The following is a 72089-nucleotide window of genomic DNA, read 5'->3' on the forward strand; positions in this document are numbered from 1 at the left end:
GATGAAAAAAGGATCACACAAGAGGAAAAATAGGAATTTTTCAAGTAAGTTGAAGCAGAGTTCAATTTCAAATACCAGGAAAAGGAAAGAAGATAAAGAAATAGTATATGTTACTCGGACACAAAAGGAGTTTCATGAAAATCGTCAGAGACTTTTTCGATCTAGAGTGATTCAGAATTCAATGAAAGAATGCTTCAAATATGAAAGGAATGTTTTTGAATTGAAAGAGAAACAGCATATTGAAAGTATAGTGGATGCTGCTTTCAATTTAAAACAGAAGTTATTTATTGTGATTTTGAAGAGAAAGTATTAAACAGAACGTTAAGTTTTTACAAGGACTAGATCTAAGTTTCGTAAGAAAATATACTGAGAAGTATGGGCATTCTCTGGCTTGTCTTTGAAGAAAAGTTTGTAAAAGTGTTTTTTATCAGTTGAGGATGTTAGCACTATGTTATTCAGAAATGCGGACGTTTGTGAGGAAAGTGTACTATGTAAAAAGTTCTGCATTATTTTTAAGTGAAATGAGGACAAGTCTTTTATATGCTTCTTTATTAGTTGGTCAAAAAAAGTGTGATGATATTGAAATGCGATATTTTGGTTCAGAGGAGCAGTTCATAGAACGTGAAAGTTTGACAATTACAGATGTTGGAGGAGATGAGAAAGTGATTAGCACTGATCAGTTTGAAGAAGAAATTGGAAAGTTTAATGTAGTGTGGTGTGAAATACGAGACTATGTTTGTGTTTGTTGTTGACGTACTGATTATAAAAGTCAAAGTAGGATTGTTGATTTGTATTTGAAAAGTGAAAAGGAGAACAATGGTAAGCGGGTAGAATTTACAATTTACTTGTTGGTGGAAGGTCAATTTGAGTTAGGTAGTGATCAACGTATATATAAATATTGTTATAACAAATTAGAAGAGAACAAAATGCCTTTTAGAGCAGTACATAATAACTTAGAATGAGTAGCTATTCCAGAGGAACTGGCAGAATTGAATACATATGAGTCTGTTCTAATTCAATGTGTTAATTCTTTTCAAACTATAATTCGGAGGGAGCCTAAAACATGTAAACTGTCACCAACAGACTTGCAAAGAGGTTTGAAGGAAGAGTGGTGTACTTACCTTTGGATTTTAAGAAAAATATTGAAACTGTTGCTCGAGTGAAAGAGGAACATTAGGCAGTAGTCATTCTAGTAAATGTTGTAGTAACAAAAAGTCGGAAAATATGGAAAGACTTTGTGGGTGTTAATAAAGTTGAAAAGGCTACCTTATATCTTATAGAGAACAATATTTATTACAAAACTGTAAATGTGGGTGAACAGGTAATAGGTTTAGAAGATGAATCTTGTTGATCGATACTGTAGCTGCAATCGGTACAGGTGGATCATTATACTGTCCACCTTCTCCTGTAGGAAACAGCTGTGGAAAATAATGACCTTCCAAGGTTTTCTCCCATACACTTATTGGAGTTCACTTTGCTTTTTTCATTTCAAATAACTCAATGTTGCTTCCTATTACTTCTTTTGAATACAAAGGACATATTGTGTAATGTTCATAAATATCTTCAGTCCTTGACTTGTCCACTTTCTCTATTTGACCACTTGAAATTTCAGATTATATTCTGACGATCCTAGATTTCGACAGTGCATTTTATACATATTTCACCTTTTTGTTTGAAAGTGATCTATCTTCTTTGTCATATGCAGTGAACCACATACTTAAAACTAAAGTTTATCAATAAGTTCTTTCTGCAAAGGAATTTGTGGAGAAACTTCAAGAAAGAGATGAAAATTTAGAAGGACACTTAATCTATTTGATGGCATGTCAACGTGGAACAAATGAGTATTGGTATTGTCGTCATGAAGAACTCAAGTGTATGCTACGGAATGTAGGTACAAGAACATGGTTTGTCTCACTTAGCTGTGCAGAGTATGCATGAGAAGATTTGCTTGACTTTCTAAGAGAAGCGAATTCCAATATAAAAAATGTTGAAAATTAGACTTGTGGTGAACTGTGTTCATTGGATCCTGTATATGTGTGCAGATATTGTAATGATAGGTTTCAACCTATAATGTCTTTTATCTGCAATAAAAAGAATACAGCTCTTGGAGAGGTTACCGATTTATTTTGGAGAAAGGAGTAACAAGCAAGAGGTGCACCTCATATACATGTGCTACTATGGATCAAGGATGAACCTAAATTTGGAAATGATTTTGATGAAACAGTATTGTCTTTCATTGAATAGTATCTGATACCAAGAGAAGAAGGAGATAGAAGCTTGAGATAGCAAGTTTTACGTTTCCAAAGTCACAATTGTTGAAAGTACTGCAGAAGAAACTACAACTTTAAAGGAAAATTTTACACCAGATGTCGGTTTGGTTTCTCCTGTCCAGTCATTTGTAAAGGAAGAGTAAATTATTTCTTTCTTCTGTAAGGCACACAATAACTCGGAAATCTCAAAAGAATAACTACAAGTTAAAAAGAAGAGAAGTGTCAAAGTATATCAATGATTACAATCCAGTCATTTTAAAAATGTAGAATGCGAAAATGGACATTCAGTATGTTGCAGATAACTCAATTGCTGTTGCATTTTACGTTACATTGTACATAACAAAATCAGAAAAAATAGAGATGAAAGAACTGTGGGAAGAAATTACACAAGAGAAAAGCCTTAGTAAAGAATTGTACAGCTTTACTTTGAATATGCTTTCCCATCGAGAAATTGGATTGTATGGATGTTCAAACTGATTGTGCTCTTCAAGTTTAAATTCAAAGTCACAAGGAATCATTTGGGTAAGTTTAGGTCTTGCCTGCAAATGAAATGGAGTCTTGAAATGATTTGAAGAAATTGAAGAATTAGCAGTAAATAAAGCAGACAGTACAGACAATCTTAAAACTAATATGTTGGACACATACCAACCGAAAAGGAGTCAACATCTGGAACAGCTATGTCTGTATGAAGTACTTCAACATTACAGCTTGAAATGTTAAAGAGAATGTAAAAGATGGAAAATATGCAGTAGTTGGATGTCATGGCTGTTTAGTAAAACATGCAAAGAGTAATCTCATAAACCACAAGAAAGTTAGTTGTGAAAGTTTAGATAAGGGAGAATTTTACTATTTAGCACTTCTGCAACTGTTTAATTCATGGTGTAGTGAAAGTGAATTATTTGGAGACTTTGACTATTACAAAGATTCTTGTAATACATGTAAAAGTAGCGTTGCATGTACAATTTTGCTATATATTTAAAAATGTTGAATGATGAACTTGAGCAGAAAAAGACTATTACAGCTGAAATTAGTAATGAAAGTTCTCAAGATAGTGAAACTAGTGGTCCATGTAGTCACGATCTTCTTGGACGAGCAATACTGGAAAATGAAGCAGCCATTGCTATGCATGAAGTTGAAATTGCAATGTGGTACAGCAGGTCCGAACAGTGACATGGGGTCTTGATTCTATGATTGAGGATGTCAGAAGTTAAAGTCTGTGATAATTTCTGTGTACCCCCTCTGACCAAGTGCAATCAACTCTAGGTCCCAACAGTGGAACGGTGTCTTGATTCCACCATGGTTGATGTCTGATATTACCTGCTGCTTGTTTTTCGCAGAACTCACTCTGTTGAGGTGGATCAGACTCTGTGCTTCCGTAGCTAACTGCTGTACAGGATTATTGGCGTTGGTTGAGTGTAGTCACTGGAGTACATCGTGGTACAGCAGGTCCGAATATTGAAACGTGGTCTTGATTCTATTATTGAGGATGTCAGAAGTTAAAGTCTGTGTTTATTTCTGTGTACCACCTTCGACCAGGTGCAACCAGCTCTAGGTCCTAATAGTGGAATGGTGTCTTGATCCCAGAATGGAAGATGTCCAATATTAATTGTTGCTTGGTTTTCATAGAACTTCCTCCGTTGAGGTGCATCAGACACTGTGCTTCCGTAGTTAACTGTTGCACATGATTATTGTGCTTCCTTGACACCAGTCAGTGTAGTACACCGTGGTACAGCGGGTCCGAACAGTGAAACGGGGTCTTGATTCTGTGATTAAGGATGTGAGAAGTTAAAGTGTGTGATGATTTTTGTGTACCCCCTCTGATCAGGTGCAACGAACTGTAGGTTCCAACAGTGGAACGGTCTTTTGATCCCACAATGGAGGATGTTAGAACTGCATCTCAGAGGTACTCTGTTCGACCAGGTGCAACCAACTCTAGGTCCCAACAGTGGAATGGTGTCTTGGTCCTAGAATGGAGGATGTCCGACATAACCTTTTGCTGGGTTTCCACAGAACTATCTCTATTGAGGTGCATCACACTTTGTGCTTCTGTAGTTGACTGCTGCACATGATTATTGGGCTTGGTTGACTGCTGTCACTGGAATAGACCGTGATATAGCAGGTCCGAACAGTGAAACGGGTTCTTGATTCTATGATTGAGGATGTCAGAAGTTAAAGTTTGTGATGATTTATGTGTACTCCCTCTAATGATGTGCATCAAACTCTAGGTACCAACAGTGGAACGGTGTCTTGATCCCACAATGGATGATGTTAGAACTGCATCTGAAAGTGGAGATGAAGGTACTCCTTTTGACCAGGTGCAACCAACTCTAGGTCCCCACAATGGACGATGTCCGATATAACGTGCAGGTGAATTTTCAGAGGTCCTTCTGTTGCGGTGCATCAGACTTTGTGCTCCGTAGTTAACTGCTGCACATGATTAATGGCCTTGGTTTACTGTAGTTGGTGGAGTACACCACGGTACAGATGGTCCGAACAGTGGAACGGGGTCTTGATTCTATGATTGAGGATGTCAGAAGTTACAGTTTGTGATGATTTGTGGTACCCCCTCCGATGAGGTGCATCAAACTCTAGGTCCCAACAGTGGAACGGTGTCTTGATCTGACAATGGAGGATGTTAGAACTTCATCTGAGAGTGGAGATGAAGGTACTCCCTTCGACCAGCTGCAAGCTACTGTAGGTCCCAACAGTGGAACGGTGTCTTGATTCCACAATGAAAGATGTCCGATATTACTTGTTGCTTGGTTTTCATAGAACTCCCTCCATTGAGGTGCATCAGACTCTGTGTTTCCGTAGCTAACTGTTGCACATTATTATTGTGCTTGGTTGAAACTAGTCGGTGGAGTACACTGTGGTACAGCAGGTCCGAACAGTGAAATGGGGTCTTGATTGTATGATTGAGGATGTCAGAAGTTGAAGTTTGATATTATTTCTGTGTACCCCTTCTGATCTGTTCGAATTGAACGGTACATGGCTGTCAGGTGTTAATGAATAGTGAGTTTGGCCTACAATGCAGACAGAAGTGTTCACAATTCAGATCGAGTGCTGATTGTTTAATTATAGAACCCAGTAGTCAAGTAATTACAACATCTATTGGAATATACATATTATGTTTTTAGTATACTTCTTTGAACACATTTTGTGAAAGGACTTATAGGTTTAGTACAATGACCAAATTTAATTTGCAAGTGCAAAGGAACACTGAATAGTCTACACTGTAGACAGCATAAATGGTATTTGAATTGTTTTGTTTTATTTATTTCAGATTTTTCTGCAATTTATGTTGTCTTTTGTTAAGAGGAAGTGAGAGAAAGTATTCATGAATGTCTGTGTGAGTACTGTTTACAATTACCACTGCAGATATCAGTGTTTACAATTCGGATCAAGTTGGTCTTGTAGATGACGTCGTTCTGTAGGAAAAGACATTGCTCCAGTGCACTCTGTCTACACCATGAATACGTATTATTACAGGCTCCAGACACGCTTTTGTTGCTTTGCGTATGACAAACTGTGTAGCTGAATTCCACCTTACGTAGCTATGGGCCCTTGCTGACCGCTCTCTCTGGCCTATACTGTAGACAGCAGTGTTCACAATTTAGATTGAGTTGCTATTGTTGATGATGTTCTTTTGATGGCAACAGATATTACTCCAAGTACGGCCTGCCCGTCTACAGCACACATCATTGCTGGTTGTTGACATGCTGAATGATGTTGATGTGACTTTCTGAGTGCACTAAAACTGATGGACCCTTTATGATAAAATCTTTTTGTGTATTATTTCTGATCTATTAATTGTATCTCAGTATACCATAAGGCGTGTTTCTTTTACGATAGAATATGTTTCTGTATTACTTCACATCTACTGTCCCTACCTTACTGCAGTACAAACTATTGATTCTTTTATTATTGAATGTCTGTGTGTGATCCAATGATTACTGTTGTAGTAGATGATAGCAGCAACTATTCCTTGGGGAACGGTTTACACTGACTCCACACGCATCCACCACAGACGTTACTGGATATGTGACCCTGGAAATAAAAAGGTGTCGAGCGCATGTGCTCATACCCACTTCCACTATCTATCTGTGTCCGTGTGTTCATTATCTATGCATGATAGTGCCCCTGGGCCTTATGATATTACATTGTGCTGTGGGCAGTGTATGTAACTATGTTACCACTGGTAGTGGGGAAAACTTCGGTTAGGTAACTTGTAGGTGTATGGCAATCACAGGTGGAAGGCTACTTTACAGACTATGAATATTGATGAAGATGATGATCAAATGTCCAACTAACTATAACGTCCCTGAAACCTATATTTTTTTCAGTGAATTTCTAAGGTTTTTTAAATGCTAATTCCTAACTATAACGTCTGTAAAACCTATGGTTTTTTCAGTGAATATAGAGATAGATAGATAGATAGATAGATAGATAGATAGATAGATAGATAGATAGATAGATAGATAGATAGATAGATAGATAGATAGATAGATAGATAGATAGATAGATAGATAGATAATAGATAGATAGATAGATAGATAGATAGATAGATAGATAGATAGATAGATAGATAGATAGATAGATAGATAGATAGATAGATAGATAGAGATATATTGATATTTACATTTACTGAAGCAACTGAGGCACTAAATGATTCGTCTTTTAATTAAATAGAACACTTTTTTTATGCAGTGCAATATTGAATGTTATAAGATGGCTGCCAAACAACAGGTGTAATCCAGGATATGTTTCTGGTTATATTTTTATTGGATTTTATATAATATGTGGAAGGAAACTAATAAGCCCATTACTATGGTTTTATTGCATGATTAAAAATAGGATTCTTAATGATACATATTTAACTTAATATAGGGTTCTAGTAAGTGAGTTGTGAGTGAAAGAGATATAAATGATATCAACTTGGTGCATGCTAAGATAGCCATTGGTCTTCACCTGTTATCACATGACTTGTGTAACATTATGAAGTATAAAAGATATTCCAATATGGCATGATTCATCCATGCGAGAACAAATGAGGAAGGATTACTTGCCAATTCCCATACACAGATTATTGTAAGTTTTGTGGGATGTGTGGTCACTACTAATGCCACATTTATTATATTTGGCCAGGACCCTTTTGTCAGCGTTTGTTGCTTCCCTGACGCTCAGCTCCCTCTGGCAGCTGTTGCCCCTTTGTGCTCCAGGTCTTGAGTTCAAGGCCCTCCTCCACCCGCAGGATCCCACTTGCTCCTCATCCCTGGTGGTCCAGTGGTGAGTCTGTCTCTGCTTTCCTGTTCCTTCTCATCTCTTGTTCTGCTTTTCTAGCCTTTTTCATTTTCAATTTTTCTTCCGTATTTCTCTTTTTCACCTTATTCTGTGCCACTTTTCATCCCGCCCTTGCTGCTGCTCTATTGCTGTGGCCCTGCCCCCTTCCAGCTCCACTTCCCGCTTCCCTGCTGACTAGCCCCTCCCACCTCCCTACCACTACTTAATGGCTGCCTAATGCAGCAGGTGCGCCACTAGCACTCAAGACCACACACAACGGCACGGACCCAAGTCCCCGTGCCTTTCACTGACAAGGAACTCCTCTGCTTAACACCAAGCTCCGCCACTTTTGAAACGCAGGGCTGCACCGTATTTACACTGCAGCCCTGAGTTTGTCCCTACGCTAGTGCTAATTTAGTCACTTAGCGCCAATGTAGGCACCCTTGCACCACAGTGTAAGGGTGCCTGAGTTGCAAGGGTAGATTTGGTACATGCAGGAAGGTGTCCCTTCCTGCACATAAACAATGTGAAAGGGCGTTTTGTAACTTCTATGTATGCTGCTTCATGCAGCACACATAGAATTTGCAAAACGTAATTTTTTTTTAATGATTGTTTATGTGCAAGTCTTTCTGCACATAAGCAATCAGTGGCTTTTTGCCGTTTCTATGGGTGCTGCACAATGCAGCACACATGGAAACAACAAAACGAGGAGAAACTAAACATTTCTCCTTGCTGCGCCAGGGTAAGACTAGGTTTTCGTTGGTCTTAATTTTAACGTTGCCCCATATTTATGTCAACCTTGTAAATATGGGTCAGCGTCAAAATCAATGGGTGTTGCGGTGGAATGCCACTCATTGCCTGCCCCTTTCACCTTAAGTGTAGCGTAAAAGTGTGCCTTATTTACAAGGCAGCATTAAGCCACGTGATTAACGCTGCCTTGTAAATAAGGAGAAGCCCCTATAGCCACCACAACATCAGATAAAAAAGTGATATTTTGGTGGTGATAGGGTCTTGTAAATATACCCCATAGTGCGGTCTATTGAGCCCTCAAAAGGCAGAGAGTTAGATATGGTAGCAAGATCTTTTTTGTTGTATATCTCAATGAAACACACAGCAAGAGATCCATCCATCTGTAGGCAGTACACCTTGGTATTTATTTTGTACATGCACAACCTTTGAAACATTGATTTAATTTGCTTGATGACATATATCTTTATATAAATATAATAGATGGATTTATCAGTACATCTTAAGCATCCTTTGCAGTGCACTTCTTTCACACATTGAAGGTTTTGAAGAGTGATATTGCTCCATAATCATTGCGAGATTACATTTTGTGGTAGATGCTGGATTTCTCATCATGACCATGCTGTGACACACCGAAAACCAAAGCATTTAAATAGATGAAAATGTATTGAACTTCCTTTAACAATATAATCCTTTGCATTTCCAACTGAATCGAAAATATTTCAAAGCTTTCTAATGTAAAAGTAGCATTAGAAATACAACCTGAGTGCCTGTGACAACCCATGGGAAAATATGTTCATATGCAATTAATTGACTTTGCTCTGAGCCAAGCCCCTTTCGCCCTTGAACTTGCAGATATAGGATCAATAGGCTGAAACTAAGCCAAAAAACGATACGCTTAATTCCAAGAAGGGAAAAAAAGGTAGCAACTGGTATCTACCATTTCAATTCATAAGAAGATAACGTCTTCAGGTCTTTGAAAACGTAAAAATATTAATTGCCATAAAATAAACCAACTTGTGTATCTTTCTGTAATAGGCACTGTTATTCAAGCCCACCGTTCAGTGTATTTTTCACTTGTACTGTTTTATACTTGGCTCAGTATTGTAGCTAAATATCATGCAATGGAATTTAGGAGCATATTATCAAGACAGGCGATAAAATTATCGCCGCTTTAGCGGCAGAAAACTGCCGCTAAAACGGCGATAATGGGCTTGATAATATGCTCTATGGAATTCCAATTGAAGCCCATGTTAAATGTCCTTCACATCTACTCTGGGCTTCAATTGGAATTCCATAGAGCATATTATCAAGCCCATTATGGTGTTTTAGTGGCAGTTTTCTGCCGCTAATGCGGCGATAATTTTATCGCCTGGCTTGATAATATGCCCCTTAATAATTATGAAGGACCAACCTGCAATTGTTCATGTTTGATTTAATAGAGGGACGGGTCAGTGACAGTGTTGTTGAACTCTCTAGGCATTGGAGGCTGAATTAGAGGGATGTGAATTTTAGGAAGAGAGCAGCGGTTTACAGAGTGGCCAACTGAAAGGATTCTGCAGAAGTTTTGTCTCCGAGCTGACAGTATTAAACTTGGATGAGCATTTGTGTTACAGGTGCAGAAATTAATAAGGGTTAAAGTCTGGTGGATGGCTTTGTAATCGTTTCTGTCGCCTGCATGGGCTTGTATCACTGGGACGGACAATAACACTTTGTAGGGACATGGGCCCCGATTCACAGAATTAACTTAAGACAAAATCCTAAATGTACTACTTTTGGTATTCACAGAATGCACTTACTACTTTTGGTATTCACAGAATGCACTTACTACTTTTGGTATTCACAGAATGGATTTACGACTACTAACTTTACGTCCGCACTCGGGCGGAAATTCCGTCCCGGAGGCGGAGCTTCCGGCCCGGAGGTGGGGATTCCGGCCAGTGGCGGAGATTTAGCCATGGCCGAAATCTCCACCGCCGGGCCGGAAGCTCCACCCCCAGCCCGGAAGCACCGCCCCTAGGCCAGAAGCTCCACCACCTGGCCGGAAGGTCCGCCTCCGGGCCGGAATTTTCCGCCCGAGTGCGGACGTAAAGTTAGTAGCCGTAAATCCATTCTGTGAATACCAAAAGTAGTAAGTGCATTCTGTGAATACCAAAAGTATAAAGTGCATTCTGTGAATACCAAAGTAGTAAGTTTAGGATTTTGTCTTAAGTTAAATCTGTGAATCGGGCCCATGGTGTACAGTCTGAAAAAGTGAAAAAACAAAATGAAGTTAAGCACCAACTCTAGCCTGTTCATGCGTTTTGAGTAGATTGAACTGTAGTGGTTTACAAACCAAGAAGAAAAACATCACTGCCTTCAGTGTGGCCTGTTGACTATGTGAAAAAGGTTACCCCTATTTGTCATCACTTCCATTTGCTCCCCTACACAGCACTGAATCCAATCAAGTCTCTGAATTCTGGAGCAGAGCAATTTTGGCTCCTCCCCTGCATGTCACTGAAGTGCATTATTTACACGTACTTGACACTTACAAACACTGACGGGCATATTCTCCAGCCCCTATCGCCACAGGAACGTCACTTTTTTTGATGTTCCTGTGGCGATAGGGCAAGCGCTCTATTCTCAAGGCAGCGCTAACCCACTTAACGTGGCTTAACGCTAACTTGAGAATAGGGCCCCTTTCACGCTAAACTTAGCGGGAAAGGGGGCATGCAGTGGGTGTTGTGGTGGGCGTATCCTGGTCTTAAGGTGGCGAAACTAGGTGAAATGCTTAATTTCTCCTTGTTTTTGCTATTTTCATGTGTGCGACCTTGTGTAGCACACATGGAAATAGTAAAATGCCATGGTTTGTTTATGTACAGGAATGTGTCCCTACCTATACCTAAAGAAACCTTTTAAAAATGCTGCTTTGTAGCAGCACACATGTAAGTTACTAAACAGCATTTTAGGTTTGTTTATGTGCAGGAAGGGACACCTTCCTGTACATAAACAAGCCTCCCTGCTCGCAGACACCCTTGCGCTCTGGTGCAAGGTTGCCTGGGTTGGCGTTAAGTCGCGAGACTTAGCGCCATCACAGGGAAAAATGTCAGGCTGCACCACATTCTTGAGAATAGGGTGCAGCCTGGCGTTTCCAAAGTGGCAGTGAGAGGCGTTAAGCCAAGGAGGCTAATGCCTCTCACCGCCACTTCCTCGTGAATATGCCTCTGAATACTTTAACATAACGAAAGATTTAATATGTAGGCCTCATTAAAACCATCCTCACACTACAAAAGTATGACCTATAGAAACTAGAGATTCAGTCATAAACGTGCTCTAATCTTTTAAGAAATAGTATAAGATGTAGTTCTCATTCACGTTTACATTTGCATAGTTTAAATAACATGAAAGTTACTGAAAGTATAACTTGAATATAATCCTGATTTATTAATAAAGTTTGCATTTATTAGTAGTTAGCCTAACTAGGCTTGAATTTCTTTAACGTGAAGATGCCTTTTTCACATTTTGCTGGCAACACTGTTTTCCCTTGCAGGTGCCTTCTCGTGGGTTCATTAGCAAGAGTTAGTAGAACGATGCACTAGTGATAGCAAGGCTAGGAAGAAAATCTTCATGAAAATGTGATGGTAGTGTGTTACATGAATGCCTCCTGCTCTTCCCGTACCAGGAGTGGCAAGTTGTTTAAGGCTGAGAACTGCTGCCTTAGCTGAGACCATGGGAATGAAGAGACATTTGCAAAACATCTGCACACTGTTTTCTCATTTTATGATGGTGGTGTGATCGAGATAAAACCATCTGATTCTCACGTTTTTCCTATATCCTGGTGTTCACACAGTTCACATTAGAGCAGATTCTTTTGGACTTTAAGAGGTAAAAACCTCTCTGCTTCCCGTATTCCTTTCTGAGTGTAGCTTTATCCTAACACTTGCTTTCTTTTGGAATATTTCTATAGAAGAAAGGGCCAAGAGCGGTTGCAATTTGCGATTTCTACCTAGTACAAATCGCAAATTGCGACCATGATTTAGGAATCGCAAATAGAGATTACCTATTTGTGATTCTTATATCACTTGTACATAGCACTTCCAAAATGTGAAACGGGCATTTATGCAATGATATTATCATAGACTTCAAGTCGATGGTAACCATGTACAAAATAAGAAAATGCATGTACAAAATAATGTAGCATGAAGTGCATATATGCCACTGGGGCATATGTGCACTTACAAATGCATTAGGAAATTTGGGGCGCCACCAGGGCACCCTTGGCTTTGCATTTCTTAAATTGTGATTTCACTATTTAGAAAAGGCAATCCATTTCCTATTTTGCCAATAGGTGGGAATGCAATGGCATTTCCTATTCTCACTTCCCTAATATCTATTTCTACTTTTTAGGAATCGCTTTTAGGGAATTACAAATTTAGTACATATCTTTTTGCATTTCATAAATAGCGATTCCAATGGAGCCTCTATTTCAGAAATGCAAACGGGAAGCTTTGCACATCTGGGCCTAATTTTGAATTTGTAATAAATCTATTAAAACTTTTCCTCTGATTTCTTAGCCTTATTTTTGTGTAGCCAGATTGGTTGAACAAACGTCAATTACTTTTATTGAATGCTGACTCCTTTTTGCCTGAATCATGCAAATACAATCTAAGTAGGAGGAGCTGCCCAAAATCTGCTCCAGCAAACCCATCTATACATGTTCTTAAGTGGACCACTAATGGGAGAATGTCTACCAAATGAATGTATAAATGAACAAGTAAGCTATAATTTCCTGCCATGTACTACTGACACAGAGTGTGCTATGTGGAAGAAGATGAATCTGTGTACAGTCATAGAGTGATACACAAGCAAGCATGCTTGAACCTACGACTGATATAGTGTTTTAGTACAGCTTACCTGCGTGCCATAGAACGCTCACCATATCATCAATCACCTGCTACTTTCTAAGAGCATTAGCAAAAGGAAGTTCAATACAACCTTTTCATATTGAAAAGAAGTAAGGACAAAGTCACAGTTTCATGGATGACTTGTGTGTTGTGTTTTAAATGCTCCCTCAACCACTGTAGTGTATATCCTTTCAGGTATTTCACACTCCGAAAATCCGGCGATTGCATCCCACGTATAGCAACATTCCCAGGAGCTCGAAAAGGTTCAAAATGCGTATACACCCCCCTAGACAGAGACTTATGGGCAGGGGTAACTCTGCCATTTTAACAAAAGTAGCATAACCAAGCAAAAAGATGCATTGGGGCAGAGGCTATAGCATGCTATAAGACAGAACTACAGTGATGACCATGGTCTGCGTCAGTGAGAGTTTGAGAGCAGTGATCTACAAATGTGGTCCATGTTAAAGATAAACTTAAATACGTCGAGGAATGAGGATGTTTAAGTACCTGGGAATTTGTCACCTTCCAAACAACTACTTCAGTGAGATACAATGCCACATACTATGCAGAAGGCATATGATTAGAGGCTTCTGCTTTGAAGAGACAGGAAGCTCAGGCCCCTGTTTTGGTTTAACGAGTCATTACTTCTGCTATATTAGAATCTTCGTAGCTAAGCAGGGAGGTTTACATTGCTGGCACCATTAATACATTCGATGAAGATATCTAAGCTCATTGAGAGGAAATGAAATTCGAAATAGCCTGCAAGCAAGATACTATGGCTAATTTGGCAAAACCACACTTGAGACCCTCTACAAACAGCAGATCCTTGAGCCCTAGTGCAAAATAAATTTATCTTCGCAACTTGTGCTAATCGTACCATCTTACCACAGTACACAAGTTCAGCATTGAAATAGGGAAGTCGCAACTCTACCTCCACATTCTGACACTTCATCAACCTAAGGGAAGAACGGATTGAGCAATGTTGCCTGTCCTCTTTCTGGTTTGCAAACTGTTGTGTCACCACTATGAAAGGTTCTGTGAACCAGCCCATTCGCAACCGATAAAAAGCCTTTTGGGATGCATCAGCCCAAAATGCATTTGCAAAATAGGTAATTGCAATTTTTGTGATTACCTATTTTACGAATGCAGTTAGGGAATCGCAATTTGTGATTCCCTAAATGTAATGCAAGAAGCATTTTCAGAATGGAACTTTGCATTAAGGAATCGCAAATTACTATTAACTTCAAGTTGATGGTAATTTGCAATTCCTTAGAATAAAGCACAAAATTGCATTTTTCTAAGTGCCACATGCCCTTAGTGCATCCATAACGTTTTTGGGGGTGCATCAGGCAGCCTTATGGCCCTCTAGCACCCTTGAAATTGCTGTCGCAAATTGTGATTACCTATTTGGTAATCGCAAATTGCGAATGATTTCCTATTCATTCCTGTGGGCCTCTAGGTCAATTGGAACCAATGGGAAAGCATTCTCTAATAGCGAATCGCAATTTGCGATTCGCTATAAGGGAATGTGTAGGAATCGCTTATATTTTAGCAAAACCTACATGCATAAGGAATTGCAATTCCCTAATAGTGATTCCTTAAAAATTGCTTTTAAGGAATCGCAATTCCTTAGCTTGATGCATGTGCCCCTAAGTCATTAAATGCTATGGCCTCAGTGAGTCACACACTATTATCAGCTCCACAGTAAAAGGACCCTGACATTTTACAGTGATATGAAAAGAGCAAAAGATGGAAGACTGATAATCCAAGTAGAATAGAATAGAATAGAATAGAATAGAAAAGAATAGGATAGAATACAATACAGCACTAACAAACGTTGCAAAATTGTCTGAACCCATCCTGCCATTAAGGAATAAAACAATGGCCAGGCTAAGTGGGAGAATATTTCTAGGAATCATTACTCTCTACTAACGAGTGTGCATCATGGAGAACTGTCCCACACCTTCAGTTGTGCTAAAGGGAAACTATTAGAGACATTAATCTAAATTTGTAATTTAGCAAGAACTAGAAATATCGAGATTGTACAAAATGTTATGATCAGGTTCAATAGATAAAAGAAATTTGGAGCCTTATGTACTGAATGAATGTTTGCAAAAAGTGGGCACACATTGGGCACCAACTTTTTGTGCCAAGCCTTTAATGTTGCAATGTGCCTCACATACTATTAGGCTGCATCACAAAATCTCCAGCCACTGCGGTCTGAGAACATTAATTGGGCAGATTACTATCTGAGACCCTTTATGATTGGTTGCAAACATATGGGTGGTGCACTGTAAGAGACAGCAGACCACCATCTCTGCATTTATTTTTCCTATCAGTATGTAGTAACTAACTCCAGGCTGGCTGTACTATTTTAGGAGTATTTATTGAAGTAGTTACAAATTCAGATGTTCATTCCAAGACTAGCCCCACCAGAAGCAGCCAGCATGCTGCTCAGCCCTTCTCCAACTGTGGTTTCCAGACACCAATATTCTATATTACATTATTCTTGCAGAGTACAACTCACACTACACACCTTAAGAAGGTAAAATTGTGCACTAAGAGAAAAGGGTATAAATGAATGTGAGTAAGTACATGAGCGAACGCACCTCGAATTGAGGTCACATGTTGCGCACCGCGTGGAGAGGTGCAAAAAATGCTCACTGAGCAATGGGAAAAGGACCCATGCGAGACACCTCAAGTGGAGGTGAAGTGTTATGCACATAACAATGGGAGAAGACCCAACAGACACACCTCACGGAGAGGACAAGAGTTGTGCATCGTGTACATTAAGATAAGTTCCTCGTCGCCAAAATAATTGCAGTAACTAACCCCAGGCTGGTAGTAGTGTTTTAGGAGCATTTATTTATTTATTTATTTATTTATTTTTTGAAACCTTTATTACAGAGTTCAGGAGATATACAAGTATGGGCCTACAACCTTCAGGCCGGCCGCTAGTAGACAGTGAGACCATGAAACATATTCATAAACACAAGCAGCAAGCAGTAAAAAGTCCCACAGATCAAAAATATCATTTGCAGCCACATTGCCCAAACATCCCAAATGGCGGTTTCCTTTTAAATGAAAAACAAGAAACAAACCCACAAGGCGGCAAAAATCTAGGCAACAGTATGTGCTCCCCTCGGGAGGGCTCTACCAACCTACAAGAAGAAGAGGGGGGGGAAGGGCAGGGGCAGAAACAAAGTGTTTACGGTAACACAGAATCAAGAGAATGTGCAGACTAGGGAGACAGGGCCGCCGCCAAGTCAGGCGTCAGTGGCGGGGTACAGATCCCGCCGCGGTAGGAGTTCCAGGGGCCCCACACCTTTACCCATTTCCCAGGCTTACCTCTCGCCACATACACAACCTTTTCTCGGAACATACACCAATCCATATTTTCCTTCCATACCGAAATCGTGGGCGACCTCTGGGAGCCCCACAATTGTGCAATGTCACGCTTGGCCACCATATATCCCAATGTCACCCACCACGTTTTCGTCACCGTGTAATCAGTCGGCTCCCACACATTCAGCAGACACTGCCTAGCCTCGGGGAGCAGCGCAACATGCGTGACCGCTTGCAACACCTCATGCACACCACGCCAAAATCGAGTCACCTACGGACATTCCCACAAAATGTGGAGGAAGGTCCCTAACATGCCACACCCACGCTTACACATCCCATCCACCGCGTATCCCATACGCATCAGGCCAGGTCCCGTAACGTAAACCCTGTGGAGTATTTTGAGCTGGACGAAACGAAGGCGGGCCGGTATGGCCACCTCTTTCGGGGAGGCCACCGCAGATACCCAATCCTCGTCGTCCAGCTCCAATCCATCAGCGACCCATGCCTCACGGAGGGCGGCCAGCAGTCCCGAGCGATCGTTGATGAGCTTTTTATAGATCAATGAGATAGTGCCATCCGGTACATGCCCATCTAGCACTCTATCTTCCAAAGGGGAGCACTCTGGGATGGATGCGTCCTCCGGGAACATGGAAGACAACGCGTGGCGAACCTGTACATACCGGAAATACTCCCTGTCATGCAACTGGTATTCCGCTTTCAGCGCATCAAACGTTTTAAATCCCCCCTTCGTCCAAAGATCGCCCACCCTGCTAATGCCAATCGTGTCCCACTTCTCGAAACCTTTCGTTGTCCACAAACAACCCAGTCGTTCAGAGGCATACAGTGGCGTCGCCCGGGTCAACCGATCTTTCCACCCCATCGCCGAGTTTGCCGCATGCCACACCCGTACCGCGACCCGTGTCGGACCAGTCAAACGTGCGTCGAGCGATCTAGAGTAGAGCGCACGATTGTAGTCGCCACCCGGCAACAACAATTTGTCCATTTCAAAAGCCGGATTAAGGGCAGGCCCATAAAGCCCGTGGTTTATCGCAGCCAGCTGGGAGGCCCAGTAATAACGTTTGATGTCGGGGAGGGCGACCCCCCCATCGTACCACGGGAGCGTCAGCTTCGCGAGGGCGATCCGCGGCCTCCCATCCCAAAACAGTTGGCGTTGCAGACCCTCCACCTCCCGAAAGTAACTAGCCGGAACGACATCCATCGTGTTTTGCAAGGCATATAAAAACCGTGGCAACGACATCATCTTAAACAGCGCCGCCCGGCCGAGGGGCGAGAGCGGCAAGCGCCTCCAACGCGCCACATCCGCCTTCAAACGTTGGAGGGGGGGGAGTAGGTTCTGTGTGTATCGGGCCGCCGAGTCCAGGGTAATAAAAATACCCAGGTACTTAAATCCCTGTTGAGCAACCTGGATAGGACAACCCCGCGGGAGGATAGGGGCCTCCCCTGAGAGGAGATATACACAGGATTTAGCCCAGTTGATGACTAGGCCTGAGTTACGGCCAAAGGAATTCAGCACATCCACTAACACAATCAACGATTCACGCGGGGAAGCAAGATACAAAAGAATATAGTCCGCGTAGAGAGAGACTCGATCCTCATACTCAGGAGTCCATCGGAGACCACGAATCGAAGGGTGCCACCGCAGCCACTCCGCCAGGGGCTCCAAGGCGAGCGCAAAGAGGAGAGGCGACAGCGGGCAACCCTGTCGCGTGCCTCTACCCAATTCAAAAGGAGCCGACACTCTACCATTCACCACCACCTGGGCTAGCGGTCCGGAATATAACAATTTCACCCAGCCAATGAATCCCGGGCCAAACCCAAACTTCTCCAGAGTCGCCCAGATATATGGCCACTCAAGCGTGTCGAATGCCATAGTGGCGTCCAGGGACGCCAAAATGGCTGGCTCACGTATGAACGGAACCCTCGAGAGCACCCCATGCAGACGCCGCAGGTTAAGCGCGGTGTTGCGATGAGAGATAAAACCGGACTGGTCCTGATGGATCAGGTCGCACACCACGCTGACCAGCCGATTAGCCAGCACCTTGGCCAGAATTTTCGGTTCCGCATTCAAAAGCGAAATGGGCCTGTAAGAAGTGACCCGATCACGTGGCCTCCCCTCCTTGTGAATAACCACAATAGTGGCTATACGCTGGTCCAGCGGGAGGGAACCCGCCGCCCGGGCCGCAAGGAACATATCACGAAGATGCGGCGCCAATGTATCCGGCCGCAATTTGTACAATTCAATGCGAAGGCCATTAGGACCCATGGCCTTGCCAGAGGCGACTGAACGTATGGCCAGAGCGATCTCCTCAGACGTCGGAGTCGCGTCCATCAACGATTTATCCTCCTCCGAAAGGGAAGGCAACGCAATATCTTTAAGCAGGTCGCGGGAATCCTCTTCTGAGGGCGAAGATACCGGGGAATACACCCCGCGAAAATACTCTGCGAAGCAATCAACAATTTCACCCGGATCAGTAACATACACACCCTCCACTCTCTCAACCAGTGGAACAACTCGACTCGCTCTCTCCTTTTTATCCAGCCACGCGATCAGTTTTCCAGCTTTATCACCCATATCATACAGTCGCCCCTGCTGCTCCCTACTCAGGCCCCTGGCCGCCTCGGTGACTAGGGCTTTGTAGTCCGCTTGTTTGATCCTGAGAGCATGCAGTTTGTCGTCCGTGACACCACAATCCAGGTCACCCTCCAACTCAGTTATCTCAGACTCGATACGGGTCACCTCCTCCCGCCCACACCTCTTGGAATGGGAAATGAGGGACAGGGCCTCCCCCGGAGTACCGTTTTGAACGCCTCCCACAGAGAAACAGCAGACGACACTGATCCCACATTATCTCCAAAATATTGCTCAAGGGATTTAATCAAATCTGCGCGAATTGCGGGATTACGCACGTACCAGGGGTTGATCGGGACCACCCTCCCCTCCATCCCCGGGACAATATCAAAGTGCAACAAGAGAGGGGAGTGGTCTGAAATACCCCGAGCAAGATGCCGCACCTCCCCGACCCTCCCCGCCTGTGCCGCTGGCATCAGAACATAATCAAGTCTCGAAAGACTACCATGAGCCCCGGAATGAAAGGTGTATTGTACCTGCGCAGGATGTTTTAGCCGCCAACAATCCACTAGACCCAGGGTATCTAAGAGGCCAGACAACCAAGTTTGGGCCCGGGGGAGATCTCTGGTGGGTGACGATCCTCGGTTCCGGAGACCACAGCATTAAAATCCCCACCAACCACTAAGATACCCTCCGGCAGCCCAAGAAGAAGGTGCCCCAAATCAGCAAAAGTAGTCGTCTGCAACCCCGGCGGGACATAAACAGAAACCAAAACAACTACTTTACCCTCCCATCTACCCACCAGAGCCGTATATCGCCCCCTGTCATCATGGAGCACCTCGTCAACCTCCAACGGGAGCGAGGTTTTAACCATAATGCCCACACCCCTCGAACCAGAGGTGAAGCCCGAATGGGCCACAAGGCGATAGCCCCGCCTATTCATAGCACAGAAGGAATTACCAATAAGGTGTGTTTCTTGCAAGAACACAATATCAGGTAAAATCCGTTTTAAGAACTGCAGGACCACCCCCCGTTTTATCCTGTCCCCCAGTCCGTTAACATTCCAGGAAAGAAGTCTCAGTCCCCTACCCCCCATCACAGCCAAAACCAATCTGTCCCCTCCCAGAGAGCACCTTGAATAAAACACAACAATATGTCTGCCTTGTGGTACAAACAAACAATACCCAACCCCAACCCAACATTCCAAACAAAACTCCCCCCTCCCTGCACCCCTGCATGAGCCCAAACAGCCCCCCCAACTTGCAGTGTGCCTGTCGCCCCTGCATGAACTAAACTACAAAGACCCCCTAGAGGAGGAAAGAGAACCCCCTCGAGACACACCACAACCTCCACGGGAGGGGGAGCAAAGCACGACAGTCAAGAGACCCTGAGCACAGCCGAAAAGTGGCATCATCAGGAATTAGCCCCAGTATCAATACCGCTGGTCCGGTCCAGTGGGCACTCTCCTCCCACGGCCCCCACACCCTCTCGATCATGTCCCCCAGGCAAAGTGTCCAACCAGTCCCCGGCCGTCTCCGGACGGTCAAAGAAATGAGAGCGACCCTCGGACTCCACACGCAGTCTGGCCGGGAAAAGCATGGCGTATTTCAAGTTCATATCTCGGAGCCGCCGCTTAACGCCCATGAAACCCAGCCTCTGCTTCTGGACCGCTTGAGTAAAGTCAGGATAGAAGTTGACCTCCACATTCTCCAGCTTAAGCGGCCCCTGCACTCTAGAAGTTTGTAAAATTGCATTCCTGTCCCGAAAGTTGAAGATACGGGCAATAAGAGTCCGCGGGGGAGCTCCGACCTTCAGCTTGCCACCAGGAACTCTATGGGCCCTCTCCACCGCAAAGAATTTACTCAAACCTCGAGGCTGCAGACGATTAGAAATCAGGTCCTCCACAAAGAGATCCGCCGCCGAATCCTCCAGTCCCTCTGGCACCCCGATAATGCGAACGTTGTTCCTCCGGGCCCGACTCTCGGAATCCTCCAGTCGCCGATCCGTGAGCGCACTGGCCTGCCGGAGCCGACGTACCTCCGTCTGAAGGGCCGCCACCACAGTCGTGAGGCCCGACGCGGTGTGAGCCAAAGAATCCACCCTGTCATTTGTCTTGGAAAGATCTGCCCTGACAAGGTTAACATCGATGAGAACTGCATCAAGTTTGTGCGCCAGGGTATCAAATTGTTGACCCACCGAGGTCTTCATCTCCGCGATGGCGCCCATGATGTTCTGCAAAGTCAGATCTGTCGGCAGATCCGGGGCATCTGCGGGGCACTCAGGAGACTTATGCGACCCGCCTGGAGAACCCTTCGGTAGGGTGTAGCGATCCATAATGTTGGCTTGAGTTGCAGCGCCACGCCGGGTCGATTTGGCCCTTGGCCTCTCGCCATCCTGCTTCGTCGCCATTGTCCTGTATCCCGTACACCCACGAGTCCTACCGCGGAGAGCGAACAGTCGAGGCCAAGGACCCCAAAGGTCGCCTCAGAAAGGCGGAGCAGGTCCCCGCAGGGCAGGCAGGGTCCCCCAGCGAGGCAACCACCACACACAGAAGACCCGTGATCCCACTCGCAGCAATGGCAAGACGGCTCAAAAGCGAAAGTGAAAGTGTGGGGTACGCGTCGCGCCAGGCTCGTCCCGCCGTTGTTATTCACTTCTCCACTGGATCACCCCCCAACTCAAGTCCGGGGTCAGGAGAGGAGCAGGCCGCAAACTTCAATCGATGCCCAGAACGGCACACGGGGTCCGATTGAAATACGGAAAACGGGTACCACCTCGGCTCAGGTTCACCAACACAGTCCCCTCAACCGAATCAGGATGAAGACAGGATAAACGTAGGAGGTCGCGGAGGTCCTCGGGAGCCTCGCACCTACGCGGCCATCTTGGTTGCGCGCTCTAGGAGCATTTATTGAAGTAGTTACAAGTTCAGATGTTCAGTCCAAGATTAGCCCAACCAGGATCAGCCAGCATGCTGCTCAGCCCTTCTCCAACTGTGGTTTCCAGACACCAACATTCTATATTACAACATTCTTACAGAGTTCCACTGGTGGAGCGATGTGTGACATAAACCACAATATAGTTAGGATACAACATAGTAGTTAGTTTTCAAGCAGCCCATGTTCCGCAAGGTACTGTTGCTATTTTATAAAACAATTTGCATTTGGGAACACATTGGGTGAAGTTACCTGACACGATTGACAAAAGAAAAGCTGTCCAGCGTTGGACAGCTTACCCTCTGTGAATCAGAACTACCTCCTTTGAGGAGTCAGTGACTGTTCTATGGGTTGTAACCACAATTGCAGTCGAGAATCATTAATATATTCTGGAGCAAATTGCAGTTAAAAGAAAACATCCTTTTCATCCCCCTTCCTAAATGCAATTTAGTATGGGTTAAAATACCCATTTTGTGAGTTGGAAATTCTTTTCTGACTTACAGAATAAGTTTGATAACAAAAGGCCATTTTGCAGTAACAAACATAGTGATTTTGCAAATCACAGGATTAGGAAAATCCACAATTTCATGATACATTAGGCCCAGTTTTCTTCTTTTCATTTTATTTTTTTAATTCAATCAGTTTAGTCTATTTGCAAGCCATGGCCAATATTTCTAATGCTTTAGCAGTTGCCTTGTATGGACAGTATGATAAGCTCCTTTTCTAAACCAAACTAAAATAGAAACATACCAAAACTGACACACAAGAAAGTATGCTCTCATAGTATTGTGAGGAGAATGTATGTACATACCATAATTAGAGATGAGTGAAACTGTGTTTTTCCCCCAAAAGTTTATTTAGCACTACCTTGCTTGAAAATTGAAATCAAGAGCCTTTCTTACATTCAAAGTTCAGAGGGCCAGGCAGCTGTTTGATGAGAGAATATTTCCTGCAAGCTGTTTTGCACTTAAAACCAATATCGCACAAAGGTATTTCTGCTTCACCCATAACTCCACAGAACTCAGCAAAATTCACACAATTTAGCATATTTCTCACAACATGAAATTTGCAAATGTTGTTGGCATAGTAAAAACTTTGTATGAGACAATCCATAGTGTACTCTGGTCTCACTAGGATCCAAGTTCTGAACACTAAAATTGATACAATGGGAACGACTACAATTAAGACACTAGTGTTTTACAAGGTGCCAATACCTGTGCACTATACATTCGTAAATGGCGTGTCTATTCACTACACATATTTGTATGGACATTCATGATTTGAAGGTTTTGAAGCAATGGGTCAATTTATGATGGATTGATGTAAATTGATTTCTTGTGTGTGAGCAGTTCCTTAATATAGCATTATAAAAGGCTATCAAACATTTTGATGAGAAAGACTGCATGTATCAGAATACACTGGGTCATAACACCCAAGCATTCAGTTGAAGAGGTGTGGAAGACTGAAAGTACCAGAATACACTAGACCAACACTTAAATAAGTAAATGACAACGCTGCCTTGTCTGAGAACAACTGCAACTTCTCTATAAACCTTTTTGGGCTGTTAATGGGAATGATGTATATCAATTGCCCGTTTTGTTGTAAATTTTTCTAAGTTAAGCATTTTGTTATGAACAATTGCACAATCCATCACAGTGTCAGCTTTTGAGAAGCCAAGGAAAATCAGAGTTGTAGGATTCTTGCTTTTGACAATCGCATAAATTTCTGTGTAGCCACAGAGGTCAGATTTAATCTAATAGAATTCCAAGTATATTAACGATTCAGTTACTAGAAGCTCTGGCTTCTTTAATAATTATTGAAGAAATTATAATTGTAAGGGTTGACAACTGTGTATTTTCTCCATCTTCAACATGATAATTGCTTTACACCACATAGATGAAAAATTATTAACTATCATCTCAAGTAATCCAATCTTACTGTAAGACAATAACAAGTATGCAGTAGAAAGCCAATTGTAATGGAATGGGCACAGTGAAGGTCTCTCTTGTTGCCTTCTTGAGATAACACTGGATTTCTCACATCTAATATAAATGTGCATCATGTTACTGAGTATAGACAAGTATCTATTTTAGATTACTACCTCCTAGTATTCGAATAATATGGTTTATCTTTTATATGCTCTGTTTTTTCATTTAACTCTACAATGTATTTGGAGAATACTCATCCTTACTGTGATAGTTGATCAATTCCTTGACCATTAGGTAAGACAGGTTCTTTGTTGTTTCTCATGAACACAATACCACCTGAATCATAATGAGGGGTATTTTCTCATTTGCGGTTACCCAACAACACTTTTTGTGAGTATTTGACAATTTCTGTCTTCAAACTTATTATTTTGAGTGATTTGTTTCTTACTAATGAACCCCTTTGATATTTAAACTCCACATAGGAGATAGACACACAGCTTTCCCATCCCCATCAGACCTTTTGGCACTAGCCTCTGGGCATCTTGACATCTTAAAACAAGACTTGCATTCAACAATGGTATATGAATATCATAATATGAAGTGAATTTAAAAGCTAAATTAATCAAAGCCCAGTGTGTTGTCACTTTAAATTTTATATATGTATTTATATCTATATATTTATATGTATAAGATATTAGTATCCCACACTTCCCTTCTCATTATCGAATGCTGTAAAAAAGGACACAGGAAGACAGTACCATACAGTTAGAGGGCACTCCAGGTCTGTAGCTTCTTTTAAGCTTTTAATATATTTTAATTTTAGCAAAGTGCAAAGTGCCAGTGCATTTAGGAAAACAGACCTAGTGTTTCGGCCAAAGGGCTTCGCCCGGGTCATAGAGTGTGAAGTGCAGAGTGTATTAGAAAATATTGTTAAAGGAACATACAACTAATTTTAAAGTCATGCCACTCATTTGGTATACAATCAACATTCCTGATTTCCCAAGCACTGAAAAATTAGTGGAAAAAACTTAAACATTTCTTTGAGGGACGATGCAAAAGGTAGTTATATGGTGAGATGTGCATTCTGGTAAAGTACCAGTTACTCTATTGAGATACATATAGTAGTGTAGTCCCTAAAGATATATGCATATATATATATATATATATATATATATATATATATATATATATAGTCAAGTCAAGTCAATAAACTTTATTCGGTTGTGCGAATTGACAACCATAAAAGCATTTACACTACATTTAAAAAGAACACATTAATACATAAAGATAAAATACAGTTGTAAGATAAGCAGGTGAAGACAAATATACAACAAGCATTCAGAGTATTTTGTGGAGTCCATTATAAAAAAGAGGTAATAGCAATTCATATATTATTTTTATCCTTCCATACTATTTCTAAATTTTACTGCCAATTTTAAAAAACTACATAGATACAAGGTATATTCACAACTTAATAGCTGTAGAAAGTGCAGTGCAGGACGATATTGTATAAAATTTAGTTTTTTCAGACAGGGTTTTAAATATAGATTCCTCGGTACAGTATAAAAGGGACAAAAGAAAAGAAAGTGTGCCAGGTCTTGCGGAGACATATCGTCGCAGCCGCAAGCCGGCAACACTTGTCCACGATGAGATCCCCTAGGTACAGCCAGCAGAAAATGAAACAGATTAAACCTGAACCTGATCAGTAAGAAACGGTCATAACTGGACAATTGCCAGGATAAATAGGGTTCCATGAGCAAGGTGCTTTTTACTAATACATGATTACGAACACTTTCTTTTTTTAGCTCACGTGATTCCCTATCTTGGATTCTAAGATCAATAAAAGCTTTCTTGACCGTTATAACATCCTGTTTAGTGATCGATTCAGGGGATAAAAAGAGTTCAGGGCGACCTAGATCAGCAAAGCACTTAAAAAGATACTTTAACCAGGGAACCTTCATCCTGTTGTCCCATGTGAGTGACTCTCTTAAAATAAGCTGGGTTAGTGGAATGTTATCATTTAACCAACAATTCATCCAGCATAACATGGGATTAACAGCAATCTTGTCACTTACGAAGGAAACCCCCAGTTCCTCGTGCACGGAGAAGTTGGCCGTGCCCCTGGGAACCCTTAATACTAATTTCAAGAAGTTATTTTCAACAGTCTGTAAGGGATCCGGAGGAACATAACCCCAAATTTCACTTCCATAGCACGCTGTGGAGACACTTTTTGCTTGGTAAAGTTGGAGCAAGGCGGCAACTGGACTATTGCCCACTTTCTTAGAAAAGTCCATTATTGCCGCGTTTACCCTAGTGACTTCTCCCTTCTTTTTTTCAATCACGGGTCCCCAATTTAATTGACTGTCAAAGAGGACCCCGAGATAGGAAAATGTATGTGTAGTAGGAATACGTACACCATTTACTTTTAGGCAGTTTACTTTTTTATTTCCCTGTCCGACCTTCATTATGTATGATTTAGAGTTATTAATGCTTAACTCTCTTGAGGTCATGAAAGAATGGAAGGAGTCTAGTAAGATTTGTAGTCCGTTTGCTGTTCTTGATAGGAGAACTGCGTCATCCGCATATAAAAGGACTGGCAGCCCCCTACGGCCTATGTACGGATAATCCGTATTGGTGCTTAAAAGATGCTCTTCCAGATCATTTATGTATAAGTTAAAAAGGAATGGGGCCAGGATGCAGCCTTGTCGGACACCACGATGCACCCCAAAGTCTTTGGTCACATTCAGGTCTTGGGTGAATCTGACATTTGCATTGGTGTCCGAGTGCATATCATCTAACAAATCAACTAAGTTTGGATCCACACCCATTTTTAGCATGGCGTCCCAGAGCTTCCCCCGGCTCACACAATCGAAAGCCGAGGAAAGATCCATGAACGCCATATGGATCGTTCCTCTTCGAGCCTTAGTATACTTCGCGATGATGAGGTATAAGTTTAAACATTGTGAAATCGTAGAATGACCAGGCCTGAATCCATACTGGATTGAAGATATTATATTATTTTCTTCTGACCATCTGACCAATCTGTTCAAAATTACTCCTCCCACAACTTTAACCACGGAGTTTATTAAAGATATTGGTCGATAGCAGGCAGGGCTACTGCGGTCTCCTTTTTTAAAAATAGGCACAATAGTGGATACCCCCCATGATTTTGGGCATCCACAAAGCACAGCAGCATTAAGTACAGCTGTAAGGACCGGTGCCCAGAGTGTTATACAAGATTTAAAAAGATCAGGAGGGAGACCGTCAGGTCCTGGGGCCTTGTTGTTTGATAGGCCTTCTATGCCCTTTATTACCTCATCAGTTGTGAAGAACAGGGATTTTTCACTAATTTCTTTTAGACTGCATTGTACCTGGGAACCATTACCTTTAAAAATGGAACTGAAGTGGTTAATCCAAACTTCTTCTGGGATTTTGGTGCCTGTACTTGAAATACTGGGATGATCAAATAAGGGCTTGTTAATGATCTCCCAGAACTTAGAGCTATTTTTTAGTATCTCTGGATCTAACAAGGACTCCCAAACGCTTTTCTTAATAGCACGTTTGCGAATGGCAAGAGACTTTTTGTACTCAGCCCGCAACACCCTGATGGTTGAAGGATCTCTCTGGTTTGTTTTTAATGCTTTCTTGAGCTCGCGACTGGCCTTCGAACAGTTGCTGTCAAACCATTTTGGATTATTGGATGAGTTAGCTATCCTCTTAGCAGGTAACGTTAAAAGTGACTCCACCTTTTTAGCAATCTCATTAAAAGACGTCAGAATTTGTAATGGTGCTGAAGCAGTAGATGTACATGTTATCAGATCATGATGGCATACATTGTTGATAGAAAAATAAAATTGCTTACAGTCCACCATTGACCACTTTAAGCGTCGCTTACCATTAATACATTTAGTGGTACCACAGTCCTCTCGAGGGTTATGTTTTTCGAGTAAGTTCACACCCATAGTAATACATAAAGGATTGTGATCGCTAAAAATGCTTGAAATAATCGAAAAATCCCCAACAAAATTAACAAATTCTGCCGATAATAGAATATGGTCTATATATGACCCTGTTGCGTGACCTTTAAAAGTAGGGGTTGAAAATACAGTTTGTTCCTCAACTATTGACATAGCAGTGAAAAGGTTATATTCATTCATTAAGTCATTTAAACATGAACCCCTTCGCGAGTGATCAAAGTGTATTCCTTCCAGATTGTTACAACCCAAATGACCAACAGGACTCAGGCTAGGATTCCCACATAAATGAGTGTTGAAATCACCCGCTATTATCTTAAGGCGGGGAAGGGAATCATCTTTGGCCCTTAGGAATTCACGCAATGACTCCATATTGCAATCGCCAGACTGACTCACTGCGTTATAAAAGTTGATCAGAGCAAAACTTGTACTGCCCCTCTTAAATTCGACAACCTGAATATTATTATTGCCAGAGTGATGTACAGTTTTAAGGCATATTAGTGATAAGTTAACAAGGATTGCCAAACCCCCTTTAGCTCTACCACTAGGTGAAGGAACTGCCGAAGTTATAAAACTCTCATAACCGTCAATGTGTATATTTTTCCCCACTGCCCAGGTTTCTTGGAGGCATATAACGGGGTAATTTTTAACAAAGGATAACCAATCTATATTAAACAATTTATCCTGCAGTCCAGCTATATTCCAGGATAATAGCCCCTCCTTATATTTAATTGGTTCATGTTGTATTATAGCCACATTTCCACATACAATTTGAGTGATAGGTGTTAAGCCTGTACAGCAGCGTACCCCATCTGTCCCGGGATTAGCCGAAGAACAAGCTTGAGGACAGGCTGGGTTTATATCAGTGGGTAAACCTGGTATATCTATTTGATTCCAGCCAACCAAACCCCCATCCTTACTGCCTTGCGGTTCTAACCCTTGTAGAATATCTCCAAAGTCTGTAACTTCTGGCAATCGGTCGGTGGGGAGGAGGTTAGAAGATGTGTCAGGTAGTCATTCCACCCCATCCAGTCCCCCCTCATCTGAGAAGATGCCATACCTATTGGAGATGGGGATGTTAAAGTGATTATTAAAATGAGTAGAGTAATATTGATCTGGAGGGGGTGGTCGTATTGGACGTTCCCTTCTATCCTGACTATACCCCCAGTTATTAGTTGGTACCTCAAAACCCCAGCCATTAGATGTCGCTGGCCATATAGGCCTGGTGAAATTATGGGTAGGCTTAGGATAGGACATGCTCCGCTGTTTTTTGCCGAAAAATTCTAGGGTGAGAGGAATGATGGTACCTCTTCTGCGCTGCGGCGGCAAAATATTTGGCAGGATGTTTGGTAAAACTGTAGAATTGGCAAAATTTATAATAATGCAGTCACCCTTGAATTTTTTAGGGTTTTGACCTATCCATGGGACCCTTCTGGCTGACTTAATGTCACCAGCTAGCTGTTGTTTCCCCCACGGGGCCAGCTGCATATTGCCTGATAACCAGTGCAGGGCCTTACTTGTTACTGCCGGGGGGGATTCTGATTGGTCTGGGGCTAGTGGGGGGACGTTAGCCAATACCAGTACTAATGGAGCCGCATCTTCCAGAAACTGTACCATAACTTCTTCTGTAGTAGGTGCAGGTATTACAGGTGGAATTGGGGGTAATGTATCTCCTGGCAGTAAATGATGTGTCGCTGTAGTTGAGGACTGTTCCTGTAGATTTGCGTGTATAGTGTTTGAGGTAGTGCCTCCCTCAGATGAAGGAAAAAGAGCCTCTTTTACGGGTAGAGCTAGGCTGGTAACTGTGTCTGATATATTAGACACAGCTTCTACTAACTTTTTTTGATCTGCACTTAGTTTCTTTATATCAGCAGTTAGCTTGTCCAATTTGGTCACTACTGGTTTAATTAAGATTTTAAGTTTAGTGTCAATTAAATCAGCTAATCTTGATAATAACTCCTCATCCACATTATACTTCTCGGGTTCTTCTACTTTCCCCCTACTTTTGTCCCTACTTCTCACGGGTGACGCAACCCTCTTCTTCCCTAAAAGAACTCCACCACGGTATAATTGAGTTTTTCTACATTTTCTGATGGCACGTGGCGCATGATCTAGAACTGGGGGATCAGCTTCATTATTTGGCTGCTCACTCTCCTGCACAATTTGATCTTGGTCTTGATCAGTGTCAACTACCTGACATTCCGAGTCATTAGCCCGAGCTATGTCTTGACCCTGTGTTGTACGAGTACTCAGGTTTGAAATGCCATGTTCTAAGGTATCAGAGTCTAAAACTGCACTTCCCTCGACCTGAGAAGGTTTATCAATCCAGGGTGAATCAGGTGAAGGGCTTAGGGGAGATAAGTTAGGGGACAGGCTAAGACCTAAGGATTCGCGCCTCTCGTTGTTAATCTTAGAGACTACTTGTATCATATAGTTTTCTATTGAGTTACCTCCCGCCGCTAAATTCTTTTTAGGCATTCTTCTTGAACTAGTAATAATAACCAAATAACAACAGTGTTATAATGGATGACGGTATATCCAAGAAGTAGAAACAAGTATGAATAGTCTTACTGCAAACCACGCAAAACGAAGACAGTAAGGGCTGAGTAGCGTGTCCAGTCCAGTCTCAGCCTGTCTCGGACTGTCTAAGACTGTCCGCCCTTTGTCCGGGCTTCGTCCGGCGTCCCGCACACGCGTCCCGCTATGCGTCAGGGGCACGATTTTATAGGAGGAGCAGGGGGCGGGAAGAGACTCCAGGTGCGCTGCGTTGATCCTGCGCGGAACCCTGGGTCTCGCAGTCCCGGCCCCTGTTGAAAGCGCCTCACACTCTCCTCGGCCACGGTAAAATGACCAAAGCTCCACTCCACCACTTCTGTAGGCAAACGAACAGGGTGTTAAGGTCAAAGTCACGAACTCTGCACACAGCTGCGAGCGGCTCCCGCGAAGCGGGGGCCGCGAGCTGTTATGAAGGGGCAAGCCAGGCAAGGCAAACGGGGAGGAGCAGGGGGCGGGAAGAGACTCCAGGTGCGCTGCGTTGATCCTGCGCGGAACCCTGGGTCTCGCAGTCCCGGCCCCTGTTGAAAGCGCCTCACACTCTCCTCGGCCACGGTAAAATGACCAAAGCTCCACTCCACCACTTCTGTAGGCAAACGAACAGGGTGTTAAGGTCAAAGTCACGAACTCTGCACACAGCTGCGAGCGGCTCCCGCGAAGCGGGGGCCGCGAGCTGTTATGAAGGGGCAAGCCAGGCAAGGCAAACGGGGAGGAGCAGGGGGCGGGAAGAGACTCCAGGTGCGCTGCGTTGATCCTGCGCGGAACCCTGGGTCTCGCAGTCCCGGCCCCTGTTGAAAGCGCCTCACACTCTCCTCGGCCACGGTAAAATGACCAAAGCTCCACTCCACCACTTCTGTAGGCAAACGAACAGGGTGTTAAGGTCAAAGTCACGAACTCTGCACACATATATATATATATATCACTGAAAAACCATAGGTTTCACACATGTTATAGTTAGCGGAAATTTTACTGATAAAAAACCCGTTATAGTTAGTGCAGGCAACTATAACTCACGCGACCGCAATCCTCTGCTGATGCTAATACTGTATTTAGACACTTATTTGCCCATGTCTTCTTCCATACATTTTTAGCTATACATATATTACAAATATTTTTTTTTCATAAAGACACATATGTCATCAGCAGAAGATTGCGGTCGCGTGAGTTATAGTTGCCTGCACTAACTATAACGGGGGAATTTCATTGGTTTTTTATCAGTAAAATTTCCGCTAACTATAACATGTGTGAAACCTATGGTTTTTTCAGTGATATATATATATATATATATATATATATATATATATATATATATATATATATATATATATATATATATATATATATATATATATATATATGCACCATTTGCACACGGGGTGGACAGAGTGTGGATAATTTTTTTTTTTTTTTTTTTTTTTTAAATATTATAGTTTATCTCATCTGTTAGAAACCATGCACAATTGGTGGCCTTCGGCCACCAATTGCACACGGGGTGGGGAGAGTGTGGATAATTTTTTTTTTTATATAATTTTTTACCATACGCGTACGGTAAGCGTAATCGGCGAAATTAGCGAAAAAAAAAAAAATCCGTTTTTGGCCTTGGGGGATCTTTGGGGACTCCCTCAATATGGCTATGTGTGTGGGAGCTGTCTAAACAGCCCCTTTACATGTTTTTGTGCTTTGTATTTTCATCATCACTCTCAGTGCGAGAGAGAAAATGGCGGCCGCAGCTTCCTGGTTTGGGCCGATTCGAATGTTTACTAAGATCTAAGAGCCAATCAGAATCGCGCTCGCGCACGCCACCGTACGCGTACGGTAAGCGTACCGTAAGCTGGCTCAGATATATATATTGATTTAAAGGCTATTTTCTCAGAATCTACTGAACAGATTTACACCAAACCTACAAAAGGCACTTCCTTGACCTGAGGACTACCTCTCTGCCAAATTTCAAGTAATTCTGTTCAGCCGTTCGGGCTGTAGCCCTGTCTAAAGGTCCTATGGAAAAATGCGTTTTTGGGACCCCCCTTTTATCTCAGCCCCCGCTTGACGAACCCCCCCGAGACTTTCAGGGTAGGAGCAGAGCGTAGCGCCCCACCTATTTTGAAAAATTCGCGAGGATTCGTCGACCGGCGCCAAAGTTATTCAAAATAGAATGTTGCGGATTTCCTATGGAAACGTGGTCCTAACTATAACTACCTACTGGCGACCGCCAGTAGGTAATATATATATATATATATATATATATATATATATATATATATATATATATATATATATATATATATAAAAGAACATACATATAAATATAAAGTGCAAATGCATTTTCTCGATAATAACATACAATTTCTGTATATGTCATTTTGAGTAAGACTAAAGTGCAAGTGCAATAAATACAATGATATAATCACTAAGGACCTATATAACAGTAAAAAGCATACATATAAATATAAATATAAGATGCATATGCTTTTTCTCACCACGGAATTTCTGTATAGATCATTTTGATTAACAGTAAAATGCAAGTGCAAAGAATAATGTAATATTCATGCTCATTTATAATATAATGAGATCATATTTCTTATTGCTGTGAAGACCAGTGAAATCTAAAGAATAAGCATAGAGCATTATTCATTCCCATATTGACCAATTCGTTTGCGTTTACCCATATTGACCAATTCATCATATCTAAAGTAATCAAATATTCCACCGCGACTTAAAGAGCTGTTGCAAAGTGTGAGTTATAGAGATATAATTCAGATAGCTCTATAGACTTGGTTAAAGTATCTAAAAAAAAAAAATCCTGATCATTTGATTGCAAATCCACTTGAATAGGGGGGATGCAAAATTAGTATGTCCTTCTTGCTAGCATTATAGAGCCATACTGGTACCACAAATGTGTCTCATGTGTCCATGTAAACAAAAATCACTACTTCAAAAGATTCTCACCCTTATGCATCAAGCCAAAATCCAGTCGGTAAAATACCGATTCCTTATTAGCTCCCGGTATTAAGTAAAAAATACCCAATCCCAATGCATCAACCCAAAAGCAGAAATCGGTATTTAAGGAATCCTTAAATAGCGATTCTTTAAATAGGGATTCCTTAAATACCGATTCCTTAAATAGCTCTTGCATTTAAGGAATCCCAAAGTGAGATTCCTTAAATGCAATGCATCAAAGTTAAAAAATTAGCGATGTCGCTAATAAGGGGAGCAAATTACCATGAAGATGAACTGCATGGTAATTTGCAAAAACTTTGAAAAATGCACTTTTGTGCATTTTTCAAAGTGTCATGTTGCGCACACACATGCCCTTAGAGCATGTGTGTGTGCAACATATGTGCACATATCATTTTCAGGGGTGCAACAGGGTGTCCTTTTGACACCCTGGCACCCTTGAAAGTGCTCCAGCTATTAGCGATTCGGTAATACCGAATCGCTAATACAGAATGGCTTTACATTCATTCCCTATGGGCCTCCAAGCCCATAGGAATGAATGGGTAGGTATTCCTTATTACCGATTCGGTATTACCGATTCGGTAATAAGGAATGTTAAGGAATCGCTATTTGAATAGCGATTCCTACATGCATAGCCTTTTGCTATTCCTTATTAGCGATTCCTTATTTTTCGCTAATAAGGAATCGCAAATGCTAATGTTGATGCATATGCCCCTCTGTTCTGTTAATGATAAGTAAAGTCTGGTACATAAGCTACAGAAATGTATGAAGCTCAACATCCGTGTTGAGTCCCCATGGAATCTCCGTTCCCATAATGGTAATCCATTTAGACTCAGTCTTTCTCAAAACAAGCTCACGGTCCCCTCCTCTCAATTTCTAAGGGACTTGCTCAATTCCATAATGAGAACTTATTCAGAACACCCCCATGATCTCTCTAGATGTGTTTTGACATAGCGTAAGATAATTTTTGTTAGTAATTGCTCTTAACCGCTGTAGGATGCGCAACTTGAGTTTGTTCATGGTGCTTCCAATATATTGTTTTTCACATTGGCACTCTAGAGCATTACTTGTGTGTGTTGTTTCACATGTTATTTTCTCCTTGATCTTAATCTTTTCTCATGACTAATTCACTATGTCTTGATGATTTTGTCCATATTTGCATGCCTTACATTTGGTGCTTTTGAAAAAACCATTTGCTAATAACCAATTCATTTTACTATCTCCTTTTACATATTTTTTTAAATAACTACGTGTTAGTAAATCCCCCATATGTTGATATACACACATACATACATATACAGTTATAGTTAGGACCTTGTTTCTATTCAATGTTTTTTTTTTCTTTTGCCAATATCTTTGGCGCCATTTGACGAATCTTTGCAAAAACTAATGGGGTGGTCAGGTCAGCTCCTGAGCTTGTAGATGTGTCTGAGCGAGTATGAAAAAGATCACTTGTGAGCTGGAATCAATTCCAATTTATTTCGTGGTGCTTCGTGACAAGGAAGCAAAATAGAGACAATTGATGGACGGAATGCAGAACAAATTAAAACATTCACCCCCAGTCAAGAGATCTGGATTAAATCCATCATTCTTTTGCTCACCATGCCACTCCAGTTTAGACCTGGCCATATGTAAATCAGTCTTGACACTGTGCTTCATGGGAGCAGTCCAGCCCGAACTGCCAAGCCAGGTCCTCCCTGGACTGGAAACAAGCATCCTAGGACCGGTTTTAGGGTTTCACCCCTCTTCAGCCAGGATAGCTTGATTCCAGTGGCACAGTGAGCCCGGGACCTACGTCTAGGCATACCCGGTGCACTTAGGGCGAGAAAGCAAAAGACACACAATTGATGGACGGAATGCAGAACAAATCAAAACATTCTCCCCCAGTCAAGAGATCTGAGTTAAATTCATCATTCTTTTGCTCACCATGCCACCCCAGTTTAGTTTGGGGTGGTGGAGTGAACTAAAGACTGATGATGGATTAAAGCCAGATCAGTTAACTGGGGGTGAGTGTTTGATTTGCTCAAACGCTCTGTCCATCATCCCCTTTGGTATCGCCTCGTGGCAAGGAAGAACACTTATAGCCAACTCGTATTTCACCCCCTCACAATGGCCATCAGGCCTGGGGCTTCTGCAGGGCTCTACATGATCACATATATGCGGTGTGGACATAGTATGGAAGTATATACAGTAGAGACAGTGCACGGACAGGAAGTGAGTGAGTGGGTCCCACCCAATTTTCATGATGTGCAGGAGATTCACATGATAATCATAGAGAGTGTAAAGAAAAGTAGCAAGCAGAAGAAGCAGAGAAAGAAAAGAGTCCAGGAATGGCAGGCAGGGGGAGGCGGGGGTGGGGGGTATAACCACGGCACATATTGATAACAAGGGATTTTCTGATTGCCTAATGTGTACTTTACCAAATCCTAATGGTAGCCAGGTTCATTTACAGAGCAATTTCACTGTGTTTCGCAATACACCTGAAAGATGTGTTTCAAGCTTGTAATTGTATTTGCACTGAGGTCAGTATTGTAATGATATGTAGTCAAGTTATAAATGTCTTTTAATTAAATTACAGTGTTTCGCTTTATTGTAGCATTGGTTTCTACAGAGTACCATGGTACTGTAAAAGTATTTTAAAAAGCAACCGATAATCACTCATATTTACTTATGGTCTTGTTTGGTAGGCTCTTAACAGAGTTCGTGAGACCACTTCCTGCTCTAAAAAAAATTTCATCCAACATTCACAAAGGGAAAAGGGTCCCCCAGGGACCCCTACCCATTTGCGCATGCATTTGGTGGTAAACTAGGAAGATTTTGTGACCACATTTCAGATGCTCATCATTGATACACAACGATATTTGGAAGGAAAGCCCTAAACACGCCCTTTCCAAAAAGCAATTTCTAGACCCAAACTGAGATTCTGGAGGATTGCGGTTTGGATGTTTGTACATCAGGAAAAGCATTTTTATTTTTGCAAATGGCCCGATTTTGTGAATTGGACAGTTTGCGACAGTAAAAATGCTTCGTACGTTTGGCTACATGTTTTTTTAACACTATCAAACACCTTCAAGAAACAGTGAGTAAGGGCCTCATGTACGTAGCCGAATACCGGTCGGTAACGGCCGATTTTCGGTAATTATACCGTTACCGACCGGTATTTAGGCTTTTGACATGTAGGGGGCTCATTTCTGTATTCGGTAATTTACCGAATCGGTAAAATTACCGAATCGGTAATTTTACCGATTCGGTAAATTCCGAATACAGAAATGAGATGTAGGGGGAGTGTGTGGGTGTCGTCGGGAGTCGGTATTTACCACCAACTAATAGTTGGTGGTAAATAAAGTATGGATGTGTAAAAGCATTTAATAGCGCTTAGAAGTGTGCAATGTGGCTGACATACATGCCCTTAGGGCATGTATGTGCGCCACATGTGCACACATGGCCGAATCAGGGGTGCAACAGGGTGTCAATGTGACACCCTGCCACCCTTACATGTGCTCCCCCATTACCGAATCGGTATTTACCGATTCGGTAATGAGGCATACCTTCCCATCAATGGGAAGGTATGCCTCATTACCGAATCGGTAAATACCGATTCGGTAATTACCGAATTTTTCCGAATCGGTAATATTTACCGACTTTTTACCTACATTGCATTTACCACTTCATAAATACCGAATCGGTATGATTCGGTATTTATGAAGTGGTAAATGTAATTTACCTACATGTGGCCCTAAATGTAGTAAAGTAAAACAAGGATGTTGTGGGCTACAACACAGGCCAATCACTTGATATATGATAGTTATTAAACAAACAGGCTGGTTGGTTGTACGACCCTTTCATTAACAATGGTAAATAAGTATTTATGTTTAATAATACAAAGAAGTTCTCCAGATAATACAAAAATTCATATCGTAATTACACACTTTCACTTGTCCCGCAATTATTTTCCACCATGGAGAAAACACTAATTGTGGCCTTACACCATATATTTAAGAAACAATACAGGATGGACTGACTGTGATGACACTACATTTAAACATAGATTGCCCAAAAAATTACTGATCTGTTCCCTTCTCACACTAACTCCTGGATTTATATTTTTTGGTGATAAACAGAGCCTTTGTGAATTATGGACTATTCATACTATCATATATACAACATATGCAGTCCACAGTAGGTACGTCATTATGTGGCCTAGCATGGTTGATGACTCGTGAGGAAATCTACTGCTTTACAAATTTGCAATTACTGTGGAATTCACAGTTGAAAATGCACAGTATTGCATTGGTTTTTTTCACAATCCATTTGATTTGTGTTTTTCCCCCAGAGTTTCATGATGAACAAAATGTAATGCTTTTCTGCATCCTGGTGGGTCATAAAAGATAGCATACAGTAGTAATTTTGCAGTTACTACTGTCTGAATCACACTAAATAAAAAATCAGCTAATGTTGTTACATTCACCTTTCAGCGCCTTCTTCAAAATCTACCTGGCAGCAATCCGCAAAGTCTTCGAAAGTAAATTGATGCCACCACTTGCATATGGAGCCTTTGTTTACTTAAATCGTAATACAAGTCAGCTTGACTGGGCTCAATGTCAATGTTAGAGGCATTTATTTAAGCTACTGGCATGGGCTGTACAAGCCCAAATTCACGTAGATTTCAATTTGGCTTGTCAAACTTATGCTTTATACGCCAGCTTTTTCTCTATGTGCTTCAGGTTTGCAATGGCTGAGCAGGTACTGTTAAAAAGTCTCTTGTGGGATATTACACAGAATGTAAAATCCCATCTCTATATACTCGTTCAAACAGCCACCGACCGACTTACTGCCAGAGACCTTAGAAAGACTGCATTGCCCCTGAAAAGTCTTTCAAAATTATTGATGAAGCAAGAAAGGATTTTAACAGCCCGTGAGGACTTCACTTAAACTACATTAATGTCAAGAAGCATGCTGACCTTAAAAGCGCCTCAGTATACTCATCACTTCCTGTAAATTTTGGAGTAAACTAATGTGCTCGAGAGTTGGCTTAATACCTCTCAAACGATGCAAGTATGGCCAACTGACTGGTACTCAAGACATTTTATGTAGAGGCTGTGGATTTGGTCAGGAATCCCTTTTACACATTTTATGTTTGTGCCCCTTCTTATCTACACTTAGACGGTAGTATCTCTTTTCAATTTGGAGGCAATTGAGCATCAGAGCTTGCAACAGTGCTGTAATTAAATGACTGGAAGGTGATTCGTGCCAGTTGACTGCAAGATTCATTAGGTTCATGGGGATTGCCTCTTCAATGCTTAAAATTGTGACTCCTTGAAAGCATAGGGGCATATTAACAAGGCGGCGCTATAAAATGATCGCCGCTTTTGCGGCCTTATTCGGCCGAAGAGAGATGATAATTCTATTGCCTTATCAGCTATCGCATGTTTTGCTGACTTAGCGCCCGTTTCCAGCACGCCTAACTTTGCATCGCTAATGAGATGCAAAGTAGGCGTGGCTGTGAAACCAACCAGGGAAAATATCGCAAGGCAGCTTCGCGATATTAACAAGGAAGGGTAGCGATTATTTAAATCGCGTTAAGTATGCCTTAACGCAGGAATTTAATGTCTGTTAAATTCCTGACTAAGGCATACTTAACATGGGGGGTGGATTCTGTGGCTAAGACCACAGGCCCTATCATCTAGGATATCGCCGTTTTCCACCATGGAAAATGGCGATATCCACACTATCTCTGGAATTTTTATCACCTCGACGATGCGCGTTGTTGATAACGCACTAACCGGGCGATAAATTCCAGAGATAGCCGGCGATAAATATGCAAGCGCTAAGCGCGCTTTGCGATATTTATCGCCGGCCCTTGTTAATATGCCCCATAGTTTCTCAATGCATACGCCACAAAGCTCTTGGACCCCTGCATGGCATGGAAAAATTCTCCCTTTGACAGGTTGATTGGCCTTGTGGTTATTTGGCATTAGCACTTTTTCTACTTTAACTATGGTATACATAGGACGAGGTTCCCTTTATTTTTTTGTACGCGCTCACACTTTAATCTGCATTTGTTTTAGCCTGTCCTTGACCTCTTGGCTGCTGCTATTATGAGTTGGTTATTCCTGCTTCTATTTTGTACGTTTCTTAATCATGTGAAAATGTTTATTTGTAGTTGTTTATGGTATTTCCTTCAATTGGTATGATACAGTCCTCTTATATTTTAGTGTTCTTTTACACTCTAATGTTTACTATGATTTTAATTAATTGTGTAATCAGAATAAACTTTGAAACCTTAAATAAAACAAATGAATTTTTATTTCTTTGTGTGATAAACCATGTATATTATGAGTCTTGTAATGTAGTGCTTTAATTTAATTTAAAACCACACTTTGCTTAATTATAAAGGGACAAAAGTATTAACATAATATACATGTATACTTTATGAGACTTACCGTTCACTTACCTCTCCTTTACTTTTTGATTGGATATATTACTAACAGTACCTGCATGTTAAATGTTAGTGAAAATACCCACCTGTTTATTATACAGATTTTGAAAATAGTTCAAACAAGAACTTATTTTCTTCTTTAGTTTTGTGTTTTTTTTTAGTTTTGGTCCGTAAACCATAGGTCAATGGGACCAACTATAAATGAAACAAAAACATGCAGCCAACAGAGCACCAAGAAACCAGCTCCAAAATAAAAAAGAACTGCAGGTTTTGGGGAGGACAGCCGTGAGCAAAGACCAACTTGTGTTGGATATTTAAGTTGCTCTCCGCTGCGACGATAATTGTTTGGCAGTAAACACAGTAAGCAGCAGTCCTCACATAAGGATTTAAAAGCCAGTTGACAGCAACTTTTGACCAAGGTGCTGGAATCGAGGATGGTGCTGAAGTACCACCTTGTAGTCGTGGATGAGTGGTCATGCTGGAACAGGAAGGTACAGCAGATGGTGTAATGTCTCCAGGATCACAGAGGTTCCCTCCTCCAGTTGTGCTAAATCCAACTGTCTCAGCCTTTCTGCCCATGCCAAATGGGTAGCATGCATGGCGCTCAGGTGCTACCTCATTCCTGTTGTCCCTCGGAAGTACTGATGTTTTGTTCCTTGCAAGATGATTTCATTGCTCAAGACACAGGTCACCTTCCGGGTGCTGACTTTCTTCCCCCCACACACTCAAGGTAAAAATTGAGGACAATGTCCCTTGATAAATGTGTGACTACAGGGATCGCCCACTCCCACTGCTTTATGAAGCCTAACTAAAATTTAGGACATAGACTATAAAGAGGAAAAGGTTCATTATAGTTTGTATGTTACATGCATGCTTCATATTGTTTGTCTGTTTGAACTAGCCTAGAGTTGGAAATATCAACCACGAATCATAGGGATTCAATATAGTTCTTGGTCCTTAAGAAAGCCTATTGACCCATGGTTGCATACTATAGGCTGAAACATGTCAACCTAATAATGTTTTGGGTCATTACACCGACAAAACATCTCACTGCTATTATGTCTGCCAAAGGACCTTTACATTAAATGTTGCTTGGATCCAGAAGGCAATTTGAATTCACTGATAATGTGCTTAAAAACTGCATTGAACCCACTCACTCACACTAGTTGTAGTAAATAAGGATATGATGATGAATCATGCCCCAGGTAGTACTTGTGGAGGAGGATCCTACAAAAACATCCAAGAGATGCCAGGGCCACACTAATGCCCCTTCACTTTCTGAGATAGACTGGGACCCGCAACCGATCCGTCAGCGCAAAAAGATCACAATAACATAGGTTAAACTTCTTTTTTATGGTTGCTTGTAATAGTCTGAAAGGCTGAGGGTTGTGCCTTATGTAGCTTCTCACTACCCTTCTGCGGTCATATACATATTTTCTCCATATAACCTCCACCCTATTTCTTACTACTACTTCTGAGCTACAAATGCTAACATTACTATTGTTATACAACTTTTGTTTAAAACCAAAACAGAAAGTTGTTTGGGCTGGAAAACTATATCCCAATTCCACCCAAAAAAACTAAATGCGAATAACATAAAAATGTTACCAATAAAATAAAGACATAGCATTACATAAACACACACCTTTACAAAATTTAGACTCTAAAAACCCATCAAATTCACACAAAAACAAAGGTTAAAACCTAGTTATAGTTAGGGGTTATTACATTACAACCACAACACATTTAAGCTACACAAAAACTATAAATATTAAATTTATGGTTTAATTTTTAGTATCAGTGGTGTATGTATTTAATGTTCGAAAATAGAACATAGTACCATTTGTATTTATTTGAAAGTTTTATAGAGCGTGAACAAGACCCTTGCGGGTATCAGAGCACTTAACAGTAAATAGAGTTTTTATACATAAATTGTAACATCAATACAGAAAGCATGTTGCACAAACAAAGTGATCAGGTACAACGGGACTCTATCCCCTTGCGTCAGGGAACAGTAAGATGGAATGTCCAAAACTTAGCTGGCCCCTTGTCCTAGCCCGGTTAATGGGAACACTATAGAAGATCACCACCACTCTTTGGACCGTACTCAGGTGAATTTGGCCATGAGAATTGACTTTACTTCCTTTTTGAAGGAGACAATAGAGGGATTAAGTCTGGTTTCAGGTGGTAAAGCATTCCAAATTCTTGGTGCCATCTCTGAGAAGGTACGGTTGTATGTTTTTTTCTTGTTGAATCTCTGTGGTTTTAGAGTTAAGTTTTCCGCACTTCTAGAAGATCTGAGCCCACCGGAGATCGTCAACTTCTGTGATAGGTATCTGGGTGCTTTGTGGTGCATGGCTTTATGCGTCATACACGCTATCTTCAAGTGAATTCTGGCTTCCAGGGGTAGCCAATTCAGGGATTTGAGGTCCGGTGAGATGTGTACATTTCTTTTAGACCCAGTGATGAGTCTCACTGCAGCATTGATTGCTGCTCTTAATGGTGCAGTGGTTGCCTTGGGTAGGCTGCAAAGAGAGACGCTTCCGTACTCAACTCTGGGGATGACAAGTTCTTGAACTGCTTGCTTAAAGTCCTTGGTTGGCAGGAAGGGTTTCAACTTCCTCAGTTTGTTTATCTGGAAGTTAGCTCCCTTTGTAGCGTTGCTGATGTGTTTATGCATACTGAGGTTACTGTCAAGAGTTATTCCCAGAGATTTCGCTGACTCAACGATGATTGGTTGGACGTTGAGTGCTGTAAGGTGTTTTATGCAATCTTGCATTACAGGGACTTGGGCGGGTGGAGCTATAAGCAGGAACTCAGTTTTTAAGGCATTTAGTTTGAGATGGTTTTTTGCCAGCCATATCTGGGTATTCCCAAGCATTGTGTTGAGCAGTTTGATATCGTCTAAGGTGTGGATCTTGAGGTATAATTGAGTGTCATCAGCGTACATGTGATATTGCACGTTAGAAGCTTGAAGAATTTCGGTGAGGGGTTCCATGAAATGGTTAAACAAAGTCGACCCTTGCGGTACTCCTAATGGTACTGGGACGGGTTTAGACATGGTGTTGTTGACCCTTAATTGTTGTGTTCGATTATGGAGAAATGAGATAAACCAGTTTAACACTGAACCGGATAAACCCATTCTGTGCTTCAGAAGATCCAACAGGTTCTCGTGTTTGACCGTATCAAACGCTGAGGATAGGTCCAGCAGGATGAGTAGGCATGATCCAGTCTGATCCAGGATTTGTAGCGCGTCATCAATTATATGTGTCATGGCTGATTCTGTACTGTGACCTGCTCGGAAGCCTGATTGGTATTTATTAAGCAGGTCAAAATGGTCGATATGCTTTGTCAGTTGGAGGAGTACACATTTTTCCGGGAGTTTGGCCAAAGTAGGGCTGTTGGAAATAGGCCGATCATTGTTTAGATCCGTAGGGTCGGCCAAAGGTTTCTTAAGAATGGGTGAGACCTGACCCACTTTGAGGGTGTCCAGAATGCAACCTTGTTGAAGTGAACTGTTTATGATCTTAGTCCAGAGAGGCAGAAGAAGTGGGGTAAGGTTTTTAACCGCGTTAGCGGGTAGGAGATGTATAAATACATATTTAAGCAAAACTTGAAAAAATAAAACTATAGCTATGTAATTTCTTTCTTAAATGTGTTGTGGTTGTAAGGTAACACCTAAATATAACTAGACTTTAACATTTGATTTTGTGAGTGAATATATATATTCACCGTCACCAGTAGGTAGTTATAGTAGGACCTAGTTTCCATAGGAAAAGCATTTTTGACTTGTCCATAACTTTGGTTTCCTTTGACCAATCTTCATGAAATTTTCTCAAACAAGTGTCAGAGTAGGTTCTGTGTGGCATGGAAAGTTTGTGGGTGATCGGTGCAGTGGGGACTACGAAATAGGGGCCCAATCTAGGGGGGCATTTGTAATGTTAATTCCCATAGGAATGCATGGTTGAACTGCTGGGCAGAATTACATCAAATTCGACAGAAAGGTAGATGTTGTTACACAGATTGTGTTTTTTGATATTTAGTGCAAATCCGTTCAGTAGATTTTGAGAAAATAAAGTTGAAAATTATAGTGATATCTCTGGCCATGGATATTTTGTAACAATTTTGCAGTCACTTGTGAATGTGTATGCCAACGGGAATGCTTTCATTGACTGGGCTCAACCTGAACAGAAAGTTATGGCTGCCATTATATTGATCGGGAACAGTTCCCAGGGCTGAAACTTTCTGTGAAAGCTAACATAAGGGGTCATGGTGGAGGTACTCTGAGCCCATTTTTGAGAAGTTATGTGTCCAAAATAGTTTTTTTTTTAAATCACATGTGATATTCATGATGATGACGCGACCAACAGAGCAGACCCCCGTGTTCAATCATGGGGACATCACAGATTTCACTGTGTCACCCTGAATGTTGGTAGAAGTATAAAACAAAAAGTATCCACCCACTCACATACCCATTCTGACACTAATGCACCCATTCACAGACTCACTCAGAGACCCATGTGTGTACTCACATAAGCACTCAAAGACTCATACCCCCACTCCCATAGATAGTCAGAGACTTATACTCCCACTCACAGACCCACTGAGAGACTCATGCACTCAGTCACAGACTCACTCAGACACTCATGCACAGACTCTGAGAGACTTAAACTTACACTCACTGATATACTTGACACTGACATATCAGGGGTGACTTACTCGTTTTAGCTACTATAGGACCCTTTGGGCCATATTTATCGATTTGTTGATTGACCACTATCCGCTATTAACTGGAACTGTTTTGGACTGATGTATATTAATGTTCCTTCAGAAGAAGAATGTATTTGAACACAGTGAATTGTTTGTTGAATTTAATTTTATTTTATTGTTTATAAATGTTTATTTGGTTAATTTTTAGGTTTTGTTCTTGCCCCTTACTATCCTTGGTCTACGCCCTGATGAAGGTGGGGCCCCTGTGTGGGTCCTATACCGAAACGCGCGTTGGCGCTTGATTCGCTGACCTCCTTCTTCTTAGAGTACCATCTGGCCTCTTCTGGATGATATACCAATCACTACATCCATTTGAACACCTAAGGATAATTTGTTCCACCTTTAACTTGATTTGTTGTGTTGAATGTGGCTTGGATTGAGTGTGTGTATGTATGAATCTGATTTCTGTGTGGGGCATTGAACTATGTTTTTGATTAACAGATATACACATTGATTTGTTTTGATTGTATGTATAATATTTATATATGACTGAACTTTTGTAAAAATTGAAATAAATAATTCAACTAAAAAATAAAACAAATATAAAAGATTTATTTTTATATCCACAACTCTTGTTGGGTGCTTCATGTATTCCAATCTGTCCATTCCTTTCCAGTCTAGCCTTGTATTTTAACAGGTACCTATTTATTAGGCCCTAATATATATCTATTGAACCGGTCTTGGTTCTCTTTTCGAGTTTTGGCTATTTACCCCGCATAAACCGGTTCTTTATTGTGTTTTAGGGGTCCCCCTCTCTTATTTGGTAGACAGACCAACTAAGACACCTATGCACCCACTCATAGATCCAATCACAGAATCGTGCACCATTCACATACCCACTCAGACACTCATATACCCATTTACATGCCCACTCTGACACTCACACAGTCACTACCATATCCACTCGGAGACTTACACACCCACTCACATAACCCAGTGAATGATTAAGCCACACTGTTATAGAGAAATTGAGAGACTGATAAATGTTTTATAGCGTTATTTAGATAGTGATTTATCTAGTGTGAGGGTTAGAATGAATTATATAGTTATAAAGTTTGGATGTGGTCGTGGCTATTGAAGTCTTGCTTTTGCTTTGCATTTTTCACAACGTATTTGCAGCCATCGCAGGTACCAATATCATCACGACTCCCAGCATCACCGCGAAAACGGAAAATAGGTTTTAGAGATGGTCTTTATAGAAACTCCCTAGAAAAACATGAGTTTGGACTGTACAGTAATAAACCAGAAAAGTGCCCAAACTGCTATAATATGTGTGCAAACGCGCAATGGTTGCAGTTACTGACGTCATCGCGACTACTGGTGTCACCACGAACATGGAAAATATGTTTTAGAGAAGGTTTTTATAGAAACTCACTAGAAAAATATTACTTTAGATTGTACAGTAATAAACCTCTAGTATGTAAAGTACTGTAATATGTGTGCATATATTTGTTTTACACTTGATGAAAAAGGTGTGATCATCATGGTTAACAATGTCGTTGCGACGCCCTGAATAATCGTGAAAATGGAAAATAGGTTTTAAAGATGTTTTTTAAAGCAACTCGGCACAAAACATGAGTATAAACATGTTTTGTTAAAGAAGCATGTATATAGTAATAAGTGTAGTGTAATGTTTAGAATCAATTTTTTTAGATATTATTTTTGCATGGGCTGGTGGCTGTTGAATGTCTGCTTTAGTTTTGAAATTTCACGATGTATTCGCGACCCTCGTGACATTGTCACGAAGATTACCAAAAAACTAAAAAAAGGATCTTTATTAAAAAAAAAGTATTTCGAGTACTAGGGTGGATCTGACAAGAGCCTTTGTGTTGAGTGTTTACATATGACAGCTACAGAAAAGACTCGATGCAGAGTTTCAGGTTACTAAAGAAACACCCTATTGCCTTAATCTGTAAAGTACACTCCATCATTTCCATAAATTCCATGATTGGGAAAACACAGATAGTTGAATAAATTCAGCCCATGCGATAACCTCTGAGGAATGCAGAAACAGTTTTATTAACATGTTTCCTGGCTTTGTCAATTGATTTGACCACTTACATTTCTGTTTTTGGCATATATTAGAGTACAGCAAGACAGTGTTAAGAAAATCGACATCAGTTCTGCAAAGGTATCCTTGATTATGATTTCCAGCCCTACCCCAATAAATGGGCATAGGTCATTGCCCCCACACTGCACAATCATAAGGTGAGGTGCTTGGTATTTCACAATAGTTTGAACCAAATCCTGCAGCTAATGATTCTTTAATCTTCTCTGGCCAAACCGTGTATTAATCTCAACATTTGGCAAACCCAAGTCCCTGTCTATACCACTCTTTTTTCAGCCTATTTAGCCCAATAGACATAGCTGTAGCCAACAATCCACACTCTAAGCATTTTGAAGTGAAGGAGCAGTAGCAGTCAGGAGAAGGTTTGAGCTAAATCGGGTAGTTTTCCAAATGGAAAGCAGTGAAAATGGAGGTGTTTTCTTTTTTTAATATATATTTTATTGGATGCTGTCAGCATGTAAGTGAATAAAATTAGGTAGCGTGTTGGATGTATTAGCAAGAATTCCTATTATTGGCTGTCGTTTTAAAAAAGAGATCAAATACAGACATGGATATGCTTTTGAATCTGTTGAGTGAACCACACCTACTGCATCTCATTTGGAAGTAGCGTGGCCCTTCTAGAATGTGCTTTGGACTTGTGACCTACTGGTTCTAGTGGGTTTCTATCGTGAATCTGCAGAGGGTGTATTGGGGGAAGGGTATTAAAGAGACAGAAGTCTTTTTTCAGATTGGAGACGTTTAGGTTCATAGTTTTATAAGGCAGGTAAGATCGCTAGTGAAAATTTTGCTATTAAGTGTACTATAGTACTAAAAATATAAAAGAATAAAAGAAAGAAGGTTTTCTGACTCGTATTTTTTTCACGCATATTCATCACGCTGATCGTGATTATGTCATGATTATAGATACAAAGCATGCATTTTGGGCTACCTCTAAACTGGAGTGAAATGGCTGTCAAACAGTACACATTCAGTAATATAGTTACAACAATGAAATACGAAAGCAATGTTTTTATTTACTGACTTTTGCAGTATCAGGTAATGCAAAGTTCAGAAGGTTGCCATTTACGGTTTCTTTGTATGAGATGCATGCCATTATTGTGCTAGATTTTTACAAACCCTGAGACTATTGTATCTATCTAATAAGAGAAAAAAAAAATTGTTATGAACAAACCCAATATTCTAGTATTTTGATTAAATTTCTTTTTAAGCAAAACAAATTGATTAATAAGGTAGATTATGATGTCATATTGTGATAAAAGATTTTGAAATATATACATTAGTATTTAAAAAAGAAAGGATGATGTATAATTGAAATTGGAAGTATTGTTATGTATTTATTAATAGGTAACTAAGATATAGTTTGTCTCAGATGCAGACTAGGTGTCTGTCAACTTAGTTTAGAATGTGTTTCCATGGAGGTGTATATTGCGCTTGTGTTCCCTTATTCTATTCTGTAAGTGGTAGAAGAAAAGAGTGCACAGTAATGGTTAAACGTATATGTAATAATGTAGTGTAAGATGTCAAAGTTTCATATGTGTCTATATTATGTGCAGCTTATTATTATATTCTAATTCTGGCAGTTGTAGTCTTCTTTGTACCATTATTAAAGTAGAACACTCATATTTGAAAGTGAAAAGTATGCACTGTCGCTGTATTTGAATTATTAATCTCTCAAAGTTGATAGCTATGATTTACATACTCTTTAATGTATTTGTTGGAGAATTACAGGGTAGATTTGTATGTGCATACACGGGGAGATATGTTCTTTAACTATATTAAGATATGTAATATAATAATGCTAGGCACTGTTGAGCCAAGTACTATATAAAGTATAACATAGCACCTATGATGCATGTTTGTAATTTATAGAGGCTCTCACGCACCCACACATGGATCAAGAGAAGCACTTATATATTCACTAAGATACTCACAAAGTATAACTGAACAATGAAGTAGGCTGAAGCTACTCCGTAGCACAAGAAGCTAGGAGCTTAAAAAACCAAAAGCTACACTCTGACGTTTCAGTTAGCTGTATGCACTTTTAAAGACCTATGTGCCCAATTATACATCCAACCTACACACAGACATAACTAAGTACAAAAGCAGACAGACATTAAAACACCCAGTGAGGTAGTTAGAGAAAGCACATAAACTTTAACTCATCCAGAAAGGCACAACTGATATGTTTCTTATGCTAGTGGTGTCAGTTTCACACACACTTAAATAACCCAATACTCACTAATTCACCCAGGAGGCAATGTATGCAGGCCCTTACAGACATATTTAGAGACCATGTAATCACAGCTCTAGATAGGAAACAAAACACTCATTCAGATATCTACTAAACAACTGACTTTCAAGATTACCATGTAGAGAAGTAGCCCTTAGATAATGTCTAAGGGCTACTTAGGCCTGGTAAATTTGAGCCTGTGCATGCAATTTCATAGCTACGCCAACCTTCACATTTAAAAGTTCTAGTGAAGAGATAGGTTGCTCTTTTACCATATATATCTCACCACTGAGATAGGCTGCAGCTACATAATATTACAGGGTGTCATATGCTTAAAAGGTTACACATATATTCGGAAGTTTTAGTGAGGTATATGCAGTCCTAGAGACCCATGTGCCCAATTATATATTCACTCTGCCAGCGAAACTTCAATGTGATATACCAAAGTAGAAAAGTAGACAGACAGCAATATATACCATGACAGAAGCATGTAAACATTCACTTACTTAGACAAGCACAACTGTTATGTATCTAGAGCTGATGGAGGTAGTTGCATACACACTTAAATAACCCAGAACTAGCCCTTGCATCATGTCTCCGGTTTGGTACACTTGAGCCTGTGCATGCAGTTTTATGGCTAGGCCAACCTTTAAATGTAAATGTCCTAGGGAAGGCATAAAGTTGTATTTTACCATATATAGGTCACCACTGACATAGGCTGCAGCTAGGTCATGGAGGAGGGTGATACATGCTTAGAATGTGGCACATGTAGTGTGACGTTTAGTGATATCTCTAAAAAACGAACGCTCACTAACACACCCAGGAGGTAATCCATGCAGCTCCTTACGGACACATTTAGAGGCTCATTCTTTCCACAAAGAGAGGGAGTGATTTAGCAACAGACTTATGCAGTCAGAGCCCCAAACAGGAACTGACACACTCATTCAAATATCCATTAATGAACTGACTCTTTCAACTCTACCATGCAAAGAAGTAAGCCTTGCATCATGTTTTAGGCCACCTACACCTGAACATGTACATGCACTTTTCTTACTTGGTCAATTTTCACATTGAAAAGTCCTAAAAAAGGTATTAAGTACTCTTTTACTACATATAGCTCTCCAGTGAGATTGGCTGCAGGTAGACCTTAAGGCAGGTTGGTAGAGCTTACAATGCATGAAATGTACTGCAAACGTTAAGTGAGCTATATGCACTCCTAGAGGCCCATCTACCCAATTATACATTCACCTTGCGTCACAGACTACAATCTGACATGTAAGTAAGTGGAAAGCCAGACAGGCAGTAAAACACCTAGTGAAATAGTAATAGAAGCACCTGGACATTTACTCACATACACAGGCAGAACTGATATGTATCAAGTGGTAATGGAGGTAGTTGTACACACACAGTTAAATATCCCAGAGGTTATCCATGCAGCCTCTTACAGGCATATTTAGAGAAGTATACATGTCAGAAAGACAGGCAGTTTTTTACTAACAAATTGATATAGACACGCATTCACAGCCCCAGATAGGAACTGAGACACTCATTCAGATATCTGGTAGAAGTGACACTTTGAAATATACCATGCAGAGAAGTAGCTTTTGTATCATGTCTCAGGCCTGCTACACTTGAGTCTGTGTATGCAGTTTTGCTGCTAGGGTTGTTATGTCACTTCAAACTGCTGCACATGGTGTAAACTGCTCTTGTACTAGATATACCTGAGCACTAAGATAGGCTGTAGCTAGAGCATCATGAGAGAGCTATGTGCTTGCAAGGTAAGACATGTTCTGTGAAGTTTTTGTGAGCTGTATTGACTCCTAGAGATTATACATCCACTCTGCCATCCAGACTTCAATTTGACATACCTAAGTACTAAAGCAGACAGACACTAAAACATCCAGTGAGATAGTAAGATAAGCATCTAAACAGTCACTCATAGCGAGAGGCAGTGGTCATACATATGCAGCGTTAATGGAGGCAGTTGGACAGACCTTTAAATAACCCAATACTCACTGACACATTTAGGAGGCAATCCATTTAGCCACCTATACACACAGTTGGAGAACCATTAATGTCAGAAAGTGAAGCTGTCATTTACCAACAAACCTAATTATACATGTAATGGCAGACCCAGATATGAACTGACATACTAATTTAGATATATGCTAAAGAACTGACACTTTCTAATCTAAGATGAGACAAGTAGCTCTTTCATCATGTCTCGGGCCTGCTACAGTTGAATCTGTGCATTCACTTTTTACTGCTAGGCTAACATTCACTTTTAATAATCATAGACAAGACATAAACTGCTATTCTGCTAAACATAAGTCAGCACTGAGATAGGCTGCAGCTAGACCATAGGGCAGGGTGCTATTTGCTAAAAAGTTAATACATGTATTCTGAAAATTCAATGAGCTGTATTCACTCTTACAGACCCAGGTACCTACTTATTCATCCAGTCTCCCACCAAGACTTCGATCTAGCACACCTAAGGTTTTTACTGCTAGGTCAACCTTCACATTTAAAAACTCCGAGACAAGGCATATACTATTGTTGTACCTTATATACCTCACCACTGAGGGAGGCTGGTTGTAGACCGTAGGGCAGGCTGGAATTTGCTTAAAAGGTAACACACGTGCTCTGAAGATTCAGTGAGCTCTATGCCCTCATAGACACCCATATGCCCAATTATTTATCCACCGTGCCAACCAGACTTCAATCTGGCACACCTAAGTCAAATATCCACTGAAATAATGACAGAAGCACCTACATATTCACTCACATAGAGAGGCAGAACTAATATGTATCTTGTGCTAAAACAGGTAGTTGAACACACACACATAAATAATCCAATGCTCACTAACACACCTAGGAGGCAATTTATGGAGCCCCTTACAGACACATTTAGTGAACTATACAGTTCACAAACAGAGGTAGTCATTTACCAACAAACTTACATACTCACGGAATGTCAGTCTCTGATATGGACTTAGTCAGTCATTCAGATATCTGTGAAAAAATGGACCCTTTCAAGTCTAGCATGTAAACTATTCTGAACCTACTCTTCTACCACATATGTCTGTCCCTGTGGGAGGCTGTAGTCAGGCAATAGGATATGCTCCTATGAGTTAATGTCTGTATAACTAGGTTTGTGGGTGAGTGAGAGGGTGTATGAGTAATGTAGTGAAGACAGGGGTTTGCTTGCACACATTGCTAAGTTAGCATAAGCGTTTTAGAAGTTTAACGCCATCTTGCCACTTTGCTGCTTTTGCACACGACACTACAGGTAGCTCTTATTATAAGTAAAACTGCTTGCTTGCTTTTTCTTCACATGAGAACAGTCTGTTTTTCACATCCCTAGACTTACACAGAGATCTTAGTCTGAACACTGTGTGCAGAAACCGTCAAGGTCAAATAACAATGTATGCTGTTGAATTCAGGTTGATCGGCCCACTCTCTAGACATTTAATGGAGGGGACACCGTCCCCCTTGCTTAAAAGTAACACTTGTACACTTCGGCTGAAATGCGCTTTTCAACAGTAGAGAAGGTGTTAACTGCAGTACAGATGGCGATTCTAAAAGAGAGAGCGCTATCACAAGGAAAATGCATATTGGTTGTAACACGGTATCCTTCCCTTGAGGCAGTGACGAAGGCCAGTGTACCTAATTCTAAAGCTTTGCATCCACGTTGGATACAATGGGCCACTTCTTTGATGTCTCCGGATGTCACTTTCATCTTTGGTGCCTCATTGCAAACTCAGGAGTATTTGCAGTATGAATCAGTTCATCCAGCTCCTCTGTCCTTGCGCCCGCTTGAGGATTTCCATTGCATCATTTATACCGACAGTTCGGCTCAACCGGCGACGGAATCTAAGCATGCTTATTCAGCAGCCTGCGCAATACTGGCTGGTACTTTTGTGAATGGAGAATTCAAGTCTGATGTCGTGCATACGCAGACATTTGGTGATTGTACCGCCCAGTTGGCAGAGCTACGTGCTCTGGTGCTTGCACTGGAGTTTGCTTATCATCCAGTGACTACTCTTATTGTGAGTGACTCATACTACTGTGTTCAATCTTTCAACGACAATTTATTCTTTTGGTCTCAATATAAATATCGTGATTCCAAAGGTAGCACAATCAAACGTAAAATGCTTTGGGTGCGAGTAGCAGAACTTAAACAACGTCTGCCGCTCGTGAATGTAATTCATACTCTTGGTCACCAGCGCGTAGGAGAACACTTTGTTGGCAACAGTTTAGCTGACAAAGCAGCGAAAACAGCAGTGGTAACATATCCGGTAGCAGCAGTTACAAGATCCAAAAGTAAGATTGATGATGACATCTTGGCAGAAATTGCTGCAACAGAGAAGGGTGATAATTACCCTCGAGGTTTCCCTTCTAAATACTCTTATCATTTAAGTCCTGATAAAGTTCCCTATGTGAGAATTAACAACGTTGGTGACAGGTTGATTCCCAACGCGGACCGCATACTTGCTTTGATAACAGCCACTCATGAAGGTATGGCTTCAGCTCATGCAGGCGTCTCAGAGACTGTTACTATCTTACAACAACATTACTGGTGGCGCGGATTGTATCAACAGACTCGTGATTATGTCCTTACTTTTGACATTTTCCAGCAGATTTAACCTTCAACTGCTGCGCATCCACCTGAAACACAGCTGTACATATCTAATAAACCACTTGGTTGTGTTTATTTGGATCACTGCCGTCCTTTCTCCTCTGACACTGCGTATAAGTACATCTTAGTTGCAGTGGATTTGTGCACACGTTTTCTATGGGTCTGGCCACAAAGGCATGCTGATGCTCGAACTGTCATCAGGGATTTGCGTGTCTTTGTGGGAATTTTTGCATGTGGTACCTTCCATTCGGACCAGGGTCCGGCGTTCGTCTCTAAGGCATACAAGGCGTACAAGGATGGGATGAGGTCTTTGGGGGTCCAAGTCAAATTTTTGTCTCCATACCGGCCTGAGGGCAATAGTGTTGTGGAGTGACTGAACCTTGACTTAAAGCAATCCTTGACAGCTAGGGTTTTAGGTACTGGCAGGAACTGTTTGGCCCATTTGTAGAGCGTTCAACGTGCACTTAATAATCACCATAGAAGGTCTCTGGGTGGACGGACCCCATAAGAAATGCTCTTTGGCATAAAAATGTTTGTCCCGGACCTTGATGGTCTAGACATGGATGCACCCTTTGACGTAGATGATTATTCTGTTGTATTACAGAATCTACAAGAGGCTCGAGACAGTCTTGCAACAGAACACTTGCCCTCCACAACTGATGCTTCACTTCAGATTCCGGTAGTTGGCTGGCTACCTCGCGTTGGTGACCTGGCCCCTGAGAAGGTGGAGAACAAGAAGGAGTTTGGCCCCTCTTATCGTGGACCTGTTCCAGTGCTTGGTGTGCAGGGTACAAGAACAGTCATTTTATCTCCACTTCCTGGTCGCAAGGATAACAGGTATATCTCAATTGACAATGTCAAACTGCAATGAGTGGCTGATTCTTCTTAGTATGACTCCAGCGGTCTCTTGTCCAGCAATGCTGAGAAATTCTGTTTTGGTTCCGGCAAATACCAACAGGCCTGACATTGCCATTGAGATGTATACAGTTACTAATCCTTTAGTGACTCCACCGGCTGGTGGTCCCCATGAAGGTACTGAGTATACCTATCCCAAGGATGTGTCGTTGCCTGGTGTGCAATCGAGTGCAGCTGACCAGTCACATTTTTCATTTGACACTAACTCTACAACATCAAATTTCAATTTTTGCTGTTTGGTTTAAAAGACATTTTTTTAATTCCCCCTTGGACTTTCATTTGGCTGGTGCTCATATCTATATTTTTGTTCATGTCCATTGGATTTGTGGTTGTCTTTTTTCGTCTGGTGAATGGACACTATTTAACCGAAAGATCTGCAATTAGATTAATTGATGGAACTTTGGCACCCCACTCCTCATCACACATCATGAAGAGGGACCAGACTTTTGTTAATATTACTACCTGGCCTGTGTTATATGGGATTGTATGGGATGCTGTAAAATCTCAAATTCATGGCCCCACAGAGGTGATTAATGTCTCCAATGTGCTTCGTGTTTCTATGGGGGATGTTGTGAAACAAAACATACGCTCTGATGATTGGGATGTACAAGTCGTTGAGGTTCTATTTTCTAATTTGAAATATTATGCTGCTTTTGATGCTGAAGATTTGTATTTAGACTCCGCAAATTATGGAGAGTTATTTTGTTACCTACATTATAGCAATCATTTCCTACATAAAGGTGCCGATTCCTATCCTGGAAAAACCGGGTACGAACCGTCGGTCGGAGGACTTTCTCTGTCCGACTCGTACCCGTTAAAAAAACATTACAAACATGGAAGTACGATTCGCACGGAAACACTGCTTTCCTACATTGCTTCCCTATTTTGTTTGTGGTCTGATCAAGGGAGGGTGTAGTGAAGACAGGGTTTTGCCTGCACACATTGCTATGTTAGCATAAGTGTTTTAGAAGTTAAACGCCATCTTGCCACTTTGCTGCTTTTGCACACAAAACTACAGGTAGCTGTTATTATAACTAAAACTGCTTGCTTGCTTTTTCTTCACATGAGAACGGTCTGTTTTTCACATCCCTAGACTTACACCACGATCTTAGTCTGAACACTGTGTGGAGAAACCGTCAAGGTCAAATAACAATGTATGCTGTTGAATTCAGGTTGATCAGCCCATGCTCCAGACACAACAAGCACACAGCTGCAAATATCTGAAACTCGGGTGCATGCATGATGCTGGCACACTTAGTACTGATCCTGTGATGTGATTCCCCAAAGCTGATCTTTGAGGTATGGGGTGCCCCATTCACACCTAGAGACCTTCTATTATTATAAAACTAGCTTATTAGCCAGGGGAGGGAGGTACACAAGGTATTATAGGACCTGTTTCCACTATCATTGTAATATGATTTCTCCCTTTGTTTTTTATGGAATTGTAACAATGCTGATGGTTTTATTTCTAATCATTTGTTTGCTTATGTTAGCCAAAATACTGCTTCTTAGAGCACGTAGTTGAAAATAAACATTTTAAACTTTTCCATGTCTCAGATCACTCACGTTGTGGACTGATATGAGAATAAAAATGAAAAGGTGTTCTTGATTCCCACCATTCCTGAGAGTATTCTAAGTCGCTTTTCCTGGGTTGTCTAATCATTGGTAGCTTCGATATGATATGGAGAACGAATGAGACACTGATGCTAGTCGGATAGGGGTTCTAGGTACTGAGGTGAGTTTTTTGGTACACCACAATTCACTGAGGTCCTGGTTTCCTGTGCATAGTTCTGTACATGAGCAGAATCCCCGCAGCAGTTACTCTACGGGTGAGTGAGTGAGTGTGTGTGTGATCGCTATATGAGTACCCTCTCACTCTCCCATACTTATAACTGAGCACTAAGGTAGGATGTGGGTAGTTAATGGGGAGGGTGCTACATACTGAAAAGGTAACACATGTAGTTTGAAGATTGCCTGAGCTAAATTTGCTCGTATAAACTGAATGTTTAAATACTTGAAATATATAATGTGATACTACGTAATTAAGAGATTAGATATCAATATCTAGTTATCTACAGAGGATAAAACCTTTCAGGCACTCACCCCCAGTCACAGATCTGGGTTGAATCCATCATCATTCTTTAGCTCGCTTTGCCACCTCAGTTCAGAACCAGCTATATACAAATCAGCCTTGACCCTGTGCCTCATGGAAACAGTCCAGCTTGAACTGCCAAGCCAGATCTTCTCTGAACCGCAAACAAGCATCCAGTGACCGATTTTGGGGTAACACTCCTCTTCAGCCAGGCTAGATTGAGTCCAGCGGCAAAGTGAGCAAGGGACCCACGTCTGGGCATACCCTGCCAACTTAGAGCGAACAAAGCAAACACAAAGAGATGATGGACGGAGCACTAAATCTTTTCAGGCACTCACCCCCAGTCACAGATCTGGGTTGAATCCATCATCATTCTTTAGCTCACTTCGCCACCTCGTTAAAACCCAGCTATATGTAAATTGGTCTTGAACCTGTTCCTCATGGGAACAGTCCTGCCCGAACTGCCAAGCCAGGTCTTTCCTGAACTGGTAACAAACATCCTGGGACAGGTTTCGGGGAAACCCCAAAACTGGTCCTAGGATGCTTATTTCCAGTCCATGGAGGACCTGGCCAGGCAGTTCAGGCTGGACTGTTCCCATTGGGCACAGGGTAGAGACTGATTTCCATATGGCTGGGTTCAAACTGGAATGGCAAAAAAACAATGGATTTAGGCCCTGATCTCTGTACTGGGTGAATGTATGACATTATTCTGCATTCTGTCCATCAATTGTTGTTTTTGCATTTGTCACCCCAAGTGGGACAGCTATGCCTAGACATGGGTCCCATGCTCTCCGTGCCACTGGAGTCAAGCTATCCTGCCTGATGAGCCATGAAACTCCAAAACCAGTCCTAGGATGCTTGTTTCCAGTCCAGGGAGGACGTGGCCTGGCAGTTCAGGCTGGACTGTTCCCATTGGGCACAGGGTCAAAACTGATTTGTATATGGCTGGGCTCCAACTGGAATGGCATGGTGAGGAAAGAAATGATGGATTTAGGCCCAGATCTCTGTACTGGGGTGAATGTATGACATTGTTCTGCATTCTGTCCATCAATTGTTGTTTTTGCAGAGAAGAAGCAGCAACAAATAGAGCATCTCTTTAGAACTGAGAAATAAAAGGGGCAAAATACAGAAATGAGGGTCATAGAGATAAGGGCAGCTGGTAAGAGGACCAAGACATTTCTTTAGATTGTTTGTAAACAACTGGAAAAAGTGCCAAAAGAAGTCAAGAAAAACAAAACGTTAACACCGATAATTAAAGCAGAAAAAGTCTCTGATATAAAAAGTATGAAGTTATTTAAAAAAGGAGTGATTTTAAGCAGAAGGCAGAGGCAGATCAAGGAAATCAGAGATAGAATGGTCTGTACTAGAGCAATTCACAACTTGTTAGCATCTGTGAAGAAGTAGATAAGAAGAACACCAGCAATCAGACAAAAGAAATATGTTGAAGGTGTAGTTTTTGCTCTGAAGAGGAAATAATTTATCTTGGTTTTAAACAGAATGAAGACACTGGACAAAATAATGTTGTCTATAAGGAGACAGATCCAAATGAAAAGACCTGTTAATAGAGGTAACTTTTTAGATGTTTTAAGTGGTGATCCTTCCGTTAACGAAGGAGACTACTTGCATGAAAAAATATTAGTACATGCTGTTGATAAATCTGGACGGTGTTATGAGATGAAAAATGGAACTCCTATTCCAAAAGAAGTAATTTTACCTAGAAATGTTGAGTAAGTGATTTCTGAAGAGGTGCCAGGAAGGCGCAGACAGGACCCTGTATAGAAATGGAATTGTTGTAGTGCTTGTAGTATTCAACAACAATCAGTTGATATATTGAGAAATGTCCTCCATATGTTTGCTTGCTGGTGTTTAAAACAGAAAATGCACTGTTTGCAAGGATTGGATCCATGAAAAGCAAGAAAGCATACTAATTTACAAGGCTGCTCATTATCTTATCTGTCAAAAAAGTGTGTCAAAACAGCTTTCATCATTTCAGAATGTTAGGGGTACGCCACTCAAAAATAATAACTTTTGTTAGAAGGCTGTACTATATAAAATGTCCGGCTGTATGTTTAGGATAAATGAATAAAGCTCTTTTGCCTGGTAGGGTAGTAGAAGTAGAAAAGGTTTGTGATGGTGTGAAATTTTGTAGATTTGGACTCGAACAGGAGTGTAGGAAAAATGAAGAGCTGGTAACAATAGAAGTTGCGGAAGCAGAGGTATTAATGTTGGTAATTTTGAAAAAGAGATAAGAAACTTTTTTGTAGTTTGTTCAGAGCAACCAAAGTGTGTTTGTAAATGTTGTTGACTCACTCACTACAAAAGTTAAACTCATAATGTTGATTTTAACATTGAAAGTGAAAAAGTGAATAATGATAAGTGGCATGAATTTGCTGTTTACTTATTTGTAGAAGAGTAATTTGACTTGCCCACCCAACAAGTTCTATGTAAGTACTGCTATAATAAGTTAGAGGAAAACAAAATGCCTCCTAGAGCAGTATACACCTTAGAAATTGTACTTGTTCCAGAAGTACTTAACGATTTGAATGTTTATGAATCCATATTACTACAGTCTATACATCCATTTCAAGCTATAGTTCCCATGGAGCCAAAGACAGGCAAATTATCTGCAACTGAGCTCCAGAAAGGCCTCGAAGTTAGAGTTGTATACTTGCCTTTAGAATTTAAGGAAAATATGAAAACTGTACGGGTACATAGAAACTTGAAAGAGGAACTTGTAATTCTAGTAAATAGTGTCCCCAACCAAGAATAAAAAGATATGGCAAGAGTTATTAGATCTTAGTAAAGTAAAAAAAGGCAACTTCATATCTGGTACAAAATAGCATATATTATAAAAATGCAAATATTATTTGGGATATCAGACATCTGGGGGACAACATCATTAGTGAAAGATCAGATAGAAAAATTAGATCAATCCAGAGGAGAAGAAATTTATGAACATTACAGCATCCATCCCTACATGCTAAAGAAATTGTTGTTGATGCTATTGATCTATATCAACTAAAAGAAGCAAAAGGAACTCCCTTATGCTTATGGAAAATCATTTAGAAGCTCACTGTTTCCCTCATTTCTTTACTACTGGAGAAGGCGGTAAGCATGATGATCGGTCTGTAGAAATGCCTTTGGCCTAGTTTAGATGTACTAGACTTTATTCAGAGAACACCCTTGTATGTGTCATCTATTATTTGAAAGTGATTTGTCTGCATTGTCTTATGTCATAAATCACATTTTAAAACATGAATAAATCTGCAAGAGAATTTGTTGATACAATTCATGGAAAAGATGGACAGCTGGACTACAACTTAATAATCTCGTGGTATGTCAACGAGAGACCAATGAATATTGGTATCGTCATCAAGGTGAACTAAAATGCATGATAGGAAATTGAGGAGCACCTACATGGTTTCCAACAATCAGTTGTTTTGAGTATGTATGGGATGACCTGCTTCAATTCCTGTGAGTGCCACATACAAATATAAAAGACATCGATCTAAAGACACCAGGAGAAGTCTGCTCATTGGACCCTGCAAACATTTGCAGGTATTTTAAACCTTGATGGCTTTTATCTGCAACAAGAGTAATCCACCTCTCTATAAGTGACTGATTTATTTTGGCACAAAGAATACCAAGCCAGAGGTGCTCCACATATTCACATGCTATTTTCGGTGAAAGATGCCCCAAAGTTTGGAATAGACACTGATGAGTCTGTGTTGTCTTTAATATGGCAGTATGTGTTTTGCATCATGCCACATGAGAGTGTTGACAAAACCCAAAGACAACAAGATTTATGATTCCAAAATCATAGGTGTGGAAAATACTATCATAGAAAATATAGAACAAAAGGAACATTTTATACAAGATGTAATTTTGCATTTGCACGAGCTGTGATCTCAGAAGGAAGCGTTAATAACTTTTTGTCTGCAGTCAGGCACACTCTCGCATGGAAATCACCAAAGAACAGAAACAATCTCAGAAAAATAGAAGCTTAAAATTACATCAATGGCTACAATCCTGTCATTTGAAAGATGTAGAATGTTGACATTGATCTACAGTTTGCTGCCTATAATTAAATTGTTGTTGCGCGGTACGTCACCTTTTATAAAAACAAAATAAGAGATGAAGCAGATGTGGGAGGAGATTTCAGCAGAAAAGACTCTTACAAAAATATTGGTATACTTTTAGTTTGAAAATGCTTTCTCTCCGAGAGATTGCCTCTTATGAATGTACAGACTGTTTAAACTCAGCTAGTTTGTTTTCTAAATCTTGAGGAGTTCTATGGGTGAGTTTAGGGCCTGCTAATACTTGTAACACAGCACTGAAGTATTTTCCTGAAGTCCAATATCTTATGGAATTTGAGTCACACAATACGGATAGTCTGAAGACTAGCATGCTGGATATCTACTATCCAAGTAGGAGTCCACATCTAGAAAGGATTTGTCTGTATGAAATACTTCAACATTATACATACAGAAATAATGTCAGTGAAAACATACAAGGAAAATTTGCTGTGATGGATTTGAAGGATGTTTAATCACATATAGCAAACAAAACTTAATCAACCATCAAAAGCTAAGTTGCCACACCCCTGACAAAAGAGAGTATTTCTATTTGGCCCTGTTGCAGTTTTTTAAACCATGGCGAGCTGAAAGACACCATTGCGTGCTATTTGTTTCCAGTGTATCTTCAAATGTTGAGAGATGAGATTGGACAAGACAAAACAATTGCTGCTGAGATAATAAGAGAGAGTTCTCAGAGTAGTCAAAGTTCAGTACCGGAAAGCCAAGGTCCTCTTGGGCAACCAATCATTCAAAATGAAGCTGCAATAACCATTAATGAGGTGGAGAATACAATGCAGCAAGCAAGACTGGAAACTGTGGATCTAGAACAACTAATACGGCAGGAGGATACGAAGGGACAGGAAGTTTGACTCGCCATTGAGGAGGCATCATATCTGCCTGCTGTATGTTTAGGCCTGAGTGCAATACACTTGACCACATGAAATAATGGAACTGACTGTGACAATACAGCAGATATAGAGATTATATTTGACTATTGGCTTTTCTGCGTCTGGCTACAGTGCGGTACACGGAACCATTACCATAACAACACTCGGGAATCGTTTCTGTTCCTACAGGCTTACATAGGATACATGTTTTCGCCTTGGGAGGGTTCCGGTCACATTTCGGAACACGTGCTACTTACGAAGCCTGTTGACACTTTGGATTTATTATTATTATTTGTCGTCCTGATGAAGTTCCCAGTAAGGGAATGAAACACTTTGACTGGAGTGTTTATGTCTGATGGCTTTTACAAATTTGGAATAAGGAAGTTAATTTTCTATTAACACAAGTCTACTGGGCTTCTTGAGCTGTGCACCCCCAATTGACGAACAATTAAAGTTATGAAATGTTTTAATTATTCAAACAGAAATGACGCGGAAAAATTAGCCATAAATATTGATGATGTTGGTGAAGTGAAGCAGATTGGTTGATGTGTTATACCCTTCCTACTCTGGAAATATTTGTATGTCAAGCTAAAGCAGTTGCCAGTGTCTTTAGCGTATGTAGTTACCATCCACAAATCACAAGGTTTACATGTAGATAGAGCTCTTGTTAATATTGGTAGCAGTGTATTCAAAGAAGGAATCTCATATGAAGCTTTGTCACAAAATAGAACATTTTCTGGTTTATTTCTGATTGATTTTGGTGAGAAGTAAGTAAGTGCTGACATGAGCTGTGTAATGGAGTATAATCGGTTAAGAGGTCAATACACTCCCCATTTAGGCCAGAATCCTGTGTTTGAAAAACTGATTATGTTCCAAAGCTAAAAATATCAAAGCGGTCAAGCAGAGCTGAACCGAAACACTAAGAAAAAGAAAAACGGCAAGGTCCTAGGAAAAGAAAACTACTACAAAATGAGGAAATGGAAGGCTATCACTTTGCTAATAAATCTGAAGTGAACTGATATGAAAATGTAGTGTTAAATAGACTGTACCATTTGCCTCATTTTACAAATTCTATTAAAGAAAAAGTAGATAAAAGAAGGTCTTTTCAACTATGCAGTTTACTTGAAGAAATAAGAAGTGACAGAACTAATATACATTCTGCTTCTGGAATAAGAAAACTTACAGATAAGTGTACTGAATCAGTAGTGTTTTCTCAAAATCTTCAGTGGAAGGTGTGAATATCAATGAATTATTTGGTTTAACTTATAAATGGAACCATAACTGTGAAGAATGTGAATTCAGATTTAGCAAAATCAATTTGGAACGATTCCTCTACTTGACGTTACCAGATTATAAAGCTGGGTCCTTTGAAAATTTAACTAAAAACGCTCATCAAGATATGACCTGACCAACTGCAGATCAGAACTTAGGTATACGTTGTTGCTACAAAGGTATAGAAAATATGACATAGTCATGCTACAACGATGCAGAGTGGACGGTGTTAACTTATAAACTGAAATTACAAACTTTATAGCTGGACAAATTTACTTTTCAAAATGAACTTTCACAATTAAAGCAATGGTATTTCATGGAGTAGTTAGTATAACTTCTGGACACCACACAATATATTTAAGCTGTCAAACAGGATAACCATACAAATGACATTCAAGACTACTAAAAAAGTTACCAAACACATATCTGCTATTTCTATAACTGAAGTTCTAAGGACAATTTAGGATAACAAAATGTGGTAATGTGTTATATGTACACAGATTATATCTTTCTGAGAACCTATTCGGCCTATTCAAGGTATTGTCTACAGCAAACTGTTAGAAATGAAAGACTCTTTTTAACTGCGGGAAAGGAATTTCTAAAATATTACAGGACAACATTCTGTTACTACAGATAAAAACTAAATTAAGGCACTATAATACCAGCAACCTTACGTTGCATCTAAGAAATCTCTTCACCACTAACAAAATGACCCTTTTATTTCTGCTACAGCAAGCTTTATGTATTGCTGCGTGTTATGTTTTTCGGACATGGTCCAATAACATTTTAGACATCATTGTCATGATTATGTTTACAAAAGGATATCCAAAAATTCTGCTTCATAATTGTTGGACATTTTGTACCAAATATAATAACATCACAAACAGTTTTAACATATAGGGGGATATGTACTAAGAAGTGGTGGAGCGTGTTGTTAGCCTCCTTGGCTTAACAACACGCCCCCCCACTTCTGAAACGCAAGGCTGCACCATATTAACAAGAATGTGGTGCAGCCTTGCGTTTTCCCCTGATATGGCGCTAAGTTTAACAACTTAACGCCAACGCGGGCACCCTTGCACCAGAGTGCAAGGGTGTCTGTGTGCAGGGGAGGATTGGTTATGTGTAGGAAGGTGTCCCTTCCTGAAAATAAACAATCCTAAAATGCCATTTTGTAACTTTCATGCGTGCTGCTTCATACAGCACACATGAAAGTTACAAAATGGCATTTTTTTAAAAGGTTTATTTATGTACAGGAAGGGACACCTCCCTGTACATAAACAAACCATGGCATTTTGTTTTTTCCATGTGTGCTGCACAAGGCAGCACACATAGAAAAAACAAAAACAAGGGGAAATAATGCATATCTCCTCGTTTCACCAACTTAAGACCAGGATTTTCCTGGTCTTAATGTTGGCACTGCCTCCTATGTACACCACCCTTGTACATAGGAGGTAGCGTCATATACAATGGGTATTGCGGTGGAACGCCCTCCACAACACCCATTGCATGCCCCTTTAATGCTAACCATTGCGCAGCCCCTATCGCCACCGCAACGTCCGTAAAAGTGACATTGTGGTGGTGATAGGGGCTTGTACATGTGCCCCATAGTTTTTTTCATTAAGGTAGTAACTTATCAGCAAGCCACTATTAACAAACTTGTCATGAGTGGAATGCACAGAATCACATATTTGTAACGTGTACTGTGCTAAATTTTTTTCATACAGATCACTGTTGAAAATAAAGAAGTATGAACGCTGAGAACAGTAAAAAAAAACAAAAAAAAACAGTAAAGCATTTTACTATATTGTATTAATGTTTTGGAGCAAAAATATTGTATCTTGTGTTGGTTGTTTAGTGTTGAAAATGAAATCATAATACATTTTTGTTTGTTTATATTTTTTCACAGTGGTTGCAGATCGGGATATATTACGTGTGTCAAATTACTAATCTAGTGGTGGATTCACAAAGTAGGATTCACTACTCATTTACTCATCCCATCCTCCAGAAACTACACTTTTACTCATGCAATGTACCAGTTAGTGCCCATATACTAAACTATTCACCCACAAACTATCTATGCATTAATCCAATCACCCAGGCTCTACCCATGCACTCATCCAATCACCCAGGCACTACTCATGCAGTGAACCAATCACCCAGGCACTACTTATGCACTCATCGAGTCGCCCAGGCACAACCCATGCACTCATCCAATCACCCAGACACTACCCAGGCATTCATCCAATCAACCAGGCACTACCCATGCACTCATACAATTACCCAGACCCTGCCCATGCACTCATACAATCACCCAGTCACTAACCATGCAGTCATCTAATCACCCAAGTACTATCGATGCATTCATCCAATCACCCTGACACTACCCATACACTCATCCAATCACCCAAGCACTACCTATACACTTATCCAATCACACAGGCACTGCCCAAACAGTTACACATTTATCCAGACACTACCCATGCAGCCACACAATCACCCATGCACTCCGATGCAGTCATCCAATCACCCAAGCACTGCCCATGCACTCATCCAATCACCCTGTTACTACCCATACACTCATCCAATCACCCAGGCACCACCCAGGCACTCATCCAATCACCCAGGCACTACCCATACATTCATACATATTACCCAGGCACTACCTATGCAGGCATATATTTACCTAGGCATTACCCATGCACTAATCCAATCACCCTAGCACTACCCATACACTTATCCAATCACCCAGGCACTACCCAGGCACTCAGGCACACAACCAAGCAGTACCTATGCAGTCATACAATTACTCAGGCTCTACCCATGAACTCTTGCAATCATCCAGGCTTTACTGATACACTCATGAAACCCACCATGCACTACTCATGCACTCAAACAATCACCCAGGCTTTAGCCATAAACTCATCCAATCACCCAGGCACTACACATAAATTCATGCAATCACCTAGGTACTACCCGTCCCTCATCCATTTCACCCAGGCAATACCCATAAATTCATGCAATCACCCAGGCACTACCCGTCCCTCATTGAATCAAGCAGGCACTACCCATGCATCATTCAAATACCCTGGCACAAATCCGATCACCCAGGTACTACTCAGATACTCATCCAATCACCCTGGCACTACCCATGCAATGAAACCATATAGGAGACATAATTATTAATTAGTACACATAATTATTAATTACCTTATGCAATGCTAAACCAGTCCTTGCTATCAATACGGCGTCATCTGCATATTGCAATATGGGGATGCATTTTTAATTTATCATGGGGACTTCAGTTACGGAGTGATCCACTGCTGATTCTATGCCGTTAGTATAAAGTGAGGACAGAAAAGAGGCTAGAACGCACCCCTGTCTGACACCCCTAAGAATAGGGAATGATCTAGTACATTCCCCCTGGCTGCCATATCTAACGCACACAGAAGACTGGGAGTATAATTGACGTATAAAAGATATTATAATTTCATCCACACCCATATCTTTCATGATACTCCATAATTTGCTATGGGAGACACGAACGAAGCAGAGAGGTCCATAACTGCAGTAAAAATATCGACGCTAATATAATTTTATCAGTGGCCCAGTCCTCTAGTCTGTTCAATAAAAGGCGACCCATTAGTTTAACTGTTTCATTCAAGAGTGAAATGGGCCCATAGTGTTTGGGCAGTGGTGTGTCCCCTTGTTTATGCATTGGTACAATATCTGTCTTTTTCCATGAGACAGACTGACTCACTACAGGAATTGCATTAATAACATTTGTCAAAAAAGGAATCCAGCAGTCCAGGTTTACAAAAAAGAAGTAAATCGGGGCCCCATTGGGGCATGGAGCTTTAGTGCTGCTGCATTGCAACAAACCACATTTTACCTCTGCCATAGAAAAGACAATAGGAATATGCGGGCCATTAGTTAAAGCATCAGAAGTTAAATGTTACCTTTCTAGAACTGATCCAAAAATATTGCTATAAAGAACTTCCCAAGCATGAACATCTAGAGATGGTCCTGTGTCTTGGTTCAGGAATGGGGTATTAATTATAGCCCAAAATTATTTTGAGTTTTTTGAGAATGCCGTGAGTTGTAGTTTATCCCAAGCATCCTCCTTCAAGGCTTTACGTCTACCCTGCCTACTTTCCTTATTTTGGGTGTGGAGATAGGTGACTAGTGCTTTGTCTCTTGGCATTCCCTTCAGTGCCATATGTAAATTAAGTGCCTTGGTGCAAACAGCGTCAAACCAGCACGGAGCCTTAGTTTGCTGCTTCCTCTTCAGGCACCGTAAATTGCGTTGCACGACATTCAGCAATGAGACAAATGCCTGCACTATATTTAGTGGCTCACTATACAGGTCTAGGCAGGTCAATATTTGCTGCTGTGTATACCCAACAATACTTGGTATTAGTCCAGCTTTATTTATCGTTGCCCATTTAAGGACTATACCATTCCTTCGTGATATGGTTGGCGCTGGGATTCCCCAATCAGACAAATTAAAACAACCTTTCCAAGAAATTTGGAAAGTAATCGCAGCGTGAGCGCTAAAATCTGTAACAAGGGTTTCTATTTGGTTAAAAAAGTATCTTTAAGGGCAACGCGACCAACAGATAATCTAACGCAGTACCATAGATGTTATCCCCAAATGTTTCTACCAAGGTGCCGGTAGATTCATCTGCTGGGTTAAGTATTACCAAGTTTTTTGTAATCAAAAGCATATTCAATTCATCCCCATATGGGGTGTGTGAGAAATGCAGCTGTACTGCACCTTCTTCGTCAAGATGGTTCATTATTGACCTGTCAATTGTGCACTCTCATGAATCAATTATCTGGGACATGTTGCCCTCTAAGTTATTATTATAAAATGTAATTAGCAATGTGTCCTCTACTCCAGGCCCACTGCACACTATGAGATGGTAATAAGAGGACTCCACGTCATTCCTAAAGACTTTTACACATAGTGTGTTTCTGATCAAGGTCAATAATCTTCCTCTCACTCTACCTGAACTTGAGGGGATTGTTGGAGTTTGAATTGCATAAAAACCACCAATAAGGACATTAACTTCCCATGTTTCCTGCCGATAAAGTTGATCATATTGTTGAATTATTATAGTCCAATCATCATTGTCCCGCTTAGATCTAAGCCCAGCTATATTCCAACTTAATGATTTTAGTGAGTGTCTTCTCAGATCCTGGGGATGTTTAAATATGAAAGAATGCACCGTCTTCTGGACCTGACTGTGCTGTATATGCTTGGCCTCCCTGCTGACCTCCTGTCAATCAGAAGCTTCACGCCCCTCTGGGCAGCACATTTATTGTCCAGTGATATGGCTGCTATGTGCTTCCATCTTTCAGGGGCAACTAAGGGAGGGGACAGAGATTCTTATCAAGACCTATACCAAGAAACTAAGGACCCTGTGGTCTATAGAAGAACCCCAATGGTAGGGCATAAATCTGCGTATATTCAAAATATGTTTCACAAGGCGCTGGTTATTAAAGTTGATTACTATGCAGTCCCCCTGATTGATTTTGCAGAGTGGCCAAACCATTAAACTCTTCTAGCCATTATGATATGGTTTGCGATGTTGAAACATTCATAAGCATCAACATACTTAGACATCCAATGTAACAATTTATTCATCAATTGGTGTGTGGATTCTGACTGCGCATGTTGCAATTGCGGAGTGATTACTAAAATAATCACAAATGGACATGCGGCCGGCGGGAGGTTCAAGTTAACCTTATTCTGTAATGAGTACCCTTTCTGCCCTTCCCCAAACATATCCTGCCTTGCTCTACATATACCTGTGGCACTAGGTATGTGTGTAGCCTGTCAATGCTGTGGATCTTGATAGTTGGGGTAGATTGCATGGTTATTTGTAGTAACATTTCCATGACCAATGTGTGTATTATCTGCACTATGTATTGGCAAGTTAGTTGTATTACTCGAAACCATCGGTTCTTCTGTAGAGGCATATGGGTACTACTAAGACCTGCCCCCGCATCTGCCTCAATGTTGCCCTGTGCTTGATATCAGGCCAATGAGCACTGAGCCCTAACCGCAGGTTGTGGAATGACAAGAGGGGGATCTTTAAGGTTTACAATTATCAACCAATAAAACCTCTGTCATCTTAGATGTCCTTTCAGGTATAGAACCCCCTGTATGTTAAGCAAAGCTAGGCTAGCCTCAATTCACTTCAGACGGTCCATTAACGGTTGCAGAAGGCGGGAAATAGTTTATTCCAACACTAAGGTGGTTCTCACAGTCTCAGGTGTAGTCATTAAAGGGGGATCCTTCCCAACCCCAATGTTCGATTTACCGAGTCTATGGAGCTTGCCACACCTCTATCTTTTTAACGGTGGTTCTTTGGGTGACTCTTGATACCCCGTGCCACTGGGCGGAAGTTGTGGATCCAATAACATAACAGCAATTGGTGCAGTTCGGTTAGCAACTGCTCCGGTCGACATTTCATCATTTAAGGGAGGTAATTGTACAGTCAGTAAGGTCACCTCTCCTCTAGAGGACCTTCCTTCTGCCCTCTCAATCTCCTTCGATAACACGTCTGCAGCTCTCAAGATAAAAGAATCTAAAGTATTAACAGCCTCTGTTCCTTGGTCACATGTTTTGGCCTTTCGCTTCACCATGATAACAACTGAGCCTCTGATGATGTATACATAGAAGTCAAGGAGAGCATGTTAGAGGGAGGGTCCAGCCAAGCTTCCTCCAGGCTCTGACCTGTGTGGACGGGCCTGCCCTTGGTCTGCGCTTTCCCTGGGCTCATCCCCGCACACATCCCGGCCCGCGGGGCTGCCTGCGCGTTTTATGCCAGTGCTGGTGATCAAGGGCTCCTCGGAGACTGAGTCCCCCCCAGTAGTGCAGTGGTAGGTGAAGAAATTAGACCCAGCTCACTCCCCTGGCAGGTAGGTGCAGGAAGACAGTGGCAGAGACTGCTTAATAATTAAGACGACTCAATAATTTAGTTTCTCCAAATCGTTCAGGAACATACTGCAAGTCAGACCTCCTGGGACACATACTGCAAGTCAGACCTCCTGGGACACTATGGCATCAGAGCTGCTGGTCGAGTTGTACAAATTCCACTGATGTTGTTTTCCTGATCTTATGCCATTAGTTTTAAGTTTTGGTAGCTTAACGCTGAATCAGCTGCAACCTGTGTGTGTCTTAAGGTTGGTTTATCCAGATGTGTTGAGACTGTGAGGTGAAAGTCTGATAGTCCTAACTAACTGTCTTAAAGTGAAAGGAGGCTTTCCATTCTAAAATGGCACACATTCAATCATCCATGCGCCACTCATGTACTGATTCTTCTAACATCAATACATCGCTCATGCAGTCATTCATTCAACGTATTTCTTTTAACCAGAAAAGGGGGTTCTGAAAACAACCACGTTTTTTCTTTTTTCTCAAATTATTTTTTTTCCTGAATTTTTTACTTTTTTGTCTTTTTTTCAAAAATAAAATGGTAACGAAAACAATATAATTGTGAGCACTGACTAAAACATTGTGGTTGAAGTGCTGCATTAAAAAAGAAAAAAAAATGAACAAGTATAGTTTTTCACATTCTACAAAATTACATCCACAGACTATGATAGTGTTACAGTTTATGCAGAAGGCAGCAACATTGTTTAGTTCTGGTGACATTTCACTGGATCTTCTCCCCATTTCAGCTGGATCTTTGTCGCCAGGAGTACGGGCTGGAGGTAGGAGAAGGTTGACCACTCTCCTTTTCTCTATCTCTGTGCAATTTTAATCTGCTTAATGTGGTAATGTTTTCATGTGGTACAACATACTTGTTGTACCACATGAATAATTTTTGGCTGTGCCTCGAGACAATGTCTTCTCACAAATGCTGCACTTCACCAATTTAGCTGTGGTCTTCGAATCACCACATGGAGTAGTGAAAAAACCCCAAGCTATGCTTTGTATCTTCATTTGTGGCTCTTCATAAGAAGACTGTTCATGTGCAGCTGAGCCCTCCTGCTGTTCAAAAACTTCAACCAGTTGTAGGTCTTCCCCTGTTTCTTCTGATGCCATTTTTTTTTTTTTTAAATAGTCAAAAAAGAAAAAACTAGCACAATCTTGAAAATTAATTTGGGACAGATCCTTTAATAAACTGGCCAGTACCTCAAAGGTTCAAGAAGGGATAAATGGGTGTGTACTTACGTTCATAAAGGAAAATGTGTAAACCAATGAAATTTCTTTATTTAGGTAGTCATGTGCTAATCGTGAGTACCGGTGTCGTCGTGGCTTCCGGCATCGCTGCAAAAACAAAGTTATTTTTAGAAACTGCTCTTTTTGACAAATGTGTAGAGAAAATAACCTTAAACCAATATGTTACTAAACAGGTAGAGTCAAACTTTACGTAAAACATGTCTATAAATGTGGTTTACATTTTGTCAAAAACACGCTGTATTCATGACTACCGACGTCATCACTAGGCCTGGGCAAAATTTCCGTTCCGTTCGCGGAATTTGCGATAATTTGGCATTTCCGCGTTCCGCGGAGAGCGCGGAAATGTCAAAATTTCTGCATTCCGCAGCTTTGCGATAATTTGGTTCTTGCTCGCGCTGTAAAATAATACATTCTCGCGCGCGCGCGATCGCCTTACCTGAATCCCCGCGTTCGCCGACAAGTTTTCCCGATCCGGTCGCGTTCTCCATGAGATGTTGTATTGTTTTAGCCATTTGCGCTGTCTCGCGACAGTTCGCGTCCGCAGTGACGTCATGCGTCGCGCGATCACGTCTTTTTTCTCGCGATCATGCACCGCGAGACAACTGAAAACAAGATGGCCGCGCCCGCAGGCAACCACATGGGTAAGTTGGCGACCCGCAACCATGCAGAAAATCTCGCGAACATGCCGGAATAAAACTTCCGCATCTTCGTGATATTTCCGCTTGTTTGCGGAGATTTTTAACATTTTCGCGATAATTTGCGAAAGTCGCTTTCGCAAATTCCGCCCACCCCTAATCATCACGCATTCCAGTGTCACCGCGAACAAGAGAAATGCATATTAGATGAAGATTTTTGAGAGAATGAATACCAAGAGGAAAGTTAAATCAATATCATACTAAACAGCTAGGCTCAAACTTTAAGTACACATGCAGAATTCGAGACTACCGACGTCATCGCGACTTCCGGTGTCGCTGCAAACAAGGAAAATGCATTTTATATGTAGTTTTTTGACAAATTAATACAAAGGGGAAAGTTAACTTAATATATTA

The sequence above is a fragment of the Triturus cristatus genome, chromosome 5_1 (assembly GCF_964204655.1).
Source record: "Triturus cristatus chromosome 5_1, aTriCri1.1, whole genome shotgun sequence".
NCBI classification, from domain to species: Eukaryota; Metazoa; Chordata; class Amphibia; order Caudata; family Salamandridae; genus Triturus; species Triturus cristatus.